Source organism: Armigeres subalbatus, chromosome 2 (genome assembly GCF_024139115.2).
Source record: "Armigeres subalbatus isolate Guangzhou_Male chromosome 2, GZ_Asu_2, whole genome shotgun sequence".
NCBI lineage: Eukaryota > Metazoa > Arthropoda > Insecta > Diptera > Culicidae > Armigeres > Armigeres subalbatus.
The window spans coordinates 203,577,801-203,649,889 of NC_085140.1; the positions used below are offsets into that span (position 1 = coordinate 203,577,801).

Sequence of the window (72,089 nt, forward strand, 5' to 3'; positions counted from 1 at the left end):
ACCTCCCAGAGGAGCTCCCAGAGAAATTTTCCGAGGAACTTCTGAAGGAATTTGTAGATAAATTCCCAAAGAAAGCCTTAATGAACTCCTGAAAGAAAGTCTGAATGAATTTCCGGAGGAACTACTAGTGGAACTCCCGGAGAAATTTTCAGAGGATCAGCCCATGGAATACCCGGATTTGAATTTCTAGAGGAACTTCCGAAATCCCATTTCCCTTGAAATTTCTGCCAAATATCCTCAAAGAATCCCCTGTAAAGTTCCTGGAGAGATTACTAGAGGCACTTTTGGAAAAACTCCTGGGGGAGCTCCCGGAGGAACTCCCACAAGCACTTCCAGAGGAATTCTTACAAGGTAGTTCTGAAATAATTATTGGAGAAGTTCATGAAGGAATTCCTGGAGAAATATCAGAAGGAATTCCCTAAAAATACCAGGAGGAATTAATTCAGAAATTACCAGATGAAATCCAGAAAGTATTCCCAGATGAATTGCTGTTCTTCGATTGTTCTGAAGAAATTCCTGGAAGAACTCTTGGAAGATATCTTGGAGGAACATTAACATTAATTTCCGAATGAAATTCTGGAGTAAATTACGAGTGAAGTCCGGAAAGAATTCTAGAACAATTCCGCGGAAAAAAATCTGGAGAAATTCCTGAAGGAAGAGAAAATTTCCGGGAAATACTTGGACGAATTCTTGGAGAAATTCCTAAAGAAATTTCTAGAGGAATTCTTGAAGGATATTCTGAAATAATTGCGGAGAGAATCCCAAAATGTAATTCTAGAGGATTTCGCTATTGAATTTATAGAGGTATTCCCGGAAAAAGTCCTGGAAGTTTTAGGCTACCTTACACCTCGGGAAAATTTTCCGCCGGATTGTGGTCCCCGTGCATTTTAAATGGGGCCGGGATTTTGATTTTCCGTGCCCAAATCCCGAAAACATCGCATATGCAAAAATACATGGGGAAAAAATCTGCGGATCAAATTCCCGAAGTGTGAGGCTACCTTTATCCCGGAGGAATTTAAGGAAGAGTTCCTGGAGGAATGCCCGAAGCAGTTTCTTATAGATTAGCAGATAAAATTATGGAGCGAAATCGGAGGATTTCCATCATAAATTACTGAAGAAACTTCTAGTGGAATTTTGGGAGGAAATTCCGTATGTATTCTTGGAGGAACTATAGAATGCATTCCTGAAGGAAATTTCGCAGATTTTCCTGGAAGAATAGCCGAAGAAATGTCTAGAAGTAAAACTTGAAGGGAAGAAAAGAAATCTTCAAGAAACTTCCACATGAATTTCCTAAAACAAAATTAGTTGGGGGTTTCTAGATAAGGAAAAATTTCAATTACAGGAGAAGGATTTTCAAACGATTTTCAGAGGAATTTGTGGATAATTTTCCGGAATTTAGAAGTTCCCAGGGGAGCTTCTAGAAGGATTTCTAGGAGAATTCTTGAGCCCGAAATGTTTCGAGTTGTTTTTAAATGTATGGATCCTGGATACCCTTATAAGTTTTTTGGGAATCTTTTGAATTTCAAAAACCTATTTCTGAAAATGATTGGATCGTAAAGTGCACATGTATAAGCGAATTCATTTCAGTACCCGTTCAATCTTTCCACCATTTAGGGGGGGGCGACGGCCCCCCCCTGCCCCCCTCTGGCTACGCCCATGGTAGGATTGCCAATGCAGAATGGCGAGTTTGATTCTCGATGTTTTCGGGTTGGAAACATTTTCGACACCCTGAGCATAGTTTTTTTAACTATCATTTATTTGGAAGGCTCATTTGCCGTAAAGCTTCAAGGAGCCGGGATCATGGTTTTGAATACAGTTTTTCATGATTCTTATACACTAATGTTAGTTTTGGGGAACCAAATGACTCGCGGTTTGGTCGAAGTTAGGGAATACAATTATACAATAGGAAAGGAAGGCCTGTCGGAACGTAATTCCCTGTCAATCACTGTTTTCGATCCACCACTACAATATTCTGTACTCCAAAATGGGTTTGAAAAACTGAATTTCCGTAAATCTAAATAATCATTGGCGTAGATGAACCGAGCCACAATGAGGCACATGACCTGACCACCCAGATAAAAAGAATTGAGGTATGATCCATGCTCAAAGAAGACTTGCAAGTTTTAAAGCAATTCATGCCTTTTCTATTCATATTCTGTTGTGCCACTACGACCAGCTGTCAGGCATTACCCGTGGCTTAATCTTGAGGTATGGGCAGGACAGGTATACCCCGTTAGGCATAAGTACGTTAGGCATAAAGACGTTAGGCATAAGTACGTTAGTCATAAAGACGTAAGGCAAAAGTAAGTTAGACATAATGGACGTTAAGCAAAACGGACTTATGCCTAACGTCCAAGGAATGTAATTGTCGCTGAAAAATGCAAAAAACAAACAACAAAAGAGAATAGCGATAACTCTTTGTCCTCATCTGCAGAGGATAAAGACATTGTTGCGTTCCATTTTATTTGCAACAAACATGGAGAGGAAATTGTTGTGAACTTTTCAAACTGCGATAACTTGTACATATATTTCAGAAGTAAAGCACAAATCATTTCCACTGATGGTTAATTTTATGTCTAAACATTGATAACTGATACTTATTTAACCAATGAGAATAAATAGTATAATAGTATAAATAGTATTTATTTACATTGTTATTTAACCAAAAACATCATCGAAAACCGACTACTTCTCAAAGTGCGCGGCAAGCGATCATTGTCCTATTCTGTTGCAGTTTGGGACAAACGCTTATTGCGAGTTGAGTTTGTCTTAACATTTACAAGCGAGGTCAATGTTGTTGTCATTGGCAATGTTGTTATTTTACATTTCTTGCTAACGTCTTTATGCCTAATGTACTTATGCCTAACGTCGCGGACCCGGAAGGACAATAACCGGCTAGCAATCCTGCAGAGATGGTGTTCGCTGATACAAGGAGGTGAGCTAGTTGGATAAACCAGACAAAGAGGTGGTATTGCGCATCTCGACTCGAATCGAGCAAATCATGTAAACTTTCGTTCGAAAGTGCTGTAGAGTCGAGAATCACAATGAGGCCCCAGGATGAGAGTATATTTAGCTGCAAACCGCCTCGAGATTCAATTTTTGTCTGCGCCGAAAAAAAATAGCACAACTATCTACTGCTCTATGGAAAAGTTGCGTATTCGTAATATTATTTGAATAAACAAGTATTATGAACAAAAAAACACTCCAGTTCTAGTTGGGGTTTCCCTTTCCATCAAATTTGAATCGAGTAGATGTGTCCAGTCGAGTGAAGAAATACATCAAAGCATAATATTGACAAAAAGAAATCTATGCGTTGGTCATCACGTTAGTAGCGTTACGTTCTATCATCAGCAACCGGTTTCGATAATTATTATCTTCTTTCCTTTAATCAGGAAGATTTATTCTAATTATGCGTGGCACAGGTGCCCAGTGGCCCAACCTCACTTGGACTGAACAGTAGCAATGAAGAGAAAGTGCAGATAGTTTGCATTCAAATTTCATTTGAAATGTTGATACGAAAACGCAATAGTTTTAAAGCACGATAATCTACTAAATATGGAACCTATAGAATACTCAATCGTTGAAAACATACCGGTAACTCCGTTGGTATTTCCCAACAACACCAGTGAGCAAGGCAAGCTCCCATACGAAGTGGACATCAAAGAAGTCATTAGGAATAACATCGTATTCAAAGTGCACTCGCTGGTTTACACGTGTAATGATTGTGATCGTAAATTCAACAACACCGGTAATTTCGAGCGCCACGTGCAAACTCATCGAAACCGCCAACAAGTGTATCCTTGCGATGAATGCAGCATGCGTTTCACATCTTACAGCAAATATGTACTGCACAGAAAAAATCACAACAACCTAACGTGCGCGAGTTGTCAGGAGGTGTTCAAAACTGCTACGCATCTTTCAGTGCATAGGAGAAAATTCCACAAACAGGACCGCCCGTTCGAATGTGAACAGTGCAAAAAGGCATTCCAAACTATTTGGAATTTGAAGCAACACGAACGATCACACCAGGCGGCTTCCCACCGTTGTGATTTTTGCTCGAAGGCTTACAAGCGGAAGGAAGATCTACTGAAGCATTATGAATCGCATTGATCTTACCTATGTTATACAGTATCACAAGCTAGTAAGAAGCGGTTATAAAGTTGATCATTGAATTTCAGCTCGACGCTTATGAACTGTGTTTATGCCAATAACTAATTGAAGAAGCTATATTTTGAAATGGGCTGAGTGGTAGACTTGCAACTTGGTTCCCACAACTTTGTTCAACATTTTGCTGTTTGCAATTTTATTATCATTTAGAGTAGTGAGTGATATTAGGGATACGTTCTAGCGCTGTGAATATCGGGCTACGATCAATCATATTAGACAATGTAGAAAACTTATCGCACTGAATGTCCATCACAACACATTTCAAAATACAACCTCTTGAATAAGTTATAGACAAATAATAGTCAAACTCTGATTGAATAATCCACACTATTCTTGGTAATACATCAACAATTTAAAAAAAATGCAGATAAAAATCCAACAAATGTGTAGTCATTGAAGGCGCATTGATATTCATGCTGTGTGCAATAATAATAATATTCTTTTAGAATAAAGATATTGTATAAGATTTGCTATTCTTCAGATTTTAATACTAATGCATATCACAAACTTTATCGTACCATTTCTCCCATTTTCACAAGTTTTTGCTTCTGTCGGCGCTCTTAAAATGTATACGAGCCTTCCATTGCAGCTTGTTCCCAGATTTATGTTATTAATATTTGTATAAACTGACCCGATAGGCGTTATCCTGCAGAAGAATTGCATTTTTCGGTGCATAATGTTAATAGTCCATGTAAAACTCCCAAATAAATAATAACTGCAAAAAAATAGCTGAGTTAATGACGAAAATACACCTCGCTGTTCTTCTGTTCTAGTCCATGTAAAACTCCCAAATAAATAATAACTGCAAAAAAATAGCTGAGTTAATGACGAAAATACACCTCGCTGTTCTTAAGTTATGCGGATGCATGAACACAATCTACTAATCCCAATTCTAAATCGATTGCACTCGCTCCTGATACATGGCCTCTTGGAATTAGGTATCTAGAATTTGAAGACCTAGGTGCCAGGAGAGGTTTTTTTTTAGGCCAACAACGCTGTCAACAACAGCGATTCTAGACGAGACTCCGAAAACGTACAAGCAAGTCTGGTGGAGCTCTGAAATACAGCATTGACGTAACATACATCGTAAAACGCGTCGCAGGTTTTTCCGTAATCGGACTGCGACAAACAGTGCTCTTCTGCAAACCGTTGAATCGGATGAATCACAAAATGAATTTAAATAGAACCCGTCAGCTTTCTGGCGCTTCATCAAAATCAGGAAAAATCACATGTGATGTTATCTACTGTAAGTTTTGCTGATGTTACATCAAACGATATCGCTGAATGTGCTGAACTATTCGCAAGTTTTTTCTTCAAGTCGTTGTGCAATACGAATCCTCCTCAAGATTCGACGGACCTTTTTAACTCTCTTTCATCACAACATGAACTATCCACGCCCCGCATTCTCCGTAGCTGAACTTTCAAAAACATTAGAAGCTGTCGTTCCATCGAAGGATCCAGGTCCAAATAGACTACCTCCTGTTTTCATTCAACGATGTGCTGACGTATTAGATTTGTTAGTATGCATTTTGTTCAACATGTCGTTTGCGCTAGGAGTCTTCCCAGATGAGTGGAAAATATCAGCAGTTACTCCAATGCATAAGGTGGGTAGCTCCCATTATGTTGAGAACTATCGTCCAATCTCGATTCGGCCATAACACTCGAACTGCTGATTCATAAGCGTATATGGCTGCCAAAACTGTTATCTCTTAGTACTAACATGGTTTTGTACGAAATCGCTCTACTGTAACAAACCTGATGACCTACACCAGCATGTTGAATTCTAACCTGGAGAAGAGATTTCAAATTGACAGCATTTACATCGACTTTTCGAAGGCTTTCGATAAAGTTCCCCACCGATTAACTTTAATATCCTACTATAATAACATATCCTACGCCATCCGGAGTGCCACAAGACAGTCACCTGGGCCTTTGATTTTCATCATCTTCGTGAACGATTTATGCTGTAAACTTCAATCTCATCGCCTCATGTACGCTGACGATTTGAAAATACTTCGAATTATTCGATCATTTACCGATTGTCTTGCGCTGCAACAAGATCTAGATGTCATAGCCAACTGGTGTTGTTTAAATGGTATGGAGATAAATGCGTCAAACTGCAACTCAAGTTTTACCAGATGCAGAACGCAGATAAACTTTCCTGGGAGTTACGATTGACGGCAATGAATTTGAATGAGCATATTGCAACGACTACTGCCAAGGCCATTTTAGGCTTCAGGCGCCAGAACGCCTGATTTTGATGACGTTTACTCCTTGAAAAGCCTGTACTGCTGCCTCGTGCGAAGTATACTCGAATATGCTGTGCAGGTGTGGGCGCCCTATTACGAAATCCAGATGACGCGAATCGAAAGGGTTCAACGCAGTTTCGTTCGTTTTGCCCTCAGGCGATTGCCGTGGAATAATCCTTTGAGATTACCGCACTACGAAGAGCGATGCCAACTGATTCGACTCGAAACCCTTCGACAACGACGCAGAGATTTGCAGAGGGTTTTTGAATTTGACATTATGAACAACCACGTGAACTGCCCAGAGTTCTTGCAGCAAGTTAACTTTCATGTTCCAGAACGTCGCTCCTGCCAACGTCAGCTCTTCCAGTCTGTCCGACACTCCACAGTATTCGGGCAAAATCACCCGCTTGAACGTTGTTTCAACCTCCTCAACAGCATTAATTGGCTCGATTTTAATTGTAGCAGAGCGAAATTCAAAACTAGATTAAGGCAAATTTTTAGTTAGCATATAAGTTTTAAGCCAGTCTGTACAGTTAGTACAGTACAGATGAAGATTAATAAATAAATAAATAAATAAATACTTATTTCGTAGAAGAAACAAACTCAGAATCACGTTTTGATGCAATCGCAGTGATGACCTCCAATTTCTCCTCAAAGGCAAATCAATTATTTACCTTACATCTGAACAGAGAACTCCTTGCCCACCTAGCTTGCTGCGCAAGATGCTCTGCCCATTGCACCCTTCCAGCTTTTGCTACCTTCTTAATACTGGTTCGTCGTCGTGTTCGGGGAGCTCGTGACTCATCCTACGCCGCATATCGTTCTCTCGCACACCGCCAATAATGGTTGTGAACACGCATCTCTTGAATACCCCGAGTGCTTGCAAATCCCCCTCTAGCATGGTCTTAGTTTTATGTGCCTAGAGGGCTACCGGTTTTACGAGTGTTTTGTACATGATACATTTGGTGCGGATGTGAATCTTATTTGACCGTAATTTCTTCTGGAGCCCATACTAGGCCCGCCTTCCACAGATGATGCACTTTCGTATTTCAAGACTAACGTTATTGTCAGCCGTTAGCACGGATCCAAGGTAGACGAATTCCTCAACCACCTCGAAGGTATCCCTGTATATAGTAACACTGCTTCTCAGGCGGCCCTATCAGGCTCGAAAGTTCATCACCTTGTCATACTCCCAGGCGGGATTCGAACGAACTGCCCTAGTAACATTTTGGTTTAATGCACGTTTTCTAATACTCTTGTAGAAAACATTATGGTCTTAAGAGCGTTATAAAACTTAAAATGTTACTTGGGTGGACTTTTTGCCCGAAATCTTCACACAATTTTGCACATCACCCATAGTTGCTTTTATCAGTCTTGTAAATTTCTCGGAAAAGGTATTCTCGTCCAAGGTTTACCATAGCGATGTGCGGTCTTTGCTATCATATGCGACCTTAAAAGCGATAAACAGATGGTGCGTTTATTGACATTTACGGCTTTTTAAGGATTTATCATACAGTAAAGATTGGGTCGGTTGACGAGCGGCCGTCTACGGAGCAGGCTTGATAACTTCCCCTGAAGTCATTAATTATTGGTGACAAACGGTGGATGATCTGGGATATCACATTGTAGGTGAAAAGTTCTCACACTCCAGTTTGTCGCTTATATGTAGATCGGGCATGTTACCCTGAGTTCAGTGCGTGATCTCTCTTGTTTCGGACAGCAGAACGATCGCGTGGTCGGCCGAATTATTGTGTTCTGCATTGCGCGGCCGGTAATAAAATTAATCAGTTCAGTGCGTGATCTCTCTTGTTTCGGACAGCAGAATGATCGCTTGGTCGGCCGAATTATTGTGTTCTGCATTGCGCGGCCGGTAATAAAATTATTCAGTTCAGTGCGTGATCTCTCTTGTTTCGGACAGCAGAACGATCGCGTGGTCGGCCGAATTATTGTGTTCTGCATTGCGCGGCCGGTAATAGCTCTTGTTTCGGATAGCAGAACGATCGCGCGATCCGCCGAAATATTGTGTTCTGCATTGCGCGGCCGGTAATAAAGCTAATCAGTTCAGTGTGTGTTTTCTCTTGCTTCGGACAGCAGAACGATCGCGCGATCCGCCGAAATATTGTGTTCTGCATTGCGCGGCCGGTAATAAAGCTAATCAGTTCAGTGTGTGTTTTCTCTTGTGATTTGAGCAAGTATGTACAGTGCGTGGTGGTATGTGTTTTGGTCGTCGCGAAATAGTTCTGTGTTGATTTTACGATTGATCGTATTTCGAATAGCAAGCAAAACTGTCGCGTTATCTGAGATATTTTGTTTTGATCTGTACGGTTCGCGTTTTTATTTGTATTTCATATAATCCCCTCCCTTAGATCGCATCACTTACTGTAGTGAATCCAGATAAAATATCCTATGCAACTAACACAATACCACATCCCGTGACAATCGTGGAGATGCAGAGGTGTTCTCGGTCTCTATAGCAACGAGAGTCGAACTAACAATCCTACCTTTCCTATATGACCGTAAGGACGTGGCCGGCGCCGTTATTGACTTTAAATACGTGAGCTTCTGAAACGTGTACATTGAGAATGGATAGCATATCCCATGCTCCATTCACATGGTTCTCTGTGCAATTTCACAAGTTCCAGTCAATCACGGAGTAGCAACTACGAATTGTACGGTCATAATACTCATGCTCATAATGCTCATGCTCTTTTTGTAGATCGGGCATGTTACCCCTTCCTTCCACTTTTCCGGTAGCTGTTCCAAAATGTTCTGTTTTCCACATTCTGACTATCAGTCTATGCAGACAAGTGGCCTGATCTCCCGGGCCCATCTTGATGAGTTCATCTTCGACACCATACCAGATTTTGGCTCGCGGTACGAATATATGCGGGATTCGTTGAGCTTTTGATAGAACTTGCGTGTATTTCTTGATAACAGCACAGCTGTACCGTCTCCTCGCATTCCGTTTCTTCCAGGCGGCGTTTCTTCTCCTGAAAGAGGCGGGTCTGGTCTGTGGTCTCCGTTTCCGTCTTACTTCTTGCTAGGGGAACTGGGGGTAGGACGCCCACGTTAAGGAAAATGCCGTTTTTATCAATGAAAATCACCAGTTCAGCCTGTTTTCACCATCGCAAACAGAAGAACAGCTTATCTGCTACTGACTACCAATGACAGCTATCTAATTTAGCATTTTATTATAAGGAAATTTGGTTTAGGGGGTCCCGTGGCTTAGTCGGCTACACGTCCGCTATATAAGCGGATGGTCATGGGTTCGATTCCCAGCCCCCCCAACCTCTCGTCAATTGCCAGAAGTGCAGCAGTAGTCGGGCGTAATGGGGAACGCGTCTGACCAACACAGCTACCTGACGGCGACTGACAAACTGACCCTCTTTTCGGAGGCATACCTCCAACGGACTCGATATATGGCAAACGAAACAAAGCATCTACATGGACTCACGATATGGATGAACGAACGGACGATGATATGGACAATAGGTAATCTAAAAATAGATTCTGTGTGGATTCTAAGAGACGAGAATACCACAGTAGATCTCGGCACAGTAGCGGTCGTCGAACACAGAGTGCCTACCAAATAAATAAAGAAATAAAAAAAAAAAATTTGTTTTTTTTTTAAAACACCCGCAAAAAAATATTTTAAAACTATGCGGGGTGAGATGCGCCAGAGGATGGGTTAAAACGCGTATGTGCTCATCGATTTGAAATGATTTTCATTATCAATGCCTACATACATTAAGGCAATTAATCGAATGTTTCAGCTGTTTCGCTCATACGAAATGAGCATGGGCGCACTGCCCCACACCGACCTCAAAAGTTTGAGGGCCATACAATCATATCAAGACCAACTTTGACGACAATTTCGTGTGGAACATAAAGAATACGAGTAAGCAGCATGGCTCATGGCTTAATTGTCAATTTATCAATGTATAACAGTGATAGAAAGACTAAATGCCACCGAGCCAAATTGCATCAAAAAATGCAAAAATCTATTTACAATGGTGATCTCCATGTGTATCTGTACGGGACGCTGTGCTGGAAGTAGCTGAAGCGAAGCGACTTTTTCCCTTCGTCAGCCGGTGAGCACTGTATTTTTCAATGGTCGGTCTAAATTCCTCCTCTTGACCAACCTGAATGATTAAATCTCAAGCCTGGTAGCGGGTCACTTTTTAGTGACATTGTCACTTTTTTCGGGTCAGTCACTAAAAAGTGTCTTTTTACGACCTCAAGTCACTAAAGTCACTTTTTCTCGGAAAAAGTCCTTATTTTTAACTATTTTGAAACTTTTGACTATGTTCCGTGAGTATCGTCGTGAAATGAGAAAAAATGTTGAAAAAATTGAAACATTATCCGTCGAAAGATGCTCTATTCACGACGGACATGAAATGACGAATTCAAAAAAAAATGACCACATAGTACTTTTTAGCCCGAACGCTGTTCGGAACTTCATCGTGACACCAGATTCGTTGTGAATCTCGGTGTTGTCATTAGATTTAGATTAGATTAGATTTCAAACAGTTTTTAATAGAGGTTTTAAACTGTTTAATATTCAGATTGATCTTTTTAATTTAAAATACATTTCCAGTTGTTTCGGGGAAATCATTAGTTAGCGAGGCTTTGCTCTAATGCTCACTGGTGCATACCCAAAACAAACAAGCTTTTCAGATTTTTTTATAACAAAAACTAATATATTTAAAAAAAAAAAAAAAATAAAAATATTCCTTTTTGTATCACAATGGAGAAATTTGCCACTCTGATTGATACTGCAATGAACTTGCTTAGATTTCTGTCAGAGTTGCTGAAAAACACATCATTTTTGCCGGGATATCAGTACTTATTTTGCTGGGCATACGGCTGAAGGGATTTTTGCCGAGCTGCAGAAATGAAAACTTAGTGTAAGCGTATGGAATCCCCATAGAAAGATCAAGTTTCCGTAAGGAGCAAAATGAATGGTCTCTCGACATCTGCTCAGATAAATAGGGGGTGAGTGCTAGTAATGGACCCCTTAACGACGGAAACTTACTTCAATCGCTTCGCTAGAGTAAGGCTCATGACAAATTGCTATTCTGCAGCACTAGATGACAAGCAACAGGTATCAGCATCGCGTTTCGTACATAACACATGGTAAAACATTCATTTTCACTACTAAAATATGTATTTTTAAATTATGTAGCCAGGTTGCCCATTATGGCCATCCCCGGGTCCATAATACGCAACATCGAGTTTGTTTACATACGTATTATGGTCCCCCATTTGATTTACATGTTCCAATTCCACATGTTCCTGTTGCCTATTATGGCCCCCCCTTCTGTGCTAGTAATGGACCCTCTAGCGCGTTTACATTCATAAATTAGTTAATATAACTAAATTTCAGTCTCCCAGTGTAAAACAATTGTATGGAACTACTACCCTGATAAGAGAAGCAACTTTATCCTATGGAAGTTTGCAGGAAATAGTAGATTCAAGCGTAAACTCTCGGTTTTTGTTCAGGGGGTCCATTATACGCACGGGGTCCATTACTAGCACTCAGAGCAAGATTACCGGTGGTGAGTTTAAGCCGTTTGGCAGCGCAGTATCATTATTTGACACTTTACCGGTCGCTACTAAACGCGCTGCTATAACAGTAGCGCGACTGACAGGTGACCAAATTTGGTAGCGCGATAAGAGCGCTGCTATTTGATGAACTGTCAACTGTCAAACGTCACCGGTACGGAATACAGCAACCAAATTGATAGCCGAAAATAGTGACCGATACGGAAACGAGTGACGAAACTAAAATGAAAGCGTTGCGCGGGTGATTAAAATGCTCGCGACCGATAATGATGCTCTCACTCCCTATTCTGATTTAAACATTTGAAACTGCATAAACTTTGGATATTCCATCGAGGAAAATCGGTAATTTATTGGTTGGTAGTTCGAACTTCTTGTTTATGCTTTTTAAAGTCCTGAAAAAATTCTTTAGGTTTTAAAATAATTCTTGGGTTTCAGATTTATAAACTACTAGTTGACCCGGCAGACGTTGTCCTGCATAGTAGGCGAGAATGTGCGTTCCGAACTGCCCATGCAAAGTTCGCATAGGAATCACAATTTTAGTTTTTCACGATTTGCTCAACTTTACTCGTAATTTTCGCATTAGGAAATATCATATAAACCCGTCGGAAACTATAACGAATGTTTCTGCTGAAGAAATGAAAAAAATCCATCCAGCCGTTTTCGAGTTATGCGGATACGAACACAGACCATTTCATTTTTATATATAAGATGTGAGTTGAAGTTAATCTATGTCATTTTAATCTCATTTTTTTTTTTAAATTTTTTGGCCATTCAAATTGAAATTTTGAACCAACAGATAGGGAGTGAGTGCTAGTATTGGACCCCGTGCGTATAATGGACCCCCTGAACAAAAACCGAGAGTTTACGCTTGAATCTACTATTTCCTGCAAACTTCCATAGGATAAAGTTGCTTCTCTTATCAGGGTAGTAGCTCCATACAATTGTTTTGCACTGGGAGACTGAAATTTAGTTATATTAACTAATTTATGAATGTAAACGCGCTAGAGGGTCCATTACTAACACAGAAGGGGGGGTCCATTATAGGCAACAGGAACATGTGGAAATGGAACATGTAAATCAAATGGGGGGGACCATAATACGTATGTAAACAAACTCGATGTTGCGTATTATGGACCCGGGGGTGGCCATAATGGGCAACCTGGCTACATAATTTTAAAATACATATTTTAGTAGTAAAAATGAATGTTTTACCATGTGTTATGTACGAAACGCGATGCTGATACCTGTTGCTTGTGATCTAGTTCTGCAGAATAGCAATTTGTCATGAGCCTTACTCTAGCGAAGCGATTGAAGTAAGTTTCCGTCGTTAAGGGGTCCATTACTTGCACTCACTCCCTATTAGGAGGAGACATAATTTTTGAAAATTATTTGTTTCAGCCTTATTAACTTTTAATAAAAGTCCATTTCTGTCACTGCAAATAAAATTAAAAGTCACTATTTGGTAACTTTTTCTGCAGATGAAAGTCACTATTTGGTCCCTTTTTTCGCCAGTGTTGGTCACTAAAGTCACTATTTTGAGCAGCATTGATCGCTTCCAGCCCTGAAATCTCTTATGATTGTTAGGTAGCTGTCGTACTCACGTTCGAGCGCTTTGATCCTCAACCTGTACATTCCTTATTATTCCACCCGATCACGCATCTCTGCATATAACCCATCTTTTGTAATACATTTATTGAGCTGCAATGTATGAAATGAACAAAATCCCTTCATTTTCACTTAAATTTAACGATTTACGATTCTTCCACCTCGCCCGCAAGACTGTCGTTCAATCCATTAAGACAGCGATTCTCAACCTTTTTCTTGAGAGGTACCCCTTCGAACTTTTGCATTGATTGAGGCACCCCCTATGTTTTTTGCTTTAAATAAAAACAGCTCATAATAAATATGAAAAATTGACCTGAAAACTAAGGGAATATATGGCTCTTCATTAAGTTGCCTAAAATTTTCATTTTCCGTGAAAATTCCCAATTCATATTAAGCTCATACATGGAGCTCCCTACAGAACTTTTTTGACTATCGAAGGCTTCCAATTGTCTTAAAAGTAGGATTCCGTGCCTCTTGAAAAGAACCTTTAGAGCCTCATAAAGGAAGGCTTCCGAGCGTCTTGAAAAGCGGTTTTCGAGGTACCGTGGGGCATCGAAATCCGTACACTTAAGCACCTTAGTATATGAAAAAGTCATTAGAAAATAGGAATCGAATGTAAATAAAACATTTGACATCGACACGGGAGCATGAAGGCTTCTACTTTCGAACTGTTTCACATTTACTCAATAAAAACTACGAAAAACATCATAAAATAATGAATTAAATCAACTACTCCTGACTCGAAATCCGTCCACCGTGGACGGATTTCGAATCAAAGGATCAAAATCCGTACAGCTATTTGTAAACTAAATATTTAAATTGAAACAGTCTGATTGACCGAACTACCACTGTAAATAGTTCGATACACACCTTGAGAAGGGATCCCTTTGATTTGTATTCCGCTGATCTTATGTAATGATTCGCAATAAGCAATAAAAACACAGTTACTTTTGGTGCAATTATGCTCTACCCGAAAACAAAATGGCGGCACGAACTCCGCGTTTGGTGGGTAGAGATTTGTTTTTGATTTTTGTTGTTTTAATTTCAAAGCCTTCTTTCCAATTCTATGCCCTAAAAGCTTACTGCCAAGAATCCGAACAGGATAAGATTAATTATTTCTACATTAATTACCTTTAACCCCCTTTTATTTATTGATATTTCATGAGGTGGACGGAGTTCGGTGCTGTACGGATTTCGGTCCCGCACGGTACTTAAAAGGAGACTTCTGAGCATCTTGAAAGGACCCCTCTGAGCCGCTTGAAAGTATGTTTCCAATCCTCGTTGAAACATAATTCCGAGGCCCTTGAAAAGAGGCTTCCGAGCCTCTTGAAAGGAAGCATCTTAGCCCCGTCAAGGAAGGCTTCTGAGCCTCTTGAAAGTAGGTTTCCGGGCCTTTTGAAAGGAGGCTTTCGAGTCTGTTGAAAGGAAGCTTCTGAACCTCTTGGAAGCAGCGTTTCGAACCCCTTGAAAGGAGGTTTTCGAACCACTTTAAAAGAGGTTTCTGAGCCGCTTGGGGGCAGGCTTACGATACGAGCCTCTGGCGGCTTTCGAGTCACTTAATAGGAAACTTTTGACTCAAAAGTCTATGTTAGAAGTTCTTAGTACTGCCATCAGGGGTGACAATGGGTCTAGAGGTGAAAATGGGTCATCGCTCTCACCGGCAGTCTGGAAGTTGAATAACTAAATCGCTCAAAAAAGTCTCTTATAATATAGTTTTTTTTATCTCAGCTACATTTAATCTATTCTACAAGCATTTTAGGCAGTTGAAACAGTGACCCATTCTCACCCCCAATTGACCCATTGTCACCCCGACGACAGTATTTCGAAAGGACACCTCTGTGCCTTTTTGGAAGTATGGTTTCAAGCCTTTTGAAAGAAGAATTCCGAGCCTTTTCAAGGGAGCCTTTGAGCTTCTTGAAAGGATGTTTATGAACCTCTTGAAATGAGGCCTTCCGAGCCTTTTGCAAAGAGCCTTCCGAGTTTTTTTTTTAAAAAAGGAGGAAAGAAAAAAGCTTACAAGAAAGCTTCCGGGCCTCGTTGAAGAAATTTTCCAAACCTCTTTAAATGAGGCTTCCGGGTCACTTAAAATTAGGCTTCCGGGCCTATTGAAAGAAGGTTTCCGAGCTTCTTGAAAGAAGGCTTCCAAACCTCTTGAAAGGAGTCCTCCGAGCCTCTTGAAATATGTCCTCCGAGCTGCTTGGAAGGAGGCTTCCGAGAATCGTAGAAGGATGCCTCCAATTCTCTTGTAACGAAGCAACTGAGCTTTTCGGTAAAAGAAACTTCATGTCTCTCAAATTGAGGCTTCCGAATCTGTAGACACTAGCATTAAGCTATGAAGCATATTTTTAACATATTATTTAACATTGTGTTTCGACCAGGTAGATTGCATAGAAGATTTTTTAAATGTGTTCACTCGACGTTTTGTCCTTTTGATCTTTTGTCCCACAGCCTTTCATCCACTGTGCTGGTTGTGGAGGGCAGGATTCAATAGACCATGATGTGCTGATGGGTATCCCTATGCATATTATGTACAAGACAAGGTTTTGAAATAAAAAAAATACAAAATTATCAAAACTTGTTTAAAAAGTTTTGATTGAAATTTTAACTCATCCGCCGTTACGCATTTTTGTCCGAGGTACCCCCTGGGGCCAGCGAAGGTACTCTCAGGGGATACATTTATCCCAGGTTGACCGCTGCATTAAGACAAAACAAACAACCATGCGTTCAACATTATTTTACATGCAGTTGAGTAATTTTACACCACAATTCGGAGAGGACGGTCAACCCTGGGTGCTACTGAATTGGTGGTTGACACTGCAGAGGTCGCCATCGAATGCAAGCAACGCGGTATTTGTTACTGTGCAGTAACAACACTCGACGTGCGGAATGCATTCAACAGTGCGTGCTGGTTAGAGATCGCGAACTCGTTGTTTCGAATGGGAGTACCGGTAGGGCTGTACAAGATTCTGGGAAGCTACTTCAAGAATCGAGTATTGATCTTCGAGCCAGACGAGGGCTTGGTTAACGCCCCCATCAAGGCAGGTGTCCCACAGGGATCAATTCAGCGTTCATTACTGTGGAACGTGATGTTCGATGGCGTGCTGAGGTTAGAGCTCCCGTCAAGAGTCAAGTTAGTGGGATTCGACGATGACGTTACCATGATCGTGTACGGAGAGTCCATCGAATTGACTGCAACGTATTCGATCAGTCTAGTAGAGGAATGGTTTCAAATGTCATGTCGACTACGTCTGCAAGTGCGCGGCGAAGGTGATAGCGGCACTATCGAGGATGATGGCGAACGGCTCTAGGGTGTGCTCCAGCAAGCGCAGGCTGCTGGCAAGCGTGGCGGTTTTGAAACTGCGATATGGATGTCCAGTCTAGGGTTCCGCGCAAACTGCAACGTGCGAAAGGTGGAGAGTACACATAAGCTAATGTGTCTGAATGTCATCAGCGGATATCACACCGTATCTCGCGAGGCGGTATTTGTACTCCCGGGCTTGATGCCTATCAAACTGGTGGTGAAGGAAGACGTGGAGTGCACCTCAGGGGAACCGGTAATGCTCGCAGGAATTTCAAAGCAGCAACGGCAAATGGCAGAGCGAGGGGGACTACTCGGCTAAGGGAAGTTGGACCCATCGCCTAGTCCCAAGTGTGGATTAGCAGACCTCATGGAGAGCTAAACTTTGGCTTGACCCCGTTCTTAACACGCCACTGATGCTTCAGGTGGTACCTGTACAGGTTCGGATATTCTGCTTCCCCCGCCTGTCCGCAATCCCCAGACGTGACAGAAACGGCTGAATACATCCAGTTCACATGTCCCCGGTTCGAAACGGAAAGGAGTACAATTTTGGAGGCATGCTGAATGGACACTACCACCGATAACATCAGAAAAATGTACCAGAACCCAGAACAGTGAAGAGCGACGGCAAGAGGGACGTCCGGGATAGCCGACATCCTACAACGAAGTTGGCGCTCGGAGCAGCAGCAGACCGCCATTGCGGATATCGGGCCATGAGCACTCCGCCGCGGAAAATGTAGGATGATTATGCGAACGCCCGTGCCAGCTAAAACGTCGTCAGCTTGAGGCGACGCAGAACGTGACGGAATGGCCGGTTTCAAAGGACCTCCCACTTTTGGGGAACTTCTCGTTGGAGTAGGTTAGATCCGCCGTCGGGGACTATCCGAGTTGTTCGCGATCGTGACAGAAACGGGAGTTGAATAGCTCAAGGGCATCGAAAGTCGGTTACCGGAGTAGGCTATGCGCACCGCCGGGGACCAGCTGAGTAGACCGTGGCGCGCGTTTTTGGGAGGAGTACGCTTAGTACTTCCTATCCTCCAGAAGCAATACTGGAAGGTAGTTCCAGACGGATCAGGGCATTAGAAGAGAGAACTTTTCGTTACTTGGGTGGGTTTAGTGGGTCGGCCACTTCTGCCACCCCCCACACCCTGAGTGTCTATTTGCAGATTTGCCTTCATCCCTCTATAAAAACACCACAATTTGTGCGGTTTGCCTCAGGCCCATTTTTAAAAGCATATTTTATATGCGCTAGAAAGTCATAAAAACCTTGTTGTTTTTGATAGGAGATCCTTACTATTAATGATATGAGTGTATTACTTCTACGTGGTTAAACGATTTATAATGATATGGTAATGCTAATATCATCTTCCAAACTTAGACGTACACATTTATGTTGATTTGGATTATATTCCAAAATAATAAGCATCCGAAAAGTTAAAATTTAGATTTTCAAATAATCTCAAAGAAAATAAATCAGACATAAATAAACACAGCAAATAATTGTCGTAGACAAGCAAATCAATCTTTCATTTATCTTTCGTAGACAACAATTTGCGCGCTTACACATCAATAATGGATAAAAAATTTAAACAACTGAGTAGTTCAAGTAAAATTGCTTAAACTGAAATTATTTTATTTCTTTAAATTCAATGCACTTCATAGTGCCGATGCAGGTCCTCGATTCGTTTGTATGATTTGGCACAGAATTCACATTTATGGCTTCCTACTTTTTGGTGCGTCAACATGTGCTGCCGTAGTATAATCGATCGAGAGAATGTTTTGGAACACTGTTCGCACTGGTAAGGCCTCTCGCCGGAATGCGTGCGCATATGAATTTTCATATATTTGATATCCTGAAATGATTGAATGTTGATAAAATTTCGTCCAAATATCGGAATAATTAGAGGCACCTTAAATATTTTACTACACTGCGGGCAAATATATCCCTCTTTGGTGTGTCGAACCTTTCTGTGCTTTTCGTAATTGGTCAAGTTTCTGAACTCTTTCTCACATATATCACACGTGTAGATTCGTATGTGTACTTTGAATTTTCGGTTTTTCCGTTCGATTTCATATGTTCGAAAATCGGAGGAATGTGTCATCTTGTGTTTATAAAGTAACTTCTCACAGGTGAAGGATTCCAGACAAACGGGGCAATGAATTGGATGCGCATTGCTCTGTGATGATATTGCGTCGTCTTGGGATATATCATCCATACTTGTTAAACAAATAAAATACAATATTAGTATTATTGAGTTTAAAAAATAGAAAGTAGTAACTTCAGAATATGTCAGTTAAAATATTTGCAAATATAAAACATCCTGAGGACAGGCACGAAATATGACAGTGTTATGTTAAACTGTATTACTATGTCAGATATATAATACTTACCTAGCTTGTGTGCAAATTTATCTTGCACAAAATCTTGATTGCAATACCTTACTGCAACGTTATTTAAATCTTCATAGTAACGCTATACCGTAAATGGATGTAAATGAAAATAAAATATATAGAAAGCTGCCTAATGTCCTTAACAATAAATAACAATCTCTTGTCATAAGGCGAGTTAGATCATTGCCCGAGTCAAACTCAAATCAAACTTAAAGTGACAGTTCGAAAATTATCAAATAACCCTGCTGGTAGAGCAAGATTACTTTTGACAGATATCGAATCACTCTTGATAGATGTCTTATTGGAATTATTGGGTAGCACCAGCCATTCTTATAACCAAGTGTTTTTTTGATTTCTGAACTGTCACTTTTAAGTTAAATTTAATTTAATTCGGGATATTATTATTATTATTTATTTAATTCATCTGACAGCAGTCTACATGAATGTCTTAGATAACTAATTTAGTCTTCCGGACCTTTCTACCCTACTAATGAACAATCTACTATTTTCCCCAAAATCGAAGAGATCGTCTACTGAAGAGAAAATTCGAACACACGATGTAAGCGGTTCGTGGAATCCATATGTCGTTCGATGGAATCTGGTCATCAGCAAAGACGAAGATCGCAGTTGTCTACCAATGGTACGGAATTCGATGCGGGACAGGAGTTCAGAAGCATCAATCTCACCTTATGCAATACGCAATACTTATGCAAATTAACAATAATTCCAGGGGGCTAGCTTGGTCCTAGGTGGGGCTATAGCCCCCTCTAGCACCCCTGTAGTTACGCCAATGGATTAACCCTTAACCCTGGATTAACCCAGACGAATCTAAACAATAAATTAACAAAACAACAATAGGACACAATGTTGACATGGTATTAAACTCAAATTTATGTTTGTTATACATTAAATAGTTCAGAAACATTGAAAAATTGGTGGCAATATAGTTGCCACTGCCCGGCAAGCGGGAAAACAGGCAATAACAAAAATAAATAAAAGATTTTTTAAAATTAGGTTTTACGTAAAACGAGTCAAATCAAGGCACGTTACATTTTTTGGTGAAGAGTTCTATTCGGAAAACGCATTATAAGTGAATTTTTTTTTTTGCTATTTTGTTTCCAAGGGGCCCTTGAGAAAAAAACACAATTTCGTCAAAAATCCAAAAACCAAATATACCTACAGAAAGGCAAAGCTTTTTTCACGCTAATCACGTAATAATCTAACACAGGAGATTCAAAATAATTAATACCGACGGGAGAAAATATATCTTTGTCGGTTTTTTAACGAATTATTAGTGAAAATCCTTCTTCCACTCGAAACTTACGATCTGTTCGTAAAAAAAAACTGTTCTCAAATTGACATTTCAATTTTTTATGGCTCAAATTCATCTGGGGTGTTACTAGGAAGCAAATAAAGCCACTACATTGGAAATTATAAGTAGAGCTCTTGTTAATAAATAGAAAAACATATAATTTGTTGGTGGCAATATAGTTGCCACTGCCTTATAAAGGGTTAAACCTATAATTTAAGAAAACCCTGATTAGTTCCCCTAGCGGTGTTGGTGCCTTTCTCGTGAAAAAAAAATACAAAAAATATAAATAAGTATTTTTTAGCGTGTTTTGGGCATAAAAATTGTAAATTCGTTTTTAGAGTGATCATATAGCCTTTCGGTGCCACTTTGTTGCACGAGAAAGGCAAAAAGTGGTGGCAGTGTAGTTGCCTTGGATTCAATAGTGGCATATGAAGTAATAAACATGTTTTTCATATTGTTTGCCTAGGGCTGAAGACATCTCAAATAAAGACAATTTTTTTTTCATGGATGGAATTATCGACAAGACTCTTTACTTCTATTTTTAAAATTAAAAACTGCAAAATAGCGTTACATGGCATACTGCCCTTTTAGTAAAGTTTCGGATCATTTACAATGTACCGCATTGATTCAATACTCCATTATTGTTTCCTGATCCTAATCCCAGCAAAAAATTGTGGGATGTTCCGGTCTAGAGTAATGGACTGCAAATGAAATCTGAAGCAGCAATTGAAAACGGTTCTTATGGACGAATGGAATAAAATATCACCCATGTTTACACATAAAAGATAGCATATTCAATTCCCAATTACTTGAAGGATGTTGTTAACAGAGCATAAAATATTCATCTTCATGAAGCAATTTCAGTCCGAATTTTGACAAACATCGCATGATTATTCAAAACATAGAATGACATAGTCAGGCGACTACTCCACCAACTCATTCATTCGGCTGTCACTGAATGTGCTTACTATGTGCAGGAAAAAACATAATTAGCATTGTTTATATTGATGTTTACCATTGAAAGTGTCTTTTGGATGAAAATCGGATTCAGTTCTATGTGATAAACTACTTTACTCGTTTAAAACTTGTTCATATTTCAGATAAGGGGTCGTACACTAATTACGTAAGCACTTCTGGGGTGAGGGGGGTCTGCCATTTTCTTACGTTCCATATAAATAAAAAAATATTTGTATGGGAAAAATCTTACATGGGGGGAGTGGGGGTTGAAAAACCCAGAAAAAATGCTTACGTAATTAGTGTACGGTCCCTAATTTATCAATTTGTAGAACGTACATAAATATTCAATGACTAATATTCAATCGAATATTGACAGTCCAGAGCCGACTATGAATGTGTCTGGAAGTGAGCTGACAAGTGAAGAGAAGTGGACGTCACCAAAAATTTTCGATTATTTTACACTCTGCCCAGGAGTATTAATCAAACCCGCGAATCCTATTTTCCAAGCCTTTTTGACACATTTTATGTTATTTGCTTTTTTATGTAAACATAAATAAATAACTTCATAGTTTTGTGTATCAATACAAATACCAACGCATTGTTAACTTTGAACTGAGGATGTAAATTTGCTATGTGACGACAATTTTGCTGTGACTGCCCTGTAGTTACTTCGGTTCAATAAATAAATAAAATACACTAAGTTTTAAAATATTTATATTTACAATTTTTCCTCTTTCATTGCTTTAGTTTAGTTGAATCAGACTCTAGTAGACGAGAAAAGTATTTTTACCTAAATCTTAGCCTATACTTTCTTATGAAGAGCGTATAATGTAGTACTGTTTTGTAGATCAGTTTTGCCAGTAATACTTCCAGTTCACTTTGAACCAAAAATAAATCCGACCCAATGAATGCCTTCGATGGCTCATTGTAGCGATTATTGTCCCATAACACCATAACCAGCGGAAAATTGAGGGAAGGAAATAGAATTCTCCTGCGTAAAAGATAGAGAGATTAAACACGTCCAGAAACGCACAAAAAAGCGTCCACAGAAGCGCCTTCCAAATGTTGTACCCGAATAAGCTCCAACTTGAATCTCCATTTTACGCTCTAGCATTTACATAAGCTATGATAAAATAAATAAATAAATAAAGTTGCAGTCCATTCAACACTCGTACGCGACCTCTTTCGCATGGGCGCAGATATCAATCGAGTTCTACAGTTCAGGCGTTGGTCGTTTTCGGACATACTTGGCGAAGTAATCTGGTCTCCAGCACTTGCAAGAGCCCGGTATCAGGAACCAATCGTAGTACAAACGAACTTGGAAGCACCCGATTTCATCGTGACCGTCACAATGCTGATCGCTCTTGCGAGTTGCATGATTGCTAGTATTTTCATACGAGCCACTGTCAACGGCGGTGGGAAGTCCCGCCCGTTTCTGCAGATACTGCTGGTATGCCTGGAAGTCCTGAATCGACGGTGCAGTGGTCGTGGATGTCGTTGTTGTGAACTCTTCAGCATTCGGGTAGAAAATTTCAGCAACAAGCAAGCTCACCCAACGGGGAGAAGACAAGCAACCTCCATCGAGATAATGGCATCGAGCTTGTAGACAGCGGGTCACCTCAACCGTTTGCGTGAAGTAACCTTCGTACGGAATTTGGACGACGTACCGCCACGAACCTTGGTAGTTCTTAGCGAAGACCGGTGTGGCATATTCCACCTTGGCAGGACAGGGTGTGGGGGGTCCTTCGTATCGAGGTGGTGGTGGAGCGTAAGCACTTGGAATTTCTTCACGTCGCTCGGCGACCAGTTTGCTACTGAAAGGTTCGCCCTGGATGGCACGATACAGAGCACAAAATACGCCACCACCATCGCAGAACTTCCTTGGCGCCCGTGGTTCTTCGTCATCCTTGCGTTCTTCGGTCATGCGAATGCCTTTTCCCATCCGGCGACCAATTCTGAAACAAAATTTATTATTTTTAACATTTGCTGTGGTGGTATTTAAATTTCACGCATTACCCATTATCATCATACTGCTCAACAGTATCGTCCGGCATTATCTGAGTGACCTTGGGGAGCGTATCATCGGCCTTCAGTACAGGCAAAGTTTTCGACAAAAACTTCAGTGTTTGGTTTCTGATTAGCTCACTGGAAAACAAGTTAATGAAAGACACTTATTTTTCTACTATCAATATATAACTATTTGTAAAACTTACAAAGGGTAAGGTTCTCCCATCACGCTTTGACGCATTGGATTGCGCGGGATTTTACCCTTGTTCAAATCTCCACAGAGATTGTTTGCCGAAACGTATGGCTTAGGGTTAGTCGCATCTTTGCAATCGATGTTGATGTGAGTATACGGTGGGGAGCGAACCTTCGGAGGAACGGCTGATGGGGACTCGATGAATGCATAGTAGCTGGAATTGATTGTAAGGAAAAATATAATTATTCATTGCAGGGCCAATGTAAATATATGTCGGAAATTACCCCTCAGGTGGTTCCTCCGAGTCGAGTAAATCGTCAGCTCTAATGAGAAACGGGCATCCGAATAATAGCTGTAAGCAAAAACAAGAAAATAAAAGCAAAAAGTTAGTTTATAAAGTTTAAGTAGGTTTTATAAAAATAAAGTGCCGCAACAAGTCATAAGTTATTCAAATGAAATAAGTATCGAAAACGGACGCTACGGCCTAATATTGGGCGGCTACAAGACGGTAGACTAGCCCAAGAATACGCGCAGCAGCTGGAAGTGGCACTCCCAACGGAAGAGTAGTCAGGCGCTGCGTCTCTTGAAGATGGCTGGAGATATTCGATCCGCCATTGGTAGCACCGCAACCGCTGCACTTGGCACGGTGCCCCGGATCAGAGAAACGACTGGTATGACGGCGAATGTGAGCAGTTAGTAGAAGAGAAGAATGCAGCATGGGCGAGATTGCTGCAACACCGCACGAGGGCGAACGAGGCACGATATAAACAGGCGCGGAACAGACAAAACTCGATTCTTCGGAGGAAAAGCGTCAACAGGAAGATCGAGACCGTGAAGAGACGGAGCAACTGTACCGCGCTAATAACACACGAAAGTTCTATGAGAAGTTGAACCGTTCACGTAAGGGCCACGTGCCACAGCCTGATATGTGTAAGGACATAAACGGGAACCTTCTTACGAACGAGCGTGAGGTGATCCAAAGGTGGCAGCAGCACTACGAAGAGCACCTGAATGGCGATGTGGCAAACGAAGATGGTGGTATGGTGATGGACCTGGGGGAACGCGCGCAGGACAAATTCTACCAGCTCCGGATCTCCAAGAAACCCAGGAGGAGATTGGCCGGCTGAAGAACAACAAAGCCCCTGGGGTTGATCAACTACCAGGAGAGCTATTTAAACACGGTGGTGAGGCACTGGCTGGAGCGCTGCACTGCACTTTTCAGCTCTTGGGAGAACCATCCATCGTTAACACCGCGAAAATCGGACGACTGCGGTGAGCCGGGCACATAGCCAGAATTTCGGTCAATAACCCGGTGAAAATGGTTCTCGACAACGATCCGACGGGTACAAGAAGGCGAGGTGCGCAGCGGGCAAGGTGGATCGATCAGGTGGAAGATGCCTGGCGGACCCTCCGTAGACTGCGTGGTTGGCGACGTGTAGCCATGGGCCGAGCCGAATGGAGAAGACTCTTATATACCGCACAGGCCACTTCGGCCTTAGTCTGAATAAATAATAAATAATAAGTATCGAACACCATGAAGTTGTAAAGCCACATACTCTATACACAGATCTAAAAATTTACCGTATAATTTTACTGCGCCAATTCTTCTTCTTCTTATTGGCATTACATCCCCACACTGGGACAGAGCCGCTTCGCAGCTTAGTGTTCATTAAGCACTTCCACAGTTATTAACTGCGAGGTTTCTAAGCCAGGTTACCATTTTTGCATTCGTATATCATGAGGCTAGCACGATGATACTTTCATGCCCAGGGAAGTCGAGGCAATTTCCATCCCGAAAATTGCCTAGACCGGCACCGAGAATCGAACCCAGCCACCCTCAGCATGGTCTTGCTTTGCAGCCGCGCGTCTTACCACACGGCTAAGGAGGGCCCCCTGCGCCAATTATAGATTTTAAAATTTGAGAAATTTCATCGCCCGTCCACCATATGTAAATTAGATATTCAAAAACAGATTTATCTTTAAAATCAATAGCATTTTATCAAAGCAATCTAATATGTACTGTTTGGTGTAAATTGGAATGATAATTTCGTCAAGCCACAAAACATTCGCCACAAACGATCATCGTCATGATGATCCAACAATTCACCTGACGATTATTATGCGTGCAACAAATGCTGCTGACTCAGCGAAAATCTCACTCTCAATTTCAATTAATCTATGCTCCGTGTTGAAGATTCGTCAACCAACGAAACGCTCTTTGCAGTGATTTCTGGGCGGGAAACGCTACAAGCCAGCGTGGATGGAGTGACCAGCATAGATCAATCAAGTCTAGCCAGGCTACAAAAGGCCAGACTGGCTTCACTTTCATTTCATTGCCTACAAATCAACCGTGAATCGTGAGTCCGGCGTACAGTTTCGTTTCATCGCCTTTTTTTTCGAGATAGATATCTCGACACAATATGCGATGTCATTGACACGCGGAGTCTAAATTCGGCACTGCTCTCTCGCATGATGTAGGGGGCTTAATTTTTTATTACGTTTCACTCTGTCTCGGGGCAAAATGGACAGTTCAATATAAAATCGTAATAATGACTGTATTTTTATTATATTTTTCAAATTGTGAGTACGAAATGTTTTACCATAATTACCATTTGAAGTTGTAGAAGAATTTGTGTAATGTAGTTTGTGAAGCTGTAGAAGAATTTGCAAAATCTACAGACATATACTTCCCTTATTCTCTCGTGGCTCTATATGGCCATGAACTTAAGGAGTCTTTGAGTGTAAGCTGATGCAGAAAATACAGGAGTGTGGGAAGACAATATCCAGTAAAGAATCCAGAACCGACCAGACCGTGGGTTTTTTTTTTCAGTTTTGAAGGCACTAAACATTCTGAGCAAGTGGAAGCGAATGGCTTTAGATTGAATCCAGCACCACATAATACTCCCTTAGGAGTAGGCTACCCGGGAAGAGGCTCCTGCCTTACAAATATAGTCTAATGAGATCCTTAAGAGAGAACAGTGTTTTAAGTCGCAATATAAAACCGTAGCAGGGGCTTTCAATGAGTGGGTCTATTCCGGGTCCCATCTAGGATATTTCTTCCTTCTCTTCTCCTAGCTTATCGTTCTGTTAGCCCCAAGATACGCGTACAACTACAAAACTGGTATCATGGCACAGAAACCTCCCATTTAATAACTGTGAAAGTGCTCAATGGACATAGAGCTGTAAGGCGGCAATGTCTCGGATGGGGATGAAATTCCATTTCAGAAAAAGACTAATAAGATAAAAGAAAATATACATATATATTTATTTTTTTTGACTAGTACATTTATACCCCCTCTAAATATGAGTTTTGGAACACATCCGTCAACCTTCCAAGCGAACATTAATTATTCAAATCTAGTAGTAGATACCAGTATGCCAATAACTTTCTCCTATGATAATCAAATCAACTCTTCCTCTTTTCCATGATAATATCGCCAAGCACCATGTGTCGACTGATCAAAGCTTATAATAATCTAATTAAAAGTGAACCATATTATCAAGATGATTGCTAGCGAGAGTTTCCACTGATGCACCGATTTGCTTGAACTGGTCCTGTTTGTTCTATATGTTTGCAGCCAACCGTCGGGAAACAACGTTCATGGTGAAACCAGTTTCTTCTCGCGAATTGGTCTAGTTTCTACGGCAAAAATTAAAACCATGCAACCGGCTGCTGAATGTAGTGCACCGTGCATCGTCAGATAGGTGGAGGAAATGTATCCCACTCATCCGTATTGGGATCAGGCGTTTGCCTGCAATTGGCGGAAATCGGTCTGCTTGGCAAACCATCTGCTCGAACTGCAATGATTTACGATATAATTATGAACTGAGCGTGGCTGCACCATCATCGCACCGGGCAATCGCCAACGAAAACTTGCAGATGTCTTGATTGGACGTGAGCATTTAATGCTGCTGACCTATTTCGTTCCGACTGCTTCTCATTCACATCGTGAAGTCATTTATTTTATATCTATATGTTCATCGCCAAGTTTATATACAAAACCATTATAAAGTAATCGGCATGTAGAGGAACCGATACTCCGATGCTAATATTTAGCCTTCCACCACTAAGCTCGCGTATAATTTATCAGCAAATTTGAGCGATTCGAAATTTTGATTATTTTTTCGCTTAATTTGCCTTGCTAATACCAAATGATATGGTATATGTAGAGGCGAGGCCATGAAGTGAAAACTATTTAATCCCGTCCGATACGGCGGTACTGCGGTAAAAGTTCAAAAGCAATTCAAGTATTAAAATAGTCATTTGCGGTTGAAATGGATAATCTTCACAAAAGAGAGTTCATACCATTCGAAATTTATCAAATATCTCACTCACGGATGCAGAGCATTTATGAGTCGATTTACTTTGAACCGCTGCTGATGCTGATTCAGATTTGCTCGGTGGTTTGAAATTTACATAATCGAATTATCCATCAATATGCAGCAAACTACTTTCAGTTCACTAATGTGATAATGGGTTAATAACAGTCATAAGTGATAACTGATGATACGGCACTTTGATGTTTACGTAAGTGAGGGAAATACACGATCACTTGCACGTGATTTTAATAGCATTTTCTAATTTCAGATTTTATTTAAAACTAGCTGTTAAGTGGAGTTCTAAAATAGTTGTGAAACTGGCAACACTGGCAATTAAATGCATGTATATGCTTCCATACTGAGGCAATAGGATTCAATTAGATTGGTTTAGAGTGGCGATGGAGCCTGTTGCTTGTAAATTTAGGTGAAACTAGTTTGTAAGTTACTTTATACATATACACAGGATTTTGTTTTTACACGATTTTTTTTCGCTCGTGTTTTTGATCGTGTGACTTCAACTTACCACCAAAATCTTCGCAACATGTTTCAAAAAATCCAGAATAAATCAAAGAAAAATCACATGATAATTAATATGCGTTAAACATTCAGGATGAGTGCAAAATTGAAAAAATGTAAATCGTGTAAAAACAAAATCCAGTGTAATGAATTTAATAATAATTAGATAATAAATTACAGCTTTGAAGCTGTGTGAAATGGACACTGCTGTCAAAACCGTTTCTATCAAGCCAGGAAAAATCCGTCGCAACATTCTTCAAAGAAACTATCTCTGAAGTCGGAAGGAGTCGCCATGGACGAATTGAGAAGAAAGCTCGAGCTGCTAGAGGAGCGAAACAAAGTATGGCGGGCTCAACAGCACGAGCTTGAAAAGAGAATCCAGCTGGATTACGAACGCAAATTGAAGAAAGTGGATGAAGATTTCGAGGCGGCTGCAAAGGAAATCGATTCAGAATTTAGTGCCAGAAGAGAAGCAATAATACTTAAATATAGCAGGAAAAACATCTCTGAAAAATCGGTGAAGAATGAACAAATTTCTAACAGTGGCAAAACGAAATCACGCGAAGAATTCGATGGTGCATTGTGTTTGGGTGCCGCTGTTTCTCATAGTAATACCAAAAGTAACTCATCAATCAAGTTACCGCCCGAGCCTTCGTGCGCCGCATATAACGTTACGGATGTATTTGAAACTGCTACCCACCAAACACAAACCGTTTTGTTATTGTGCGTATCGGAAGGCAAAATTGAATTTGAACCGGTAGGTCAAGTGCTGCAAAGCAATACTATTGCAGCGACGACAATCGTGCACCGTCCTGATCATCGAACAAGCTCGGATGAATTCAACAGTTTGTGCACCGACGCACAGAATAAGGGCAGAAAGGAATCCATTCACACAGGAGCAACGACCGATTTCGTGTGCAATGCGAAGCAAAGCGATTTGTTTGGTGTAAAGAAAAAAAATATTAGAGAAATTGTTGATAGTTTTGTGAAAACAATGATATTCGATCCAGGTGGGTTTAGTCGGGGAACAGTTTTTGAGAAAGTGTAATGCGTAATATACCAGTTTGTTACTAGTTTCACGGGTGGGAGTGTTAAGTGGAGTTCTAAAATAGTTGTGAAACTGGCAACACTGGCAATTAAATGCATGTATATGCTTCCATACTGAGGCAATAGGATTCAATTAGATTGGTTTAGAGTGGCGATGGAGCCTGTTGCTTGTAAATTTAGGTGAAACTAGTTTGTAAGTTACTTTATACATATAATGAATTTAATAATAATTAGATAATAAATTACAGCTTTGAAGCTGTGTGAAATGGACACTGCTGTCAAAACCGTTTCTATCAAGCCAGGAAAAATCCGTCGCAACACTAGCTGACCCGACGAACTTTGTCTCACAAAAAAAAATTTCTGATACATTTTTTGCGTACACAATTTAAGTACGAAAAAAAAAAACGATTCACACAGGTTCTCTGTAATAACGCCTAATGCCAATTCTTGTATAGGTAAGTAATGATACACCCGATTTTGTTTTTACACGGATTTTTTTTACACGGCCGTGTAAAAAAAAATCCCATTCAAAATTTTTGCAAAGTTGTTCCATTTGATTCGTCGAGAAATCATAAAACTTTTTTTACACGGATTTTCGAATTTTGAACTGAAAACTTTTTTTAAACGGAACGCATTCCCCGTGTAAAAAAAGAATCGGGTGTATATGGCTAGGTAAGTAATGATATATGGTTGAGCACAGTTATCGTTGTAAATCTTCATATACTGAAACTCTAACCAAAATTATGCCACCAGACGGCTTGCTTACTTTGGTTGTTACGCCAAGTAGTCAAAAACATCAACAATTGTGTACAATCTTTTATTCTAGATATCACAAGTTTCGACCGAAATGGACTTTATGTTCGGTAAATTTTCTCTGGTGGTGAATGCTTTTTCAGCTCATGAAAGGCTGGTGTAATATTGTCCAAAAAAGTGTTGGTCGTGCCGCTATACTGATAAAAAAAAATGAGGGTAAAACGTCCTATCGTTGTGGTATGCCCTAATGTTGCGGTAGTGTTAAAATAGTACATTCTGGATATAATACCATTGAAAACAATTGTGGGTACGCTAAAACTCTTCGGATTAACAACTAGAACAGCTTTTGTTTGACAAAATTCCGTTCAAAATGATGAAAAATTAACATTTTTCGTTAAAAATTTGAATCCTTTGAGCCTATTATTGCGGTAGTGCTAAGGTCCTATTGTTGCGGTATCGCTCTCCATAAAAATTACATGCAATACCGCAACAATAGGACTGACCTTCAACAAATATCGCAACGATAGGCAACTGCGTCCTATTGTTGCGGTAGTTTGATTTTATTGTGATAAAAACAAAACAACATAAGTTCAGCACAATTGACGAAATATTTACGAAACTATAGTTAACGAGCATCCTATTCAACTACTACAATGTGGAAATCGACCAACAGGTAATTTTTGAAGAATTTTTGTAATGAATTTTGTTTTGACACGGTGCTTAACCCCTCCATAATAGGTCGTTTTACCCTACCGTCTTCAATTTATAGATTGCGCAGACTGATTGTTTGACTTATTATTTTATTTTTAAAAACCGATTTGCTAACATTGAAGTCGAAAAAACCACATACTTCATTGAATAAACTGCAGCATAAATCTAACGGATTATTTTGGCTGTAATGAATGCGGTGGCCACGGATCCATAGCAGTTGGCGATTTCTGAGTTGACAAGATGGTATCAGGTACCAGAACGTCGACTCCAGGGGCACGTTCACCTCAATTTGAGAGATTTCTCGCTTAACTTTTCAAAAAGACCTAAGTAACATTTTTTTCATGAATTGATTTGGGTACTGCAATCAAAAGCTTTCATGTTTTTCTGTTGATTGCGCTATTCAAATTAATTCATGAAAAAAATGTTACTTAGGTCCTTTTGAAAAGTTGAGCGAGATTTGTGCCATCGCCTTCACAGCATTTACTATCACAAACCTGACGAAAAAGGAAGTGAACAAAAAGGATAGGAATGTGGTTTGGAGAACAAAAGGAAAGTTTGAAAATGGGCCCTTGAAGGGGGCATACAACTCATAAACGTACAAGAGCTCATAGCTCCTTACCACAACGGGTTATGAACAACAAAATACTCTGAAGGTGCAGGTTTCTGAGGTCAATTTCACTAAGTAAGTGTTTACCAAATATTTGGAAACGCAATTGCGCATAGACTGGGCAGTTACATATCAGATGATAAAAAGTTCCATAATCGGATTCACAACTACCATAAACAGATGGTTCAACGCGTTGAATATTTGCCATGTGATAGTTCAGTCGGCAGTGACCTTGACTAAGGCCTTGACTTCTTCTTCTTCTTATTGGCATTACATCTCCATACTGGGACAGAGCCGCCTCGCAGCTTAGTGTTCATTAAACACTTCCACAGTTATTAACTGTGAGGTTTTTAAGCCAGGTTATGGGCGTAGCCAGGATTTCGATTAGGGGGGGCGACTTTTTTAGGTCTTCTGGTTCGTAGTTTTATAGAAATACATAAATATTATCCCAGACAACCACACATCGCATAAGAATGCACGATCAAAATCGTTTACCGATCCAAGTTTCATCAGATTCGCATTGTTGTGCAAAGCTCATCAGTTTATTTATAAATTTTCCCGCACAGTAGGCTATTTTACGAGTTTATTCCAGCTTCATTTGTTGACATCGCATATTCCTGCAATCAAACTCACATGAAATCGGATTATCTGTCAAACAGAGTTTGTTATCACAAACTACATCGCAATGCATAACGAACAAACTCGCATAAAAATCGTGCACATCGCATATACTTCCGTGCAACGTCGGATAAGAAATACACTTATATCGCCTCCACTTTTGTACGTAAAAAGTGTTTTCGCGACTGGTAAGCGATGAAATTTGTGCGCATAGGCATCGCATAACAGAAAAACAATTCTATTATGCATGCATTCTGGTTGTCTGGGATAGTGCATGGTACTTTTTCCTTCTAAGTTCCAAAAACTTTGAAACTAAATTCACAACCAACAGTGAAGGCTGGATCACAATATTAATTGCTTGCTTGTTGCTTGTTGCGTCGCGCTGGGCGTTGAAGTCAGCGTTTTGTACTAAAACGCAACGCCACTAAACGTGACGTATTCACACCCACAATGCAACGTTTGCGTTGTGCGTTTATTTTAAACCAACAATAATGGATTTCAAAATGAATGATTTATTGCTCATCAGATATTTTTAAATAAATTGAAAACATTATTAACGAACTTAGTATTCAGAAAGAATATAAAATCGGTTATAAAATTATTATAAAAATCCTGCATTCTTCCATAAGTTTCTGAAAACTAGAACCACACATCTGAATTTCTAAAGACATCCTCTCTGAAATAATATTTATTATAAAATAGGCAAAAAAACAATATGCAAGCTTTTTCCAGGAATTCCTTCGATAATTGCTCCAGGCATTCCATCAGGAATTCTATCAGGGATTCTTTAGGAATGCCTCCAGCAACTTTTTCGGCAATGTCTTCAGGAATTCCACCATCCATTTCGCCGGGAATTGATCTGAAAATTCCACCATTATTTATTCCAAGAAATCCTCCATGAACTCTTTATAACTTCTGCAGGGAATTCTTCAGATAATTATTTCGTGTTGTGCACCGTGGAATTACTAAGAATATTCCGTGGAAACTCCGCAGAATTGCCAATAAACATTCCAGGAATTTCGAAAAAAAAATCCTCGAATTTCTTGTGTAAATCCCATCAAATGTTCCGTGAAAGTTGTGAATAATTTCTTGTGGAAATTTCAAAGAATTTCTCCAGGAATTTCACCGAAAAGTTATACTGAAATTATACCGAAAATGAAATCAACAATGGAATCCGAGGAATTCCTAGAATAATTGCCAAAGAAATCCTGCAAGAATACCGGTGGAAACTTCAAGATTTCCACTGGGAGATCCTCCAGGAGTTTCTCTGAAAATTCCTCCGGGAATTCTTCCAGGAGATCCACCGGCAGTTTCTATTAGCATTCCTCCGGGAGTTTCACCGGCAGTTCCTCCGGGTGTTCCTCTGAGAAGGAACTCCCGGAGTAATTTCTGGAGGAATTCTCGGAGAAATTATCAGAGGAATTTTCGGAGGAACTGCCGGTGGAACTTCTGGAGGAATTTCTTATAGAACTACAGGAAGAATTTTTGGAGGAAATCCTGGAGGAACTCTCGTAAGATCTCCTGGATGAACTCCCAAATGAACTTCCGTAAGAGTAAAAAATTCTCCGAGGAATTTCTGGAGGAATTTATAAATTAATTCCTAAAAAAGCCTACATGAATTCCTGAAAGAAAGCCCCAATGAATTGAATTGAATTTCTAGAGGAAAATTTTTTTGTCTTTATTAGCGAGACTTTCAGCACAAGGCTGGTTCGTCTCGTAGAGGAACTTCCGAAGTCCCATTTCCCGTGAAATTCCTGCCAAATATCATCCAGGAATTCCCTATGAAGTCCCTGGAGGAATTCCCGGAGGAACTACTGGAGGGGCTCCCGGAGGACCTCTCACAAGCACTTTCGGAGGAATTCTTACAAGGAAGACCTGAAATAAATCTTGGAGAAGTTCATGAAGGAATTTCTGGAGAAATATCTGAAGGAATTCTTGAAAAAATACCATGCAGAAAAATTAATGCAGAAATTCCCAGATGAAATCCTGAAAGTATTCCCAGATGAATTGCTGAAGAAATTACCGGATGAATTCCCGGGGGTTTGTTCTGAAGAAATTCCTGGAAGAACTCTTGGAAGATATCCTGGAGGAACTCTCAAATTAATTTCCGAATGAAATTCTGGAGTAAATTCCGAGTGAAGTCCGGAAAGAATTCTTGAACAATTCCGCGGAAAAACTCCCGGAGAAATTCCTGAAGTAATTCCTGGAGAAGTACCTGAAGGGATTCCCGTGAAAACACCTGGAAGAATTTACAGGGAAATTTTTCCGGGAATACCTCCATAAATTCAATAGTGAAATCCTAAAGGACGATTTCATTCTGGAATTCTTTCCGTAACTACTTCAGAATATCCTTCAAGAATTCCTCTAGAATTTTTTTTAGGAATTTTTTAGGAAATTCCTAAAAAAAATTCTAGAGGAATTCTTGAAGGATATTCTAAAGTAGTTGCGGAAAGAATTCAGAATGAAATCGTCCTATAGGATTTCACTATTGAATTTATGGAGGTATTCCCGGAAAAATTTCTGGAAGTTCTCGGAGGAATTAAAGGAAGAGTTCCTGGAAAAATGCGGAGAAGTTTCTAGAAGAATTTCCGAAGGAATTTCTTATAGATTTACAAATGAAATAGTCTGGATTCATATCATCAAACAAAATTGTACATCTGGGAGCTATATCCGGTAGTAGCAAGCTATTTAGGTAATCTGTCTAAACAGAATTGTAGTATCTTAGTCAAGGTCTTGGGGCCCTCCTTAGCCGTGCGGTAAGACGCGTGGCTACAAAGCAAGACCATGCTGAGGGTGGCTGGGTTCGATTCCCGGTGCTGGTCTAGGCAATTTTCGGATTGGAAATTGTCTCGACTTCCCTGGGCATATAAGTATCATCGTGCTAGCCTCATGATATACGAATGCAAAAATGGTAACCTGGCTAAGGAACCAGCGTTTTGTACTAAAACGCAACGCCACTAAACGTGACGTATTCACACCCACAATGCAACATTTGCGTTGTGCGTTTATTTTAAACCAACAATAATGATTAAAACAATATATGGATTTCAAAATGAATGATTTATTGCTCATCAGATATTTTTAAATAAATTGAAAACATTATTAACGAACTTAGTATTCAGAAAGAATATAAAATCGGTTATAAAATTATTATAAAAATCCTGCCTTCTTCCTGTTTCTAAAAACTAGAACCATTCATCTGAATTTCTAAACAAAACCTCTCTGAAATTATATTTATTTTCAAATAGTCATAAAAACAATATGCAAGCTTTCTTCAGGAATTTCTTCGACAATTGCTCCAGGCATTCAATCTGGGATTCTTTAAGAATTCCTCCAGCAACTTCTTCAGCAATGTTTTCAGGAGTTCCACCATCCATTTTGCCGGGAATTGATCCGAAAATTCCATCATTATTTATTCCAAGAAATCCTCCATGAACTCCTTTATAAGTTCTGCAGGTAGTTCTTCAGATCATTCTTTCGTGTTGTGCACCGTGGAATTCCTAAGAATATTCCGTGGAAATTCCGCAGAATTGCCAATAAACATTCCAGGAATTTCGAAAAAAAAATCCTCGAATTTCTTGTGTAAATCCCATCAAATGTTCCGTGAAAGTTGTGAATAATTTCTTGTGGAAATTTCAAAGAATTTCTCCAGGAATTTCACCAAAAAATTATACTGAAATTATACCGAAAATGGAATCAATAATCAACAATGGAATCCGAGGAATTCCTAGAATAATTGCCAAAGAAATTCTGCAAGAATACCGGTGGAAACTTCAAGATTTCCACTGGGAGATCCTCCAGGAGTTTCTCTGAAAATTCCTCCGGGAATTCTTCCAGGAGATCCACCGGCAGTTTCTATTAGCATTCCTCCAGGAGTTTCACCGGCAGATCCTCCGGGTGTTCCTCTGAGGAGGAACTCCCAGAGTAGTTTCTGGAGTAATTTCTGGAGGAATTCTCGGAGAAATTATCAGATGAATTTTCGGAGGAACTGCTGGTGGAACTTCTGGAGGAACTACAGAAGAATTCTTTAAGAACTACAGGAAGAATTTTTGGAGGAAATCCTGTAGGAACTCTCGTAAGATCTCCTGGATGAACTCCCAAATGAACTTCCGTAAGAGTAAGAAATTCTCCGAGGAATTTCTGGAGGAATTTGTAGATAAATTCCCAAAAAAGTCTACATGAATTCCTGAAAGAAAGCCCTAATGAATTCCCGGAGGAACTATTGGTTGAACTCCCGGAGTTGAATTTCTAGAGGAACTTTTTTTGTCTTTATTAGCGAGACTTTCAGCACAAAGCTGGCTCGTCTCGTAGAGAAACTTCCGAAATCCCATTTCCCGTGAAATTCCTGCCAAATATTATCCAGTAATCCCCTATGAAGTTCCTGGAGGAATTCCTGGAAAAAACTCTTGGAAATACTCCTGGAGGGGCTCCCGGAGGATCTCCCACAAGCACTTCCGGAGGAATTCTTGCAAGGAAGACCTGAAATAAATCTTGGAGAAGTTCATGAAGGAATTTTTGGAGAAATATCTGAAGGAGTTCCAAGAAAAATACCAAGAAGAATTAATGGAGAAATTCCCAGATGGAATCCTGAAAGTATTCCCAGATGAATTTCTGAAGAAATTACCGGTTGAATTCTCGGGGGTTTGTTCAGAAGAACTCCTGGAGGAACTCTCAAATTAATTTCCGAATAAAATTCTGGAGTAAATTCCGAGTGAAGCCCGGAAAGAATTCCAGGACGATTCCGTGGAAAAAATCCCGGAGAAATTCCTGAAGTAATTCCTGGAGAAGTACCTGTAGGGATTCCCGTGAAAACACCTGGAAGAATTTACGGGGAAATTTTTCCGGGAATACCTCCATAAATTCAATAGTGAAATCCTAAAGGACGATTTCATTCTGGAATTCTTTCCGTAACTACTTCAGAATATCCTTCAAGAATTCCTCTAGAATTTTTTTTTAGGATTTTTTTAGGAAATTCCTAAAAAAAATTCTAGAGGAATTCTTGAAGGATATTCTAAAGTAGTTGCGGAAAGAATTCCAGAATGAAATCCTAGAGGATTTCACTATTGAATTTATGGAGGTATTCCCGGAAAAATTTCTGGAAGTTCTCCCGGAGGAATTAAAGGAAGAGTTCCTGGAAAAATGCCCGGAGAAGTTTCTAGAAGAATTTCCGAAGGAATTTCTTATAGATTTACAAATGAAATAGTCTGGATTCATATCATCAAACAAAATTGTACATCTGGGAGCTATACCCGGTAGTAGCATGCTATTTAGCTAATCTGTCTAAACAGAATTGTAGTGTCTTAGTCAAGGTCTTGGGGCCCTCCTTAGCCGTGCGGTAAGACGCGTGGCTACAAAGCAAGACCATGCTGAGGGTGGCTGGGTTCGATTCCCGGTGCCGGTCTAGGCAATTTTCGGATTGGAAATTGTCTCGACTTCCCTGGGCATATAAGTATCATCGTGCTAGCCTCATGATATACGAATGCAAAAATGGTAACCTGGCTAAGAAACCTCGCAGTCAATAACTGTGGAAGTGCTTATGGAACACTAAGCTGCGAGGAGGCTCTGTCCCAGTGTGGGGATGTAATGCCAATGAGAAGAAGAAGAAGAATCGGAGGATTTCCATCACAAATTTCTTAGGAAACTTCTAGTGGAATTTTGGGAGGAAATTCTGTATGTATAAGGTACCCAGGGCAAGTGAAAATACGGGGTAAGTGGGTACTATGGCTGCTGATTAATCGGTGAACATTTTTAATGGTAACAGTGTTCTAGAAAGATGAAGCAGAATTATTAACGAATTCGCCTGACACAAAAAAAAATTGAATCAAAACCATTGGCGGCACCATACTAATGGTATTGTTTAATCATGACTTTAAACTACCGGCAAAATCTATCACTTTTATTTTAATTCAATGGATTTCCAACAAAATAGTCGTTCCTGAATTCATCATTGATGTGGAAAGTGAATATTTTAAGCAATTAAATTATTGTGTGACATCAAAAACAATTTAAAAGTTTTTATTAAAGCCAAAATCTGCAATTTTCACTTTCCCTTGATTTTTAACACACATGGGGCAAGTGGGACATATTTGAACAACATTTTCAATAGAGCCATTTTACCTGTTTTTAGATTGTTGTCTAGTGAAAAATAACTTCGACACTCATATATCATATGGATCTGAATCAAATGCAGTTGATATCGTTGGTTTAGTTGTTAAGAAGTAGTGTACAGTTGATTTACCAAATGTGTATTATACTTTCTAAAAATTATCTCCCTTATGGAAAAGAGCAATGGTTATAACTATGCAATATTTTCCGTTTACAGTGCAAACAATCTACTTATTCTACAATAGATCAACAGGTTTTGTCTTGTGTTTTGTTATTTTTAAACTTCGCATCAGATTAACAGATTTTGAGATAAATAAAGTGCTTAAGACATAAATTGGCCATTTCGTTCTATTACAAATTTACAACACCGCCTGAATAAAAACGTTCCTTCTGAGGTAAGGTAATTTATGTAATAATTTGTGTTAAACAGAGAAACATTCATTCGAAAAGTGAACAAAGATTTGCTTATCTCTTCCATCTAACACATTCGGTAAGAAAGTAAGCTAATGTAAAGCCAGACAACAGTTAAACAATTAAACGGTAAACCGTCTGTTGTCTTGATTTTATATCTGCTAACATTGTAATCCCTTTCTTTTGCTAAAAACAAAGGTCTGACAAGCAATAAACCTCCATCCATGTTCTGAAATACTACGACTAAGAAATTACATGAGCATTATATCTACATTTTTCAAATTAGTTTCGTTCGACAGTATAGAGCAGAATAGGTCCCACTTGCCCCGTTTGAAGGGGTAAGTGAGTATCACAGGAAAATTTATTCAAGTCACTACCAATATTTTTGTAACTTAATAAATGGCTTACAACACGTCTACACTTCAACAACGGAAGCATATAATGATGTATCCGTGGTTAATGTCCTGAAATACCCTGTTTTCTAAGTATGCTTTAGCGATTTTGCTGAACTAGCATTTTTTAGGTCCCACTTGCCCCTTACTTGAAGGAACTCTCAAATGCATTCCCTAAGGAAATGCCGGAGATTTTTCTGGAAGAATAGCCGAAGAAATATCTAGAAGTAAAACTTGGAGAGATGAAAAGAAATCTTCAAGGAATTTCCTAAACAAAAATTTAGTGAGGGGTTTCTAGACAAGAAGAAATTACAATTACATGAGAAGGATTTTCGAACGATTTTCGGAGGAATTTGTGGATAACTTTCCGAAGGAATTTAGAAGTTCCCAGGGGAGCTTCTAGAAGGATTTCAAGGAGAATTCTTAAACCCGAAATGTTTCGAGTTGTTTTGAACTTTAATATATTATGGATCCTGGATATTCTAATAAGTTTTTGGGAATCTTTTCAATTTCAACCACCTATATGATTGGATCGTAAAGTGCGCATCTCAGTTCAAACCCGTTCAATCTTCCACCATTTAGGGGGGCGACGACCCCCCCCTGCCCACTTCTGGCTACGTCCTTAGAGGTTACCATTTTTGCATTCGTATATCATGAGGCTAGCACGATGAGACTTTTATGCCCAGAGAAGTCGAGACAATTTCCAATCCGAAAATTGCCTAGACCAGCACCGGAAATCGAACCCAGCCACCCTCAGTATGGTCTTGCTTTGTAGCCGCGCGTCTTACCGCATGACTAAGGAGGACCCCAAGACCTTGACTAAGACACTACAATTCTGTTTAGACAGATTAGCTAAATAGCATGCTACTACCGGATATAGCCCCCGGATGTACAATTTTGTTTGATGATATGAATCCAGACTATGTACTCCAATGCAATTTGTGCTGAGTGACAGCCCCAGAGTTGATCAAAAGCTTCAGCCAACACTTGAATATTAGAATAGTTGGCCCAGGACCAATAAAGTCATGTGATGTTCCATTACGAGCTAACTCATCAGCCAATTCGCTTCCAGCTAAGGAAGAATGGCCAGGTACCCATATAAGGTTGTAAAGAATTAACTGAATTCAGTTCCTCAATTTGAGTTCGACATGTGATTACTAACTTCGACCTTTAGTTGGCCGAAGCGAGAGCTTTAATATCTGCTTGGCTATCTGAACAGAAGTTTAACTTTGCCCATAATGCGTTGCTGCAGTGCAGATTGCACTCCACACATGATGGCAAATATTTCCGCTTGAAAGACAGTGCAGTGTTTACCCTGTGAGTGCGACTGTTCTAATCTCAGCACACGCGAATAGACGCCTGCACCTGCTCTACCTTCGAGGATGGAGCCGTCAGTGTAACAAACAATGTTGTCCGACATACTTCTCATAGCCAGATGTCCACTCATCCCGCGAGGGTAATTGTGTTGAAAATGTCCTAAAATACTAACGTGTGTCAGATATCTTGGAGCAAGGAAAATATTGTCCCAATTAATTATAAACGATAACAACGAAGTGTGTGTAGAACTGCGGTTTACATGATTCTCTTCCATAAAACCAAGTACCCATAATCGGTAAGTACATAAAAATGCTTCTTGTTTGAGATGTATGTGTAGTGGGGCCACGCCGGAGAGAACTTCGAGAGTAGCCGTTGGAGTTGGGGAGAACGCAACAGTCATTGTCATTAGGCACATCCTTTGAAGATGGCCAAATTTAGACTGAATTGTCCTAAGTTCCCCCTTTGGCCACCACACAAGCCATCCATAAGCCAAAATTGGTCGTACAACGTGGTCGTGGTCGTTGTGTAAATCTATTTGATATATTTGAGTTTAAGGCCCCAAGCTTTACCAAACGTTCGTTCGCATTGGCCAAAAGCCATACACGCCTTTTTGATTCTGAACTCATTGTTAGGAGTCCAAGCAAGCTTTGAATCTAAAATTAGACCCACATACTTTACCTGATCAGTTACATTGATTTCAGAACCAAAAAGATGTAATGGACAAAAACCATTACGGTTACGTTTCCTGTGAGAAAAACAATAGATTTTTAATTCGGATTAACCGAAAGGCCATTTTGGCGACGACTCAACTAACTGAACAGCGTTTTGCATCAGGTTGAATAAGTGGACAAACCCACTATCAATGTTAGTTAGACGTCGGCAAATCCATAGGTAGGAAAACTGCCATTATTGAGTAATCTCAATAGCGTATCTGCAACGAGATTCCACAAAAGTGGAGATAATACTCCCCTTTAGGGTATCCGCCGACACTTAATTTCCTAATCGCTGCTTAACGTAATGTCGAGAAGAGATGTCGGTTTTTAAGCATCTGGTGAATTCCATTGAATCCATTTGGTAATTATATTAGGTAGCCCATAATAACGTGCGGCTTCCAATATTGCATCGAATTACACGTTGTTAAAAGCACCCTCAATATCTAAGAAAGTACCCAAGCACGATTACTTTTGAGCAATATATTCATATGCTCAAAACCTCAATCCTCCCCTGGAGATTCATAGGGAGATAGGGAGCAAAACTGTCAAGTGCCCATTGAATCGATTCAGTAGTTATGATTAGTGAAAATCCGTCCCTGATGCTGAATGGCGTCTGTTCCAACTCCGTCTGCACTGCTTCCTGAGCTTAACCAAATCGGAATTCCACCACGGAGTTCCTCTTGAGGTTTTTACAGAACGCAAAGGGCAAGTTCTTCGAAAGCTTCCACGATGTGCAATATTGTAGTATCAACTGCATCATCCAAGTGGGTAAGAGTTTCTATAGAAGGTAGGTATCCATGAAATTTGGTAGAGAGCAACTCTATATACAAATCCTAGTTGGTCGAACGAGGATTTCTAAAACGCAAGTCTGCGAAGTAACAATCAAATGATCTCTCTCCTCATCTGAAACATGCCAGTCCGTCAACTTGTGACTGATTCTATTGGAGCAAAGTGTTATGTTGAACAGCTTTGTTTTATTGAATACTATAAAGGTTGGGTAAGTAAACCGATTGATATCCGAGCTACCCCAGAAGATGTGATGAGCATTAGCATCACTGCCGACAATTAGCGGAAGGCCTTTTGAAGTGCAATATATGACAACTCGTTTGAAAGCATCCATAGGGGATGGTATTTCTTTACGGGGTTCCGCCAGTTGCATCAATTATGACAGCACAAACATCTTTGCTTGTTAGTTCAGAAATAAGTGTAGTAACGATAGCGTTGTTAACAAGCTCACATGCACGCGGCATTCATCGAGAGTTTGCCATTCCATTACTGAAAGCAGCAAAAACCGAGTTCACTAGGTTACCAAGGTAGACAGCACCCTTTCGAAAACAGGGTTTCTGCACCAAAGCTACTTGGGATTTGTCATTTTGCATAAGTCTACAAAGATTAATCGTTGCTGTTCTTTTATGCTAAAGATTGTTTTGAGCTATCTTAACCTGTTGCTGTTCTTTTATGCTAAAGAGCTATCTTAATCCATTGCGAGTTAAGATAATACACTCCATAATTTCAGCATTAATGTGAACAGCAGCGATGAAACCAAACTGGTATCTTATCAAGAACGTCAAAGACGAACCACAGAGTACAATATGTATAACGCATAATGCGAATCCATACAGGTGACAATTTGTTGACTAAATGAAAACATACTCATAATCCCACCCTTATTTAACCTCAAGTTGAGATTGAATAAAAGTATCCGATAATCTCGGAAAATTGCAGCAATGGGCAATGTCAGTGATGAAGCACATTGTTTGATGAAGGTAAGGGCGGTAAGCACATTGCTGAAAGTGACCTGAGGAAGCAGGATGGAATAGATACGACGACAGACTTTCACGTCATGTATCAAGCGGAAGAAGCTGGCAAGCAAATTTACTGTTGCGACAGATGATCGGGAAGAAAACGTGCGATAGGTGACAGGGACATTGTTCGATCCCTCCCGTTTTTTTTTAAAGTAGACCAAGGACGATGAAGGATCATTTTCGACAATGCTGCATTCGGGTATACTTATCTTCGGCAAACCACAGATTAGCCGCGTTTCATTTCCGCAAACGATTGAGCTATTTAGATGGTCGGCAGATTTTAGCCGGCACGTTTTCTCGAATGATCTGTTCGATGGTGTGGATAGAACGCGAATCATCGATTGAGTCATGATCCATAACCTGATTCCAGTCCAAGGCAGCAATCCGTTCATTGGTGATTTGGTAATCACATCTATTGAAGTCGTAGTCAACGCTAGATGTAGGCACAGATCTTTCCTCGCGAGAACGGACGTCGATGGTTAAAACTAAAGACTTGTGATGAAGGTCAATTTTTAGAAGAGCAGATGGATACTCGAAGATCACTTTCAAACACCAAGTCAAGATGATCAGAAGACCATTGATCTGATGCAATCCGGAGGATAACAAGAACTCAGATAGATCAAGCTTCTACTACGTTGACGCGTTAATAGGCCACAGGTAATCCATTAACTTCATCATCGAAACGCCAAACTAGATTCGGTAAATTATAATTCTTAAGACAAACGATAACGTCGCAGGGATCGTCATGATTCAGTATCTTGCTAATAAAATTCGCGACGAGATGTTGAACGACGTGACATGTTGCTTGTCAGCGGCATGGACAATCCTCTTTGAGAGGATGTGCCGGCATGATGTTATTTGGAATGGGGTAAACATGGCAGCCAAACATGTCGAAGCTGCAGCGGTGGCGGCATCTCGAATAAAATCAACGTCTGCAGTAGAGACTACTGTGATGCCGTGAACACCTCGCTCACCCCGGCAGCATACATGTCGCGGATGGGCTGCGGGGACCACTACTGTATGTAAATACGGAGGTCATTACGGTCCATGCGCGGTTGTTGTTGCCGGGGTGCTCTTCTCCAAACGTGAGTTCGTTCGTTCGAGGTTGAATGTTTGAAACCGTTACTCTAAGTACTTATTGAACAGCTTTTTGAGCAGATCAAGGACAAACGTGATGAAGTTCAATTTAAAGCCGGCTCTGGAACTTTCCATAGATCAGCGACAGGTATAGTTTGGAAGCAAAGTAGACCATGATTAAAGAGTTCCGATTCCTGGTCTGGCCCAGAAAATTTTCGTGGGGGATTTTTTTACGAATTACCTAGACATAAGACATAAGAGTGCTCGTGGTTGGTACATAAAGTACGAATGCTTAGACTGTGCCTCATGAGCGTCATAAGTTCTATGCCCCCCCTGTTCTGGAAAGGGGGGCTCCCATGCAAATGAAGCATACATTTCTCCATAGCTAGAGAACTAATCAGAGAATAAAACAATTTAAGGTGAAACGAAGTTCGTCGGGTCTGCTAGTAATTAATAAAACTTGAATTAGTACGCCTTCATCAAATTTAATGCGTACAACCCCGGAAATAATTATAACACCACCGCTGGTTTTACATACAAATGGTATATTTGAGGATCAATATCTGGATTTCTAGCGACTAAATTAAAGACACATTTCGCATCCCAGTCTTACACAAGCTATACCTAACATGGCAGTCCGGTGGATAAGAATCCGAAAATGAAAGAATACGGACTGATTTTACGGCAACGACTCTTAGAGCGAAACAACGGACACGAATAGGAACATGGAACGTTTTAACCCTATCCCGACAGGGTAAATTGGCACAACTTGCCAATGATGCACGCCGCATGAAGCTTTAGATTCTGGGACTGAGTGAAGACCGTTGGCCAAACTTTGAAGAACACAGAACGCCAACGGGACAATGTTCTGCTATACTCTGGTTTACGAGGTAAACACGCTCCCCGGCATCGCGGATTTGACTTTCTACTAAGCGCCCAGGTACAATCTGCGCTTATGAAGTGAGAACCTATAAGTGAAAGGATAATCGTTGCCAGATTTAGAACACGGGTTCGAAACCTTACTAGAATCAGGACAATAATCCAATGCTATGCCAATGCTGCCGATCTGCAAGAAAAGGGTACTTCTACAGCCAACTCAATGCCGTCGTAGATAGAATTCCGAAAGGTGATATCAAGATCTATATGGGTGACTTAAGTGTGAAGATCGAATTCGACAACTCGAACTGGGACGCCATCGACTCGGAGAAATGAGCAAAAACAGAGGCTGTTCACTATGACAGACGCGAATGATTAGTTATTGACCGACCCAACTGACCAGCTGAAACGCTGGTTCGAGCACTTCGAACAACTTTTTCAAGTACCACCCAGGCCACCACCACTTCGGATCTGACTAGGATTCGACGAATAACACTCCTCAATACCGGAGCTCCATCGCTGCTAGAGATTCAAACAGCCATCCAAAGTATGAAATCGAATAAAGATCCAGGGGTCGATCGCATATCAGCCGAGATGCTCAAATCTGACCCATGGGATCCGCTCAACTACTGCATTGCTTATTTCGTAATATGTGGGACTAGATGCAAGTTATCTTAGTGAAGGTGCCCAAAAAGGGTGACCTGACTGTATGCGATAACTGGCGAGGCATTATGTTGCTGTGTACCATTTTCAAAGTTCTCAATCACGAGAATATGTGTGGCGCTCTGAGACGCAAGGGAGTTCCAGAGAAAATCATCGGCCTCATCGAGGCACAGTACGAGGCTTTCTCGTGTAGAGTGCTGCACAATGGGGTCTTGTCCGACCCTATCCGGGTCGTAGCTGGTGTGAGGCAAGGATGTATTATATCACCGTTACTGTTCATCATCGTAATCGACGAGATTCTGGTAGGTGCAATTGACCGTGAACCAAACCGCGGGCTGCTATGGCAGCCCATAACCGTGGAACACCTAAATTACTTCGAATAGGCTGATGAGGTTGCACTCCTCGCTCAACGGCGCTCTGATATGCAGAAACCAAATCGATGGATGTATACACGGTGACCCCTTCCAGTTTCACAGTAGCCGGGCAATCAGTAGAGAATGTTGAAAACTTCCAATATCTTGATAGCCAAATGGCGTCAGACGACGGTACCGAAATCGACATAGGTGCACGGATCAAGAAAGCAAGGGCTGCCTTTGCGAGTTTAAGAAATATCTGGAATAACAGGCAAATAAGTGAACGCACCAAAATACGAATTTTCAACTCTAACGTGAAATCTGTGCTGTTATACGATACCGAAACATGGTGTGTATCAGTGGAGAACACTCAACGGCTGCAGGTGTTCATCAACAGATGTCTGCGGTATATAATTCGGGCCTGGTGGCCTCACAACTGGATCTCAAACAACGAGCTCCATCGTTGTTGTCACCAGAGGCCGATAGCATTAGCATTGAGCAATTCGCACAAATTCGTAAGTGGTACAAGCCTGGACTATTGTATGATAGTAGCATCAGTTTCATCCGTTACCACAGATTTTGATTAAGAATAATCACTAACTCTTAGATATTAGCAAAGCATTCTCCAATAGTCAAGATCTGCCCTGGCCACGTCCTTGCGAATGCTGAGGAAGGGAAAAGATGGATACTTAGGCACCTATTCAAGAAAAATGCAGAGAACTCTACGACATTTAATAGGTGCTACGGGAGGTTTTGGAATTGTTAGTGTGTAAGGTTATAACATTAGAAATCGTTTTGATAGAATGTGAAACACAGAAAGAACTAAGATAGAAATACAAAGTAGGAAAGGAACGAGCCTGGAATTGAACCCACGACCTCCTCCCGAGTAGCACAATTCACACTGATTTGGTTGCAGCAACTCAAATGTGACCGAATTTGGTTGTATAAGAGTTACGTTAACTTCTCTACAACATGTGTGCTGCTTGGGCTGCTTATAAGGCAGAAGCGATGGCCACTAGACCACCGAGCTCGTCCCGTTGTCACCAGAGGCCGATAGCAACAGAACTTCGAGATCGGAAGTGGGGCTGGGTCGGCCGCATTCTACGTAGGAGCGGAAACGAAATATGTAAACAAGCATTAGACTGGACCCCAGCGGGACATCGCAGCAGAAGCAGTCCCATATTTTTTTGAAAAAATGGAAGAGAATATAAAAAGAAAGCAAATAATGCTTTAGACTGTTTAATTATTTATTAATTATGTTTTGCTTACGCATGTCCGATAATCTATCAAAAGTCATCTTACTTGTATTTGGAAAATTTTTTTATTTCATTTCAAATATACGATTCGTATGAATATTAGTAAACGTAATGGTGTTAAATAAGGAAAAATGAGCGCAAATCTAATAAACATCTCTATATATCAATTAATTAATTCTTAATTGAGAAAGTTGATATTTTTTTTAAATTAAAATGCATTCATTATAAATAAAAACATTTCTTTTTCTTAACTGGTATTGTATACTTGCAGATTAGTATTCATTAAACTCTTGTCAACCGCGAGGTTTCTAAGCCAAGTACTATTTTTGCACTCGTATGCCACGTCACTTACATAAAAAATATATAAGAAAATTTCTCAACCCAGAATCTCGCCTTCATCAGACGCCTCACCTAAAAGCTACAGAAGGCACTATTTATGTACGCATCTGCCATGCAGAAACAAATTATAGAGAATGTTTTATTAACCAGCCGTCTCATGTGACAATCACGAAAGTGGAATAATGCAAAAAGAAAATTGCAGATTGTTCCATTTGATTTAAACCAAACTAGTTCACTGTTTTGCTTCACTCCATGAGTTCCCACTCTAATTAATTCGGTTTACACCTGATCAAGTTGAGACCCTGTCGCATAATTATTCAGCGCGCACATTCTTCCCAACAATAGGCCATTGACCAAGCCTGAGAACCACTTTCGATTCGCATCCGCCTCCGCCGAGAAAACAGCAAACACGGGTGACTTCAATCTGCAAGCAACGAACCCGCCGACCGCCGTAGTGGGAACTGGTTTCCAATGTCGACATTAAAACAAAACGAACGACAGGAATTGAATTAAGTTTCACTTTCCCGAATTTTCAGCATTCCATTTCGGAGGTCGTCATCATCGACAAAATTCACATCGGACCTTCAAACGGGGACTCATTAGCATTGAAAATCAGTTTGTCTCCCCGTTGCTTCAACAATGTCTATATAATTTTAAAATAACAGTTTCTCACTCGGTTTGACCTAAAAACACATTTCACTAGAAGAGCTTCATTCGTCACCATTTCCGTGTGTTCCACGTTGTCTTCCGATACCTCAAGAGTGCTCATTTTGCAAAAAACAAGTCAGAGAAGATTTTTCATTTGTTCGTTTTCACTCAAGAGCTCATTGAAAGTGGCACACAATTTGCATATTTTTTCTAAGGGTATATTTGACGGTTCATATTTCCTATCGCTCGATAACCAATCCAACTGTAGTCACTTGTCTAACGGATTCCAGAACTAAGCCTAGCACAACTGAACACATATGCTTACCAAGAACACTAGGTAATTGATCTTAGCCATTTAATCCTTGTTGGCTTGTTGATGCTCTAATTAGATAGCGGTGCGTTTTTGGCACAGAGACACTTGTAGCGGAAGTAGCACTTCCTGGACCAATATACCGTCTACGCGCAGTCCGTTGTTAACTCCTCGGAATCTAAAAGAGTACTGTTTTTCTAGCGCGCATGCGGCCCACCAGAAACAGATGGTGAAAGAAGAAATTTCCCGTAGGCTGTTCACCTTTTCTTCGTTGTTCTCTTTCGCTCGCCAAACCGAGGGCACTTGTCGTCTGTGGGGTTGGGGAGAGTGTGCGAGTTGGCCAACATTGGCATTGGAAACCGCCGCGGCCGCCAAGCCGGGGATGGTGGCTATGATCTGTGCATGGAAATTTCGGCTTTTGGGAGAGACACACCCGGCCGCTTCGTTACAGGTGCAAGGTGAAGGTTTTTGTTTTGATTCTCCACGCTAATGATCCGCGCGTGAAAAGGAACCTGATGTACCTGCTAGGGTAGTGAGCTAATTCCCGTCGTAGTAGGTAGTGCTTGGTTTTCAAATCTAATTTATACGCCAGCCCAACTGCTTACTCTAACTAAGTTGTATGTAGCACGTATTTTAGAGTTCCTAGTTTTCATTGAGTACTATTAGCGCATTGAACAAATCATAGTTTATTAGGAATCGGCAATCAAAATACCCTTTAAATTTTTCAAATTTGTCTTATGAAAATCTGTATACGTCCATGAGAATTTTCATTCGTCCAGTCTAAAACTCGATGGATTGCTGTCAAATAAATCTGTTGGTATTGGTGTGCGATTTCTACAAGTACACCAAAGTAGTTTTTTATGCGGTATCATACCGTGTTAAATAAAAATAACATTAATTCAATTAATATTGGCCTGTTCTGAATATGATATGTGTACATTGTGAAACATTGAATAGAATATGTGTACGGAGGATGTTCGCGGCTATCCAAGAAATACCTGAAGTGGAGGTCTTCAGATCTACACGCGTAACCAATGATCTACAGGCCTGTTTTGTAAATGTAATGTTTCCATTGTAGTATATATAACAGAATCTGCGTATGGAAGACGTTCGCGGTTATCCAAGAAATACCGGAAGTGAAGGCCTTCAGATCTACACGCGTAACCAATGATCTACAGGCCTATTTTGTAAATGAAATATATCCATTGTGGTACATATGATAGAATCTGCGTATGGAAGATCTTCACGGTTATCCAAAAAATCCCTGAAGTAAAGCCCTTCAGGTCTACACGCGTAACCAATGATCTACAGGCCTATTTTGTTGATGTAATATACCCATTGCGGTGCGTATAACAGAATCTGCGTATCGAAGACGTTCGCGGTTATCCAAGAAATACCGGAAGTGAAGGCCTTCAGATCTACACGCGTAACCAATGATCTACAGGCCTATTTTGTTAATGTAATGTACTCATTGTGGTACATATAACAGAATCTGCGTATCGAAGACGTTCGCGGTTATCCAAGAAATACCTGAAGTGGAGGTCTTCAGATCTACACGCGTATCCAATGATCTACAGGCCTGTTTTGTAAATGTAATATACCCATTGTGGTACATATGACAGAATCTGCGTATGGAAGATCTTCACGGTTATCCAAGAAATCCCTGAAGTGAAGGCCTTCAGGTCTACACGCGTAACCAATGATCTACAGGCCTGTTTTGTTAATGTAATGTACCCATTGTAGTACATATAACAGAATCTGCGTATGGAAGATCTTCACGGTTATCCAAGAAATCCCTGAAGTGAAGGCCTTCAGGTCTACACGCGTAACCAATGATCTACAGGCCTGTTTTGTTAATGTAATGTACTCATTGTGGTACATATAACAGAATCTGCGTATCGAAGACGTTCGCGGTTATCCAAGAAATACCGGAAGTGAAGGCCTTCAGATCTACACGCGTAACCAATGATCTACAGGCCTATTTTGTTAATGTAATGTACTCATTGTGGTACATATAACAGAATCTGCGTATCGAAGACGTTCGCGGTTATCCAAGAAATACCTGAAGTGGAGGTCTTCATATATATACACGTATCCAATGGTCTACAGGCCTGTTTTGTAAATGTAATATACCCATTAACCCATTGTGGTACATATAACAGAATCTGCGTATCGAAGACGTTCGCGGTTATCCAAGAAATACCTGAAGTGGAGGTCTTCATATATACACGCGTATCCAATGGTCTACAGGCCTGTTTTGTAAATGTAATATACCCATTGTGGTACATATAACAGAATCTGCGTATGGAAGATCTTCACGGTTATCCAAGAAATCCCTGAAGTGAAGGCCTTCAGGTCTACACGCGTAACCAATGATCTACAGGCCTGTTTTGTAAATGTAATGTACCCATTGTAGTACATATAACAGAATCTGCGTATCGAAGACGTTCGCGGTTATCCAAGAAATACCGGAAGTGAAGGCCTTCAGATCTACACGCGTAACCAATGATCTACAGGCCTATTTTGTTAATGTAATGTACTCATTGTGGTACATATAACAGAATCTGCGTATCGAAGACGTTCGCGGTTATCCAAGAAATACCTGAAGTGGAGGTCTTCATATATATACACGTATCCAATGGTCTACAGGCCTGTTTTGTAAATGTAATATACCCATTAACCCATTGCACAATGGTCCCAGAGTCGAATCTAGCAGACAAAATGTTTTGCGCCAAAACTATTAGTTTACATATATAGTGTCTTTGGGAAAAAAATTTCATATTTTTGACGATTTTTTCCATGTAGTGAAATTAGGGTTGGTACCTATATTTCAGAAGTTCATAATATCAACTTTTTAACTTTTGGTAAAGACTTGTGCAATGTTCCACAAAGTTGTAGAGCAATTAATTTTGAGCAACTTTGCCGAAGAAACCATTTTCTATCTCTTATGGTTCGCAAGTTATGGCTTTTAATAAATACGTTAGGGCGGTCCCTTAAAATCAGTATTCTTCACATAACTTTTCATACATTCATTTCTCGCATAAACTTTGTTCCGAGCACTTTTAGGACTTTTGAAGACGCATTTTGTTAAAGAACCATGGATCTATCTCTTATAAGAAAAAAGTTATTCGAGTTTTGTATGAAAAACATGTTTTTATATGCGTATATTTCAAATGGAGCAAACCGATTTTCAATCTATTGGTTCTATTCAAAGCTCTTGCTTTTCTGCGTTTATGGTGGGAAAACTGAAAGAGCGTTTTGTTTAAAGCGTTTTACTTCATTTTGAAAAATATGTTTTAATCGAAAACGGCTATAACTTGATAAATAAACGATAGGTCCATGGGTCTTCAACTCAAAAGATGTTGCCTTTAGAAGTTCTAAATGTGGTCCATACAAAAGAATCCCTCAAAAATCAATACATAAAATATATTTATAAAAACGGTTTTCGTAAGGAAATAAACGTTAGTTAGATCAAAGTAGGCTGGTCGACAGAGCGTATGATTTTTTTTTGACGTTATTGTACCTTGCAACAAAAAACTACAACTTTCGTGATAATTTTCCAAAGCTCTCATAGATGGGAAAAATTTCTCCGCAGTACAAATAGCACGTGCTATCCAAGCATTCACCGCTAGGATGCACCACGAGGCGGCCAAATGTGAAGATTTGATTTTAACGTAATAGTAATAAAAACATTTCAGTAGCTAACCACTGGTCATCTTCGTTTTCTCCCACTGGTGATACCAAAAAAAATCTAATCTAATCAAGATAGGCTTGTACCAAAGGCTATACTTCAAAAGTGACGTATTTTCAACGCTACATATCCAACAGAAAACCAAGCTACTACCATTAATATGCATAGTAGCCTGATTTTCTGTTTGATGTTTAGCATGGCACACAAAAGACATGGCAGTCTCAACGCGTATGTAAACATTCAGTATGAATGAACCGGTGAACCGAGAAACGTGAACGCTCTCTAGTTCAGCCTACTTTGATCGATCTAACGTTTATTTCCTTACGTAAACCGTTTTTTTTAAATATATTTTTATGTATTGATTTTTGAGGGATACTTTGTATGGACCACATTTAGAACTTCTAAAGACACATCTTTTTGTTGAAGACCCATGGACCTATTCCGTTTATTTATCAAGTTATAGCTGTTTTTCGATAAAAACATATTTTTTCAAAAAGAAATAAAACGCTTTAAACAAAAAACGCTCTCTCAGTTTTTCCACCATAAACGCAGAAAAGTGTGAGCTTTCGAATAGAACCAATAGATTGGAAATCGGTTTGCTCCATTTTGAAATATACGCATATGAAAAAAACATGTTTTTCATACAAAAACTCGAATAACTTTTTTGTTATAAGAGATAGCTCCATGGTTCTTTAACAAAAATGTGCGTCTTCAAAAGTCCTAAAAGTGCTCGGAACAAAGTTTATGCGAGAAATGAATGTATAAAAAGTTATGTGAAGAATACCGATTTTTAGGGACCGCCCTAACGTATTTATTATAAGTGATAGAAAAATGGTTTCTTCGGCAAAGTTGCTCAAAATTAATTGCTCTACAACTTTGTGGAACATTGCACAAGCCTTTACCGAAAAATTAAAAAGTTGATATTATGAGTTTCTGAAATATAAGTACCACCCTAATTTCACTACATGGACAAAAATTGTCAAAAACTATGAATTTTTTTTCCTAAAGACACTGTTTATCTCAAACTAATAGTTTTAGCGCAAACATTTTTGTCTTGCTAGATTCGACTCTGGAACCATTGCGCATTGTGGTACATATAACAGAATCTGCGTATCGAAGACGTTCGCGGTTATCCAAGAAATACCTGAAGTGGAGGTCTTCAGATCTACACGCGTAACCAATGATCTGAAGGCCTGTTTTGTTAATGTAATATACCCATTGTGGTACATATGATAGAATCTGCGTATGGAAGATCTTCACGGTTATCCAAGAAATACCTGAAGTAAAGCCCTTCAGGTCTACACGCGTAACCAATGATCTACAGGCCTGTTTTGTAAATGTAATGTACCCATTGTAGTACATATAACAGAATCTGCGTATCGAAGACGTTCGCGGTTATCCAAGAAATACCTGAAGTGGAGGTCTTCAGATCTACACGCGTAACCAATGATCTGAAGGCCTGTTTTGTTAATGTAATATACCCATTGTGGTACATATGATAGAATCTGCGTATGGAAGATCTTCACGGTTATCCAAGAAATACCTGAAGTAAAGCCCTTCAGGTCTACACGCGTAACCAATGATCTACAGGCCTGTTTTGTAAATGTAATGTACCCATTGTAGTACATATAACAGAATCTGCGTATCGAAGACGTTCGCGGTTATCCAAGAAATACCTGAAGTGGAGGTCTTCAGATCTACACGCGTAACCAATGATCTGAAGGCCTGTTTTGTTAATGTAATATACCCATTGTGGTACATACGATAGAATCTGCTTATGGAAGATCTTCACGGTTATCCAAGAAATACCTGAAGTAAAGCCCTTCAGGTCTACACGCGTAACCAATGATCTACAGGCCTGTTTTGTGAATGTAATGTACCCATTGTAGTTCATATAACAGAATCTGCGTATGGAAGATCTTCACGGTTATCCAAGAAATCCCTGAAGTGAAGGCCTTCAGGTCTACACGCGTAACCAATGATCTACAGGCCTGTTTTGTAAATGTAATGTACCCATTGTAGTACATATAACAGAATCTGCGTATGGAAGATCTTCACGGTTATCCAAGAAATCCCTGAAGTGAAGGCCTTCAGGTCTACACGCGTAACCAATGATCTACAGGCCTGTTTTGTAAATGTAATGTACCCATTGTAGTACATATAACAGAATCTGCGTATCGAAGACGTTCGCGGTTATCCAAGAAATACCTGAAGTGGAGGTCTTCAGATCTACACGCGTAACCAATGATCTAAAGGCCTGTTTTGTTAATGTAATATACCCATTGTGGTACATATGATAGAATCTGCGTATGGAAGATCTTCACGGTTATCCAAGAAATCCCTGAAGTGAAGGCCTTCAGGTCTACACGCGTAACCAATGATCTACAGGCCTGTTTTGTAAATGTAATGTACCCATTGTAGTACATATAACAGAATCTGCGTATGGAAGATCTTCACGGTTATCCAAGAAATCCCTGAAGTGAAGGCCTTCAGGTCTACACGCGTAACCAATGATCTACAGGCCTGTTTTGTTAATGTAATGTACTCATTGTGGTACATATAACAGAATCTGCGTATCGAAGACGTTCGCGGTTATCCAAGAAATACCTGAAGTGGAGGTTTTCATATATACACGCGTATCCAATGGTCTACAGGCCTGTTTTGTAAATGTTATATACCCATTGTGGTACATACAACAGAATCTGCGTATGGAAGATCTTCACGGTTATCCAAGAAATCCCTGAAGTGAAGGCCTTCAGGTCTACTCGCGTAACCAATGATCTACAGGCCTGTTTTGTAAATGTAATATACCCATTGTAGTACATATAACAGAATCTGCGTATCGAAGACGTTCGCGGTTATCCAAGAAATACCGGAAGTGAAGGCCTTCAGATCTACACGCGTAACCAATGATCTACAGACCTGTTTTGTAAATGCAATATACCCATGGTGGTACCTATGATAGAATCTGCGTATGAAAGATCTTCACGATTATCAAAAAAAAACCTGATAAGGAAATCTTCAGATCTACACGCATAACCAATGATCTACAGGCCTGTTTTGTAAATGCAATATACCCATTGTGGTACATATGATAAAATCTGCGTATGGAAGATCTTCACGGTTATCCACAAAATCCCTGAAGTGAAGGCCTTCAGGTCTACACGCGTAACCAATGATCTACAGGCTTGTTTTTTAAATATTATGTACCCATTGTAGTACATTTAACAGAATCTGCGTATGGAAGACGTTCGCGGTTATCCAAGAAATACCTGAAGTGGAGGCCTTCAGATCTACATGCATAACCAATGATCTACAAGATGGTTTTGTAAATGTAAGGTCCCTTTAATATCGACTCATGGAGGTTTCACAGTAACAGAATCTGCGTATGAAAGCCGTTCGCGGATATCCAAGAAATACCTGAAGTGGATCATTTCAGATCGACACGTGTAACCAACGATCTAAAAGCCTGTTTTGAATATATAATGTACTCATTATTTTTGCCTTTCTCGTACAACAAAGTTGTACCGAAAGGCTATCATTTCACCCAAGAACGAACTTTTATAGAAGGCCCGGAGACCCATAGTGTTATATACCAATCAACTCAGCTCAACGAACTGTATGCATGTGTGTATGTGTGTGTATGTGTGTGCACAAAAGCTAAGAAAACATTAGACAACTTTTCTTGTAGTAATCCTTAGCCGATTTTCTCGCAACAAGTTCGATAGAAGTATTCGATAGAAGGCAAAGCCTAGTTGATCGCGTTTGAAAGTTATTACGAAAATGGTACATTGAACCGAGTCATATAAGCGACATATAAGGTTGGTGTCTTGACTAAATGCGATAAAGGCAGTTTCACTATTCGTGAACGCATTCTGTTCTTTGTACTACAGAGAGCATGTACCATATTTGAAACCGGAAAATTGATCTTCAGTTACACGTGTAGATCGAAAGGCCTTACTCCAGGGATTTCTTGGATGACCAAGAACATATGCAGTGAACGCATTCTGTTCTTTGTACTACAGAGAGCATGTACCATATTTGAAACCCGAAAATTGATCTTTAGTTACGCGTGTAGATCGAAAGGCCTTACTCAAGGGATTTCTTGGATGACCAAGAATATATGCTAAGAACACATTCTATTCTTTGTACTACAGAGAGCATGTACCATACTTGAAACCGGAAAATTGATCTTAAGTTACGCGTGTAGATCGAAAGGCCTTACTCAAGGGATTTCTTGGATGACCAAGAACATATGCTAAGAACACATTCTGTTCTTTGTACTACAGAGAGCATGTACCATATTTGAAACCGGAAAATTGATCTTTAGTTACGCGTGTAGATCGAAAGGCCTTACTCAAGGGATTTCTTGGATGACCAAGAACATATGCTCAGAACACATTCTGTTCTTTGTACTACAGAGAGCATGTACCATATTTGAAACCGGAAAACTGATCTTCAGTTACGCGTGTAGATCGGAAGGCCTTACTCCAGAGATTTCTTGGATGACCAAGAACATATGCAGTGAACGCATTCTGTTCTTTGTACTACAGAGAGCATGTACCATATTTGAAACCGGAAAATTGATCTTTAGTTACGCGTGTAGATCAAAAGGCCTTAATCCAGGGATTTCTTGGATGACCAAGAACATATGCTGTGAAAACATTCTGTTCTTTGTACTACAGAGAGCATGTACCATATTTGAAACCCGAAAATTGATCTTTAGTTACGCGTGTAGATCAAAAGGCCTTACTCAAGGGATTTCTTGGATGACCAAGAATATATGCTAAGAACACATTCTATTTATTGTACTACAGAGAGCATGTACCATATTTGAAACCGGAAAATTGATCTTTAGTTACGCGTGTAGATCGAAAGGTCTTACTCAAGGGATTTCTTGGATGACCAAGAACATATGCTAAGAACACATTCTGTTCTTTGTACTACAGAGAGCATGTACCATATTTGAAACCGGAAAATTGATCTTTAGTTACGCGTGTAGATCGAAAGGCCTTACTCAAGGGATTTCTCGGATGACCAAGAACATATGCTCAGAACACATTCTGTTCTTTGTACTACAGAGAGCATGTACCATATTTGAAACCGGAAAATTGATCTTTAGTTACGCGTGTAGATCGAAAGGCCTTACTCCAGAGATTTCTTGGATGACCAAGAACATATGCTAAGAACACATTCTGTTCTTTGTACTACAGAGAGCATGTACCATATTTGAAACCGGAAAACTGATCTTCAGTTACGCGTGTAGATCGGAAGGCCTTACTCCAGAGATTTCTTGGATGACCAAGAACATATGCTGTGAACGCATTCTGTTCTTTTTACTACAGAGAGCATGTACCATATTTGAAACCGAAAAATTGATTTTTAGTTACGCGTATAGATCAAAAGGCCTTACTCCAGGGATTTCTTGGATGACCAAGAACATATGCTGTGAACGCATTCTGTTCTTTGTACTACAGAGAGCATGTACCATATTTGAAACCCGAAAATTGATCTTTAGTTACGCGTGTAGATCAAAAGGCCTTACTCAAGGGATTTCTTGGATGACCAAGAATATATGCTAAGAACACATTCTATTCTTTGTACTACAGAGAGCATGTACCATATTTGAAACCGGAAAATTGATCTTTAGTTACGCGTGTAGATCGAAAGGCCTTACTCAAGGGATTTCTTGGATGACCAAGAACATATGCTAAGAACACATTCTGTTCTTTGTACTACAGAGAGCATGTACCATATTTGAAACCCGAAAATTGATCTTTAGTTACGCGTGTAGATCGAAAGGCCTTACTCAAGGGATTTCTTGGATGACCAAGAACATATGCTAAGAACACATTCTGTTCTTTGTACTACAGAGAGCATGTACCATATTTGAAACCGGAAAATTGATCTTTAGTTACGCGTGTAGATCGAAAGGCCTTACTCAAGGGATTTCTTGGATGACCAAGAACATATGCTCAGAACACATTCTGTTCTTTGTACTACAGAGAGCATGTACCATATTTGAAACCGGAAAACTGATCTTCAGTTACGCGTGTAGATCGGAAGGCCTTACTCCAGAGATTTCTTGGATGACCAAGAACATATGCTGTGAACGCATTCTGTTCTTTTTACTACAGAGAGCATGTACCATATTTGAAACCGGAAAATTGATTTTTAGTTACGCGTATAGATCAAAAGGCCTTACTCCAGGGATTTCTTGGATGACCAAGAACATATGCAGTGAACGCATTCTGTTCTTTGTACTACAGAGAGCATGTACCATATTTGAAACCCGAAAATTGATCTTTAGTTACGCGTGTAGATCAAAAGGCCTTACTCAAGGGATTTCTTGGATGACCAACAATATATGCTAAAAACACATTCTATTTTTTGTACTACAGAGAGCATGTACCATATTTGAAACCGGAAAACTGATCTTCAGTTACGCGTGTAGATCGGAAGGCCTTACTCCAGAGATTTCTTGGATGACCAAGAACATATGCTGTGAACGCATTCTGTTCTTTTTACTACAGAGAGCATGTACCATATTTGAAACCGGAAAATTGATTTTTAGTTACGCGTATAGATCAAAAGGCCTTTCTCCAGGGATTTCTTGGATGACCAAGAACATATGCTAAGAACACATTCTGTTCTTTGTACTACAGAGAGCATGTACCATATTTGAAATCGGAAAATTGATCATCTACGCATCCTTTCTCGGTACCACGAGGAGCATGTACCATACTTAAAACAGGACTGCAAATCTTTGTTCCTGAGCTCAAGCCATTTCTTGGATAACTGGAAGACTTATCTGTGACAGTGCAGAATAACTATCATTTCGGTCAATTTTGAAAGTTTATTTCGGTTCCAGTTAACAAAAAATTCCTAGTGCAATCCCATTTCGACCGCATAAAAATGGTTTTGATTGTGCTGCCATTCAGTTAAATGCCTCAGTCTGTCAAACAACTAACACACATGCTTAACATGTACGTGGGTAGTGCTGCCAACAAATTTCTATTATGAAATTATTTCTCCTGTTTCAAACTTTTGGAATAGTGGAAAATTTTAGTATGAATGACGATTGTGTATGAAAAACATTTATTTGGAAGACTTTACTTTTATTGACTGCATGATGTATTATCAGATGTGTAGCATAAGATTATTTCAGTTCAAACCGCCAGTTTGGCAACGCGTTTTTCGACTATAAACAAGGCGACGAAGAGAATAAATTTCAAACGCTCTAAAGTTTGAAAAAACAGATCATTTGAACGCCTTCCGGTAGTTATTTTTCAATTATTTTTCACTTGAGCAATAAACATTGCTTTTATTTAGTGCGCAGTGAGAAATTTATGTGAAAAAGTGCTGTGAAAATCAGTGAATTACGTTGATTTTGGTGACGGTGTTGTGCGTCTTCTACAGCAGTGAACGAACTGGAGTTTCCTTCGTCGCACGGATAACGTAGGAAATTGTGCAAAAGTCAGAGCCGCAAAGTTAAATTTAACTGTACAGTGATCGTTCGCTAATTGGGGCACGACCTCACCCCAACTAGCGAATGCCGTTCGCTAATTGGGGCGCTTTGACAAGCGTGAAGGCTGTTTACTTTTGCATTGAACAAAAAGAAAATTTTACGCGCCAGAAAATATCGATCCTGCCAAACACGAAAACAAAACGTCAACGCGTTTTGACATCACAGTCTGACGTTTAGCTGCTTTTTAGCTGGGTTTCGCCCCAATTAGCGAACGCCAACTAAAAGGCGCCCCAACCAGCAAAACCCCAATGAGCGAACGTTCACTGTATTTCAAGTAAGTAACACCGGAATGTAATTTGAATGAATGCAGATCGTAGTGTACACTTTTTTCTATCTCGCCAGATGATTAGTTTATTATGTTAGTTTACGATTCGCGAGTATTTAGTGATTTAGAATTTGATATGACGAATGCTAGCGCCATGGACGAATTAGCGCATAACCCTACACTAATAAAATTAACTGTCGCTGCATTCGTTTTGAAACAATGTTGTATCGAAAATTGTAATAATGTTTGAATAAAATACTTCTTTTTATTCAACAGATAATACTTCTTCTTTGTTGGCATTGCAACCCCTGCTGTGACATTACAGCCTCGAAGCTTAATGTTTATTAAGCACTTGCATAGTTATGCGACATTCCTAAATCATGCAACAATTTTGCATTCGTATACCTTAGCGCTAGACTAAGACTAAGATAAAGTTATAACTAACCGGCTATCGTAGAAATAAACATAATACATAATACATAATACTGAGCAAACCCTAGATCAGAAAATAGGTATAACACGAAATCTAATAACGCGATTGCTACGTGGTCGTGGTCTACATCTATAGGTCGGCATGATCAGAAAAAATACAAATGTCCAGATGTCCATTGAACATTGTTTGTTGTACTAACAATAGACCACCATTTGAAAACGGCGTTACAGCCAAAATTGATTTTTTCAAATTTTTCGTCTACAAATATAGCTTTGTAAATAGACGAAGAATTAGAAATGAGCCCAAGTACACGAATTCTTTTTCATCTCCGAGAGCTTTGCACACATGCATACTGCAACGAGGTAGTGGTCGAATGTCGTGATGACGGAGAAGAATTAGAATATTGTCGCTTATGTTACTCGTTTCTTGGTAGGTGATTCCCATTGGGCCCTGTGGATATTCTTATATACGGAAGAAGAAAGTTCTACCGACTACCAGGCTGGAGCTCGATGACCGGTTTATACAGTTATTAGTTACAGTTATAGTTATATTTATTTCTAGAGTTTTACATTTTATAACTGTCAAAGATATAAAACAAGAAATGCACCTTCAGTAGCAGTTATAAGCTGCACATGTTTTATACTAGAAAACGAAAAGATATTCTTCTGAGCCCAATTCAAATGTCAAACTGTTATGATGTCGATGAATAGTATTTTTTGTAGCTGATAACATCATCTTCTATTATTTTGATTGTTTTGAACGACTCGAGTAAATTCTGTTTCAAATTCGTGCAAAAATACAACTGAGAAGTATTCCAGTTATGAAATTCCCAACGAAACTGAATTTTTAAAACTATAACGTCTGTTGAAGATGGCATTTTTACAGTTTCAATTTCATTTCCTAACTTCCATATAATTTATAACTCTACTAAAGATGCCCTAAAGATGCCCTTTCGAACTTGAATTGGTTTTTCTCGGTGAAATAACCGAGAAAAACCAATTCAAGTTCGAAAGATTATCAGGTATCAGGTATCAGAACGTCGGCTCAGGAGGCACGTTCCCCTCAATTTGGGAGATTTGTGCCATCGTTTCACTGGCCTTTCTCATCATTTACCTGACGGAAAAGGAAGTGAAAAGGGAAAGGAAGAGGAAGTGAAGTTGGAAAGGAGAATGAAACCATTTATAGGAAAGCCAATTATGTAGACTCACACGCATTCAGCTAGGGACTAAAGAGAGGTGTCACAAAAACACAGAGGACGTAACAATGGACGAACGTCAAAGACGAAACACAGAGTGCACTGTAAAAAACGCATAATGCGAATCCATATAGGTGGCAATTTGTTGAAAACTAAGTAAAACACATATTCATAACCCCATTCTTATTGAACCTCACGTTGAGATTGAACAAGAGTAGCCAAAACCGAACATCAAGAACGAAACACAGAGTACACTGTGAAAAACGCATAATGCGAATCCATATAGGTAACATACACAAAGTACATTGTAAAAAACGCATAATGCGAATCCATATAGGTGACAATTTGTTGAAAACTAAGTAAAACACATATTCATAACCCCACTCTTATTTAACCTCACGTTGAGATTGAACAAGAGTAGCCGAAGATAAACGTCAAGGGCGAGTCACAGAGTACACTGTGAAAAAAACGCATAATGCGAACCCATATAGGTAACATACACAAAGCCCTATGTAAAAAAACGTATACTGCGAATCCATATAGGTGACAATTTGTTGAAAACTAATTGAAGCACACATATTTATAACCCCATTCTTATTGAACCTCACGTTGAGATTGAACAAGAGTAACCGAAGCCGAACATCAAGAACGAAACACAGAGTACACTGTGAAAAACGCATAATGCGAATCCATATAGGTAACATACACAAAGTACATTGTAAAAAAACGCATAATGCGAATCCATATAGGTGACAATTTGTTGAAAACCAAGTAAAATACATATTCATAACCCCACTCTTATTTAACCTCACGTTGAGATTGAACAAGAGTAGCCGAAGCCGAACGTCAAAATCGCAAAAACGCAAAAACGAACGTGAAAAACGCATAATGCGAATCCATAAAGGTAACATACACAAAGTACATTGTAAAAAAACGCATAATGCGAATCCATGTAGGTGACAATTTGTTGAAAAAAAAAACATTTTCATAACCCCACCCTTATTCAACCTCAAGTTGAGATTAAACAAGAGTAGCTGAAGCCGAACGTCAAAGACGAAACACAGAGTACACTGTGAAAAGCGCATAATGCGAATCCATATAGGTGACAAACACAAAGTACATTGTAAAAAAAATGCATAATGCGAATCCATATAGGTGGAAGTTTGTTGAAAAACTAAGTAAAACACATATTCATAACCCCACACTCACGTTGAGATTGAACAAGAGTAGCCAAAGCCGAACGTCAAAGACGAGACACAGAGTACACTGTGAAAAACGCATAATGCGAATCCATATAGGTGACAATTTGTTGAAAACTAAGTAAAACACATATTCATAACCCCACTCTTATTTAACCTCACGTTGAGATTGAACAAGAGTAGCCGAAGATAAACGTCAAGGACGAGACACAGAGTACACTGTGAAAAAACGCATAATGCGAATCCATATAGGTAACATACACAAAGCACATTGTAAAAAAACGCATAATGCGAATCCATTTAGGTGACAATTTGTTGAAAACTAATTAAAACACATATTCATAACCCCACTCTTATTTAACCTCACGATGAGGTTGAATAAGAGTAGCCGATTATCTCGGAGAAGTAAAAAGTCAACTACGCCATAGCTCCGGTTAGCGCAGCGAGGGCTAAAATACTGTGAAGGGGCCCTGGTGCGTCACAGGCGGTTAGGTTCTTATTAGACCCCCCTAACCATTCATTCGTAGGCACGGCCGCATCACACCGAGAATTAGGGGTCACCTGTATGGTGGACTTTTACCACTGGAACAGGCAATCCGTAATGTTATTCTTAGCCAGATAACCAGCTGCCGACACTAACGAGCCTGGATTAAAAACAAAGAGACGCGATTCTCCTACCTTTAACAACCTTGTGCTCGATTGGAACAACCGATTTGACAGCAAATGCGCTGTTCCAATTTTGACACTTCATCTCTTTGTTATGAGTGCAGCCTCTTTAGCCGACACCACACGGCTATCTAGGCTGTTCGTGGAGAGAAGTTGACATTGACTTTACGTCAACTCTCAATGTGGCCGAACAGCCGAATGTCGATGAATAGTATTTTTGTAGCTGATAACATCATCTTCTATTATTTTGATTGTTTTGAACGACTCGAGTAAATTCTGTTTCAAATTCGTGCAAAATACAACTGAGAAGTATTACAGTTATGAAATTCCCAACGAAACTGAATTTTAAAACTATAACGTCTGTTGAAGATGGCATTTTTACAGTTTCAATTTCATTTCCTAACTTCCATACAATTTATAACTCTACTAAAGATGCCCTAAAGATGCCTTTCGAACTTGAATTGGTTTTCTCGGTGAAAACCGAGAAAACCAATTCAAAACCAAAAGCCAAAACCAAAAGATGCCCTTACAATTATATTTATTCACCTCTTAAATTTAATGTCATTTTTTTACTAAAATTGTCATTTCAGTAGAAGCTTATTCCATTTATGTGTATATTCCTATGTGTCACTTATGTGGAATCTTTTATAAGACATTGATCATTCCACTTCACATTTGCTTCTTTTCACCTTGAAGTGGAATAAGGGCCAAAATCGAGATGGATGACTTATGAAAACTATACAGGCAAAACAATTAAAAGTGAAAGAAAATCGTACGCACTTTAGACCCCGTAAGCGGTTTCGGTTGATAGAATTCGCTATCGTACCAAACTGACTATCAATATAACGTTCATTAGATCGGTAGTTATCTCCACGGACATAAAAAACCTGGACAGTGGACAATGCTTGTAAAGGACGAATGCGCACTTGGAGTCGCACTCTGGAGAAAAGTGCTGCGTATCATCGGTGGGGTGCATATGTAAGGCAGTAGGAGGAACAGGCGAATGAACCATCAGCAGTTAGAAAAACCAGCCATCGTTCACACAGCAAAAATACGATGGTTTTCATCATCCGATTTTCACAGCACGTATCAAAAGCGGACAATAACCTGGTGAGAATGGTTTTTGATATCAATCCAACGGGCACAACTCGCGGATCGTCTGTAGCCTGCCTGGTTGGTGTGGACCGATCAGAATTAGAAATCTATGATGTACTGCACTGAACACTTACAGGTCTTAGTTTGAATAAATGATAAATAATGAGTCAGTTTTTAGCGTTCCGTTTAACGATTCGTAAGAAAAAGTACTAGCGCCGATTATCTGTAGTTATTATATTAGCTACTTGGCCGCAAAACACGTTTCCTTATTAATACCTATTCCTAATTTTGTCAGCTCGGTCTCCGCCAGTCTCTCATTAAAATCTTTCCCATAATAAAACCAATTAGCAATGCTTGACTTGCTCACAATTCTTAAGTGTGTGAAAATTTACAGTTATCAACCCGTAGTTGCTATGGGTTTAGATTGTGCTAAAATGATGTGATGTAAGAATACTCGGAAATGCTCAACGGAAACCTATTCCTATATAGGTCAAACGTTCTTTCCGAACAACTGAAGTGACAAGTGGCAACAGTTATTTCAATAATCGACCCAAAAATAATGTCCATTTGAATAACGATACAATCCATCAAACAAAAATTACTTGCAAAACATGAACCACATCAACACTCAGTGGCCGGAGCTGTGTAAAAAAATGACCCGAATCAATTTTTTTTTCAACTTGTATACTGTCGTCATATGCATATTTGATGGAGGATCCTTTCCAGACTTTATGATGGGGATGACTTTGGCTGACTTCCAGGACGATGGGAAGTAGCTAAGACGGAGACACTGATTAAATCGGGACTGATTTGCGATTTGGGCGTAACTTATTTTGTAAACAAACATTGCTTCGTGAATTCCGGAGAATGCAAGCGTTTTCATCCTAAACTAATTCCCTTATCTGGTAGACGAAAGCTTAATCTATCGGATCCATACCGTGTTTTCCTCATGAAATGCATGTTCTAGCAGGAATTCGCCTTCCAATGTTTGTTTACAAAATAAGTTACGCCTAAATCGCAAAGCGGTCAATATCAGCGAAAGGTGCTTCGAGATTCAGGATCAGGATGCTGTCGAAGCCTGGGGCCTTCAAGTTTTCGATTATTTAATATAAGCCGCCAATTCGCCTCCGAGAAGTTGTTGGAAATAAGATGGATGTTGTTAGCATGCTCGTTAACGACTGCTTGGTGTGGACTGATGATGTTCTGTCCAAGGTCTTTCGAGCTGACAAAGTGATTATATTTATTATATTTTAGCGACCTTCTCTGCAGGAGTTATCAAGCGATCCTTATGTCGATGGTGGTGTCAGCTGGAACCGCCACCAGTTCACTCGATGGTAGTTCCTTCTGGAGAGTTAGTAACGGTTGATCGACGAATCGATTTCGGCCACCACCGGATAGTGATCCGAGCTAAACTCCTGGTATACAATCGGTTGTGAGATGTTATCGTTCATGTTGGTTATGTACAGGTTATGTGGGTTATGTACAGTTCATGTTGGTCATGTTGGTTATGTTATGTATGTCTAACGTTGAGTGGACTCCGGACCAACTCATTCGAGTGTGGGAATCCGGACTCAGGACCGTGAAGTGACCTTCCTACATGTCGTTGCTCCAGATGGCACCGTTTCGATTGCCGCGACTGTTGCCCCAGGCTTGATGCTTCACGTTCAGGTGCGTTTCTGTGCTGAAGGCCAAGTCGATCTCTCTCTCGTCGAGGAAACCAGCCAGCTCAATGATTTTGCTATTAAATGAGCAAGAGTTCCAATTGACCAGACACACCCTAACAGCCATTTTCAATGACGAACATGCTCAGGTCACCCTGGACGAAATCTGGACGCACACTACCTGATATCTGTGAAGATCTGGACGAAACGTGTTTTGCACACGCGTAGTCGCGTTGCCTATTGGGCAAAAATAACTAGCTGCTCCGATGTGTAGAGCGGTGGGTCGCTCTCGCTCTCGGCCGGCTCATTTTCCTGACTGGGCCAGGAACGATTCCCGTTCTCCATCTTGGTGGGATGTTATGGCCGTCGACGTTATCGCAGTGGGATCATGGATCAGCCACGTAAGCCTTGGGTAGTGCGATCATGGATCGTCCGCATAAGTCGCGTGGCGCAGTGGAATCATGGATCAGCCACGTAAGTCTTGGGTAGCGCCGGACGGAATTCTGCAGGAGGTTGGAACGATCGCTAGTCAGCTAGTCAGCAGGAGTCCAGGAGGAGCTTTCGGAACATTCACGAGCTGGTCGGCAGATAGCATCGAGAAGCGCTGTGCAAGCTTCGGAATCGAGCCACTCGTGGAGGCATATGTGCTGGAGAGGTTGTCGTACAAACATCGGAGTGGAGGCCTTTTGTACGGGCCTTTTGTGGAGTCAGGAGAGTTAGAAGGAGTCAGGAGAGTTGGCGAGGCGTGCACACTAAGGAGGAGTGTTGGAATATCAGGTAGTGTGCGACGCTTCGCTGTAGATCGAAGATGGATAAGAAACAGGCGCCAGTTGGTTATAGTTGCTCTTGGGTAGATTAAGGAATATTGCTATGGATGTATTGTATATACCCATTTTCTTCTTCTATCTTCTTTCTCTATACAATAAAAATGAAATGGTCTGTTCATATCCGCATAACTCGAAAACGGCATTCGTATTAGTTTCCGATGGGTTTATATGATATTTCCTCAGCCGAAAATTATTAGTTAAGTTGAGTAACTCGTGAAAAACTAAAATAAAGATTCGTATGGGAGTTTCACACGGGCAGTTCACAACGCACAACATTTTCGCCTACTATGCAGGACAACGTCTGCCGGGTCGACTAGTTGGTGAATAAAGAGAACTGTAGCTGCTGGCGGAAATGTCAGTCAGTAGCCTGCCGTGGGGTGAGAGGGAACTCTAGTAGTTGTTATTCTTTGTGAGAGGTGTAGTATCCGGAGTTAATAGACGAATCCAAGTAAAAATAAGAAGAAGACACACGACGGTGTTAACTTTGACAGATCCTACAGCTCAGCATAGGGAAATCATTTTAAAATGCTTATAATAAATTCTAGACAAAATGTAATTAAAATCTGATTGATGTATGATACGGAAAAAGTTCCGAACTGTATGATGGATACATTTTTGGAAAATATTCAAAAAATTGAGATAAGCTTTCAGATATGTAATTCAGAACATCGATGCTGATGTGAGCGAGTAAGTGTTGGTGAAATCGTAGCATGCGAGATTGAGACTGAGTCTGAGGTGACTCGAACCGTCAGTTTATTGACGATTTTAGAGACGGAATGTCGCACCGCTATTCAATGGCGGATTCGTCCAACCAATTCGGTTGGGATACGACAAGAGGGTCCCCTCTTCTCTGACAAACACTTTGGACAGTCCTTGGTTGTAGCCCGATGTTTGTCGCCGCAGTTGGCGCATTTGGGATCAGCCACCTCCATCTTGTCGCACTCTTCAGATGGGGTTCGCCACAGCGTTACAGCGCGGCCTCATGCGGTAGTTCCTGGTGTAGTGCCCAAAGTTGAAGCAGTTGGTTCACTGCGTGACGTCGCGGTTGACTGGCCAAAAACGACGGTGTATTTTATAACGCCGACCAGCTTCAGATCTCTCCACGTGCTGGAGCCGTGCTCCAGGTAAAGCTGGTCGCGATATCTCCTCGCCTTATCGTGACGAGCGATTTTGTGCACGCCGAAAAGTACATTTCAGCCCCTTAGCGAACATCTGGAGAATTTTCGGGCGCAAATCCGGCGGATAGCAGACTTCTCCTCCCGCTCCGGTTGCACCTGCGGCAGCTGCGATTGCTGCTTCTTTCGTTTCTTCGGCGGATTGCCGATAGTGATCGTTCGCTAATTGGGGCACGACCTCACCCCAACTACAGTCGCGATTCGCTGGTTGGGCCACGACCTCGACTAACTAACGAATTATCCAATATTCAATGGCTTTGCCTGCTGCTTCCGTCCTTCCCAACCAACTCAATTTAGAGTTGAAATTTACTGACTCAACCATTTATAGTAGCTCCAATTTACATACAGACTCACTCCATAATTGAAGTTTACTTTATCCGAATAGGTCCAACATAGATTTCGGTCACCAACCAACTTACTCAAGAGTTGGGTTTTTATTTATGCGACTAGGTCCGATAGCGATTCCAATAATCAATCAACCCATTTCTTATCTGACTTTCATTGAACTGACTAGATCTCATGGTGTCTTCAAACCATCGATAGACATACTCCAGATTAAGATTTCTCTTGATCTTAGTCTCAACAAACAATTTAAGCTGATAACTGGCATGTTATTTTTAATTGAAGAAGTCTATTTTTGACTAAAATATTTAAGCGCTTTACTAGCTTACCCCAAGGTTCTAAAGGGATTTGGGTCATTAACTAATCCATTCAAGATATGGGTAACAAACAGGGTAATGGTGATTACTATCATCAGTCTACTTACGACGGAGTTAGATTTTTCCGCGCAACTAAGTACAGTAGTATTTATTCAAATTACCGACCGGCTTTGGATTTTATTGATCCGAATTGGTGCGATGGTGATTTCGGCCAAAGGGCTTTTGGTGATCCAACTATTTAGGTCCGACAACGACTCTTACCGTAGACCATCTCACTTCAGAGTTGGAGTTTATTTATCCAACTAGGTCTATAGACCGGTCATCGGACCGGATAGTCTGCACACCGTATTGAATGACAACGGCCAACGATGCATAAACTTCGCAGCCTCCCGCGGAATGGTAGTCCGAAGCACCTTCTTTCCCCGCAAAAATATCCACAAGGCCACATGGAGATCACCTAACCAAGAAACGGAAAACCAAATCGACCACGTTCTAATCGACGGTAAATTCTTCTCCGACATCACGAACGTCCGCACTTACCGCAGTGCGAATATTGAATCCGATCACTACCTCGTTGCAGTATGCCTGCGCTCAAAACTCTCGACGGTGTACAACACGCGTCGAAGTCGGACGCCGCGGCTTAACATTGGGCGGCTACAAGATGGTAGACTAGCCCAAGAATACGCGCAGCAGCTGGAAGTGGCACTTCCAACGGAAGAGCAGCTAGGCGCAGCGTCTCTTGAAGATGGCTGGAGAGATATTCGATCCGCCATTGGTAGCACCGCAACCGCTGCACTTGGCACGGTGCCCCGGATCAGAGAAACGACTGGTATGACGGCGAATGTGAGCAGTTAGTGGAAGAGAAGAATGCAGCATGGGCGAGATTGCTGCAACACCGCACGAGGGCGAACGAGGCACGATATAAACAGGCGCGGAACAGACAAAACTCGATTTTCCGGAGGAAAAAGCGCCAGCAGGAAGATCGAGACCGTGAAGAAACGGAGCAACTGTACCGCGCTAATAACACACGAAAGTTCTATGAGAAGTTAAACCGTTCACGTAAGGGCCACGTGCCACAGCCTGATATGTGTAAGGGCATAAACGGGAACCTTCTTACGAACGAGCGTGAGGTGATCCAAAGGTGGCGGCAGCACTACGAAGAACACCTGAATGGCGATGTGGCAGACGAAGATGGCGGTATGGTGATGGACCTGGGAGAACGCGCGCAGGACATAATTCTACCGGCTCCGGATCTCCAGGAAATCCAGGAGGAGATTGGCCGGCGGAAGCACAACAAAGCCCTCGGGTTGACCAACTACCAGGAGAGCTATTTAAACACGGTGGTGAGGCACTGGCTAGAGCGCTGCACTGGGTCATTACCAAGATTTGGGAGGAGGAAGTTTTGCCGCAGGAGTGGATGGAAGGTGTCGTATGTCCCATCTACAAAAAGGGCGATAAGCTGGATTGTAGCAACTACCGCGCAATCACATTGCTGAACGCCGCCTACAAGGTACTCTCCCAAATTTTATGCCGTCGACTAGCACCAACTGCAAGGGAGTTCGTGGGGCAGTACCAGGCGGGTTTTATGGGCGAACGCTCCACCACGGACCAGGTGTTCGCCATTCGCCAAGTACTGCAGAAATGCCGCGAATACAACGTGCCCACACATCATCTATTCATCGACTTCAAAGCCGCATATGATACAATCGATCGGGACCAGCTATGGCAGCTAATGCACGAACACGGTTTTCCGGATAAACTGATACGGTTGATCAAAGCGACGATGGATCGGGTGATGTGCGTAGTTCGAGTTTCAGGGGCATTCTCGAGTCCCTTCGAAACCCGCAGAGGGTTACGGCAAGGTGATGGTCTTTCGTGTTTGCTATTCAACATCGCTTTGGAAGTAATACGAAGAGCAGGGATTAACACGAGTGGTACAATTTTCAATAAGTCCGTCCAGCTATTTGGTTTCGCCGACGACATAGATATTATGGCACGTAACTTTGAGAAGATGGAGGAAGCCTACATCAGACTGAAGAGGGAAGCTAAGCGGATCGGACTAGTCATCAACACGTCGAAGACGAAGTACATGATAGGAAGAGGTTCAAGAGAAGACAATGTGAGCCACCCACCGCGAGTTTGCATCGGTGGTGACGAAATCGAGGTGGTAGAAGAATTTGTGTACTTGGGCTCACTGGTGACTGCCGAAAATGACACCAGCAGAGAAATTCGGAGACGCATAGTGGCTGGAAATCGTACGTACTTTGGACTCCGCAAGACGCTCCGATCGAATAGAGTTCGCCGCCGTACCAAACTGACAATCTACAAAACGCTAATTAGACCGGTAGTCCTCTACGGACACGAGACCTGGACGATGCTCGTGGAGGACCAACGCGCACTTGGAGTTTTCGAAAGGAAAGTGCTGCGTACCATCTATGGTGGGGTGCAGATGGCGGACGGTACGTGGAGGAGGCGAATGAACCACGAATTGCATCAGCTGTTGGGAGAACCATCCATCGTTCACACCGCGAAAATCGGACGACTGCGATGGGCCGGGCACGTAGCCAGAATGTCGAACAGTAACCCGGTGAAAATGGTTCTTGACAACGATCCGACGGGCACAAGAAGGCGAGGTGCGCAGCGGGCAAGGTGGATCGATCAGGTGGAAGATGACTTGCGGACCCTCCGTAGACTGCGTGGTTGGCGACGTGTAGCCATGGACCGAGCCGAATGGAGAAGACTCTTACATACCGCACAGGCCACTTCGGCCTTAGTCTGATTAAATAATAATAATAATAGGTCTAATAGTGCGTGGGTTCACGAAAAAATACATTTTCCTTTTGATTGGCGTAAGTTTATTCTATCTTCCTGAAATTCAAACATTTCAAGAGTTTCTAAAAATTTTATGGAAATTTGATAATTCATACTTCCATTATTACACACGAATATAGATTAAAAAAGGCTTACAGAAGTAATTAAGAAATTATGTATTTATAAAGTGCATTACGATTGAATTTGATGATTTCGACCCTCGTCATTTTTCTCAAACCCCTCAGCAGGGCTCTGCTAAGTTCTCAACATATTTTGCGAATAGTCATAAAATATCACGAAATT

At 40.5% G+C, this 72,089-nt stretch overlaps 3 protein-coding genes across 3 annotated transcripts; 1 reads left to right on the forward strand and 2 right to left on the reverse strand.

Annotated features, from left to right (window-relative positions):
* The first annotated feature begins 3,159 nt into the window (after positions 1–3,159).
* Positions 3,160–4,543, forward strand: LOC134215773 (zinc finger protein 678-like). Its single transcript, XM_062694892.1, has 2 exons — positions 3,160–3,324; positions 3,393–4,543. The coding sequence occupies exon 2, from the start codon at positions 3,556–3,558 to the stop codon at positions 4,108–4,110; it is 555 nt and encodes a 184-aa protein (XP_062550876.1). The 5' UTR covers positions 3,160–3,324; positions 3,393–3,555; the 3' UTR covers positions 4,111–4,543.
* Positions 4,544–18,485: 13,942 nt separating this feature from the next.
* On the reverse strand, positions 18,486–19,232 carry LOC134215774 (zinc finger protein 736-like). The gene is made up of 2 exons (XM_062694894.1): positions 18,795–19,232; positions 18,486–18,737 (listed from the first exon to the last, which is right to left on the reverse strand). Exons 1-2 carry the CDS (start codon positions 19,098–19,100, stop codon positions 18,531–18,533), a joined length of 513 nt encoding a protein of 170 aa, XP_062550878.1. The 5' UTR covers positions 19,101–19,232; the 3' UTR covers positions 18,486–18,530.
* Positions 19,233–22,241: 3,009 nt separating this feature from the next.
* Positions 22,242–48,781, reverse strand: LOC134215775 (uncharacterized). Its single transcript, XM_062694895.1, has 5 exons — positions 48,597–48,781; positions 24,029–24,096; positions 23,758–23,958; positions 23,561–23,689; positions 22,242–23,499 (listed from the first exon to the last, which is right to left on the reverse strand). The coding sequence occupies exons 1-5, from the start codon at positions 48,624–48,626 to the stop codon at positions 22,758–22,760; spliced, it is 1,170 nt and encodes a 389-aa protein (XP_062550879.1). The 5' UTR covers positions 48,627–48,781; the 3' UTR covers positions 22,242–22,757.
* Between the last annotated feature and the right edge of the window lie 23,308 nt (positions 48,782–72,089).

Excerpts from the sequence above, each read along its gene's own strand:
- LOC134215775 (XM_062694895.1), bottom strand. The coding sequence starts at position 48,626 with ATGGCTAAGATCAATTACCTAGTGTTCTTG. Across the intron at positions 24,097-48,596 it reads TCAATTACCTAGTGTTCTTG|CTATTATTCGGATGCCCGTT; the intron begins GTAAGCATATGT and ends TTTTGCTTACAG. Across the intron at positions 23,690-23,757 it reads ATGGGAGAACCTTACCCTTT|TGAGCTAATCAGAAACCAAA; the intron begins GTAAGTTTTACA and ends CTTGTTTTCCAG.
- LOC134215774 (XM_062694894.1), bottom strand. The coding sequence starts at position 19,100 with ATGGATGATATATCCCAAGACGACGCAATATCATCACAGAGCAATGCG. Across the intron at positions 18,738-18,794 it reads AGTGTAGTAAAATATTTAAG|GATATCAAATATATGAAAAT; the intron begins GTGCCTCTAATT and ends CAATCATTTCAG.
- LOC134215773 (XM_062694892.1), top strand. The coding sequence starts at position 3,556 with ATGGAACCTATAGAATACTCAATCGTTGAAAACATACCGGTAACTCCG.